Source organism: Talpa europaea, assembly GCF_964194135.1.
Source record: "Talpa europaea genome assembly, chromosome: 2".
NCBI classification, from domain to species: domain Eukaryota; kingdom Metazoa; phylum Chordata; class Mammalia; order Eulipotyphla; family Talpidae; genus Talpa; species Talpa europaea.
Genome location: NC_140068.1, coordinates 104,706,349 through 104,767,972, shown reverse-complemented (window position 1 = coordinate 104,767,972; position 61,624 = coordinate 104,706,349). Strand labels below are relative to the sequence as shown.

General features: G+C 51.7%; 8 protein-coding genes across 14 annotated transcripts in view; 3 read left to right on the top strand and 5 right to left on the bottom strand.

Annotated features, from left to right (window-relative positions):
- Window positions 1-930: 930 nt before the first annotated feature.
- LY6G5C (lymphocyte antigen 6 family member G5C) lies at window positions 931-5,225 on the bottom strand (the record flags this gene model as incomplete). Its single annotated transcript, XM_084227747.1, has 3 exons — window positions 931-1,126; window positions 3,916-4,077; window positions 5,105-5,225. 3 exons carry the CDS (start codon window positions 5,223-5,225, stop codon window positions 963-965), a joined length of 447 nt encoding a protein of 148 aa, XP_084083873.1. The 3' UTR covers window positions 931-962.
- Window positions 5,226-12,588: 7,363 nt separating this feature from the next.
- ABHD16A (abhydrolase domain containing 16A, phospholipase) lies at window positions 12,589-25,830 on the bottom strand (the record flags this gene model as incomplete). 5 transcript variants are annotated; one of them, XM_084256766.1, is made up of 20 exons in its annotated part: window positions 12,589-12,819; window positions 12,999-13,045; window positions 13,143-13,241; window positions 13,325-13,401; window positions 13,539-13,601; window positions 13,753-13,809; window positions 14,403-14,466; window positions 14,684-14,788; window positions 15,198-15,321; window positions 15,623-15,672; window positions 16,342-16,405; window positions 17,323-17,424; window positions 17,521-17,635; window positions 18,935-19,093; window positions 19,272-19,345; window positions 20,925-21,010; window positions 23,495-23,581; window positions 23,830-23,896; window positions 24,635-24,691; window positions 25,699-25,830. In XM_084256766.1, the coding sequence occupies 20 exons, from the start codon at window positions 25,828-25,830 to the stop codon at window positions 12,736-12,738; spliced, it is 1,713 nt and encodes a 570-aa protein (XP_084112892.1). In that variant the 3' UTR covers window positions 12,589-12,735. The 5 variants fall into 5 exon arrangements, with proteins under 5 accessions (XP_084112892.1, XP_084112893.1, XP_084112895.1 ...); XM_084256767.1 differs by having other exon boundaries at window positions 18,971-19,093; XM_084256769.1 differs by having other exon boundaries at window positions 15,198-15,303; window positions 18,971-19,093.
- A 3,034-nt stretch (window positions 25,831-28,864) lies between these two features.
- On the top strand, window positions 28,865-38,436 carry LOC311188210 (lymphocyte antigen 6 complex locus protein G6f-like; the record flags this gene model as incomplete). Its single annotated transcript, XM_084259364.1, has 9 exons — window positions 28,865-29,043; window positions 29,522-29,851; window positions 29,933-30,196; window positions 31,174-31,329; window positions 31,462-31,528; window positions 34,528-34,567; window positions 36,084-36,168; window positions 36,263-36,403; window positions 38,219-38,436. Exons 1-9 carry the CDS (start codon window positions 28,986-28,988, stop codon window positions 38,434-38,436), a joined length of 1,359 nt encoding a protein of 452 aa, XP_084115490.1. The 5' UTR covers window positions 28,865-28,985.
- A 1,346-nt stretch (window positions 38,437-39,782) lies between these two features.
- LY6G6C (lymphocyte antigen 6 family member G6C) lies at window positions 39,783-41,951 on the bottom strand (the record flags this gene model as incomplete). Its single annotated transcript, XM_084228378.1, has 3 exons — window positions 39,783-39,997; window positions 40,451-40,561; window positions 41,900-41,951. 3 exons carry the CDS (start codon window positions 41,949-41,951, stop codon window positions 39,783-39,785), a joined length of 378 nt encoding a protein of 125 aa, XP_084084504.1.
- Window positions 41,952-43,258: 1,307 nt separating this feature from the next.
- Window positions 43,259-44,843, top strand: MPIG6B (megakaryocyte and platelet inhibitory receptor G6b; the record flags this gene model as incomplete). Of its 3 annotated transcripts, XM_084228253.1 has the most annotated exons (6): window positions 43,259-43,319; window positions 43,507-43,854; window positions 43,970-44,060; window positions 44,354-44,394; window positions 44,534-44,610; window positions 44,739-44,843. In XM_084228253.1, 6 exons carry the CDS (start codon window positions 43,259-43,261, stop codon window positions 44,841-44,843), a joined length of 723 nt encoding a protein of 240 aa, XP_084084379.1. The 3 variants fall into 3 exon arrangements, with proteins under 3 accessions (XP_084084379.1, XP_084084380.1, XP_084084381.1); XM_084228254.1 differs by lacking the exons at window positions 43,970-44,060; window positions 44,354-44,394; XM_084228255.1 differs by lacking the exons at window positions 43,970-44,060; window positions 44,354-44,394; window positions 44,739-44,843 and having other exon boundaries at window positions 44,515-44,582.
- Window positions 44,844-46,850: 2,007 nt separating this feature from the next.
- On the bottom strand, window positions 46,851-48,929 carry DDAH2 (DDAH family member 2, ADMA-independent; the record flags this gene model as incomplete). Its single annotated transcript, XM_084228162.1, has 6 exons — window positions 46,851-47,060; window positions 47,238-47,387; window positions 47,898-48,017; window positions 48,228-48,301; window positions 48,426-48,525; window positions 48,633-48,929. The coding sequence occupies 6 exons, from the start codon at window positions 48,927-48,929 to the stop codon at window positions 46,944-46,946; spliced, it is 858 nt and encodes a 285-aa protein (XP_084084288.1). The 3' UTR covers window positions 46,851-46,943.
- Window positions 48,930-50,573: 1,644 nt separating this feature from the next.
- CLIC1 (chloride intracellular channel 1) lies at window positions 50,574-56,366 on the bottom strand (the record flags this gene model as incomplete). Its single annotated transcript, XM_084228079.1, has 6 exons — window positions 56,290-56,366; window positions 54,104-54,213; window positions 53,770-53,895; window positions 53,512-53,618; window positions 52,728-52,909; window positions 50,574-50,735 (listed from the first exon to the last, which is right to left on the bottom strand). The coding sequence occupies exons 1-6, from the start codon at window positions 56,326-56,328 to the stop codon at window positions 50,574-50,576; spliced, it is 726 nt and encodes a 241-aa protein (XP_084084205.1). The 5' UTR covers window positions 56,329-56,366.
- Window positions 56,367-60,912: 4,546 nt separating this feature from the next.
- Window positions 60,913-61,624, top strand: part of MSH5 (mutS homolog 5) — a gene marked incomplete at both ends in the record, with an annotated part of 20,022 nt that continues 19,310 nt past the window's right edge. Inside the window, 2 exons of the mRNA XM_084257638.1 lie at window positions 60,913-61,056; window positions 61,283-61,406. Of these exons, the coding sequence (XP_084113764.1) occupies window positions 60,913-61,056; window positions 61,283-61,406 (268 nt within the window). The remainder of the gene's footprint in view (window positions 61,057-61,282; window positions 61,407-61,624) is intronic.

Sequence of the window (61,624 nt, the reverse complement as noted above, 5' to 3'; positions counted from 1 at the left end):
TCTCCCCAACTCTCAGGGGCTGCCACTGGCCTGAGTTGTAGCAGTTTAGGGTGAATTTTGTGTTTGATATAAATGGCATCATTCAGCGCATCTGCTTACCTACCCAACACTTCCTACGACTACGGCTCTGTGGCCCCTTTCATGACCCGCACTTCGGTGGGAGGTACGAAGAACAGTATAAACTTTGAATGTGCACCCCACTTGCTGGACCCACCGTTTCCTGAACCCTGGGATCAGGTCAGAGCTTCAGGCCTAGCGCCTCTTCCACAGAGTGTCCTTCTCCAGGCCCTCCTCCTTGGGCCTGAGCCTTTCACACCTCTCCCTCCTACAATACACCCTCCCTTATGCCCTCCCAGCCAGTCCCCACACAGCTCTGGATCCCACAGCATTTCTAAGGATATCCACTACACTCTGGCCTTCATCATAAAGGGAGGCTTTCAGTTCCTTATCACCTTTCTGAGCTGAGTCAAAGACACAAAGCAGGGCAGAAGCAGAACTCAGCAGAGCTGTGTGCCCCCTGCCTGCCCCACAATGGGGCGATCATCATGCACAACCACTTTCCATGGCTCTACCCCCCTGGAAGAGACAGACAAGCCATAGTTTGCACATCAGTTTATTTTGGAGGAACACCTGGGGATTTGCTCAAAAGAGTCCTGTGGTGGAAGAAAGGGAGGAGGAGCAAATAAAAAGCAAAGTCACAGCTTGGAGGTGGGAGCAGAGAGGAGGAAAGATGTCCAACTGAGCACTTGAAGGGAAAATGTCAGAAAATTCTGGGGGAGGGACAGAGTGGGAAAGGGATGTTGAGGGGTGTTAACCAAGAGGAAGATAGGACTGGGGTCAGGTACCTAGAGGGAGGCAGAGGATGGTGGGAGGGGTTGGAGGTTGTCCAGTCTGAGCCCAAGTTTTAGAAATGAGTAGGATGACTGGAAACACTGGACATCCAAATGTCTTCTGCAGACATCCTAAGGTAAGCCCAGGACTCTGTTCTCAGGGTTATTGCAGAAATCCAGGAAGCAGCATTGAGAGAATATCCAGTAGCCAAACACTGGCGAGGTGCGGGTGTGTGCACAGTCATGCATCTGTTCCTTGCGGCGACAGTCACTCACCAGGATGTCAGCACCCGAGCCTGGGGCAGGATGGCAGCAACCAGTGACGTGGAGGCCCCAGCAAAACCCCAACCTTCCCACCCCCTCACTCCACGTGGACTCATCATCACTGCCCCCACGCGCTGCCCTGGACCCTCAAGATGCAAAGATTCTTGGAACTAGGCAAGGGCAGGGAGTCACCAGCCATGAACTCTGTGAGAACCTCTCATGGCAGATGGGAAGGAGCCATTTGAAATATCATGAGGGTGGATGGAGCTGGACGGAATTATGCTAAGTGAAATTAGTCAGAAGGAAAAAAAGAAAAATCAAATGATTTCACTTATAGGTGGAACATGGGAAAACTGAACAAAGGGTCAGGAAAAAAGATAAAACTTGCAAGCTGAGCATAGATTTGCAGCAAACAGCAAGGGAAGGGGTGGAGAGGGGTTAAAGGGGAGGGAGAGCACTGGTGCTGTAGTGGTGGGAGAACTTCAGGGACTACACCTGAGGGGGGAACACTAATGTAAGAATAAATAAAAATAATTTAAAAAAAAAGAAATATGAAATTTGGAGTGGGCTGAGTTGGAATCTGTGGAGCGAAGTGGGGAGAAGTTTGAAAGAACTGTGGAGGGCCTCCTCGGTGGCGCAGCGGTTGAGCGCTGGGTTGCGAAGCTGCCCGCAGCCTCTGCGGCACCGGTTCGATCCCCAGCTGCTCCCCGGCCACCAGAGGAGGGTCCCACATGGCGCGCAGACCTCTCCTGCCGCCCGCTGCTCCCCTCAGCAGTGTACTTCGGTCCTTCTGCCTGCTCTGCTCCCCGCTCTGGCTCTGGTGAATTCTCTCACCCTCCCGCGCTTCTGACTGTACCCAGTGCGTGTATAAACAAATAAATAAATCTTTAAAAAAAAAAAAAAAAAAGAACTGTGGAGAGGAAGTGTATTTGATGACTTACAAGTAAATCACAGGGGGCAAATGTTTTGTGCCCAGGTACAGGGATGTTCACTGCCAACCTGCTGGAGGGGGGTGAAAAAATCAGAAGCACCCTGAAGGCCTGTCAAGAGCCCTGGTGGTGCAGCAGTTGAGCGCTGGGCTGCGAAGCTGCCCGCAGCCTCTGCAGTGCCGGTTCGATCCCCGGCCGCAGGCGAGGGTCCCACATGGCGTGACAGACCTCTCCTGCGGCCAGCTGCTCCCCTCAGCAGTGTATTTCGTCAAGTCTGCCTGTTCTGTTCCCCGCTCTGGCTCTAGTGAATTCTCTTACCCTCCCCCACTTCTGACTGTACCCAGTGCTTGTACAAATAAATAAATAAATCTTAAAGAAAAAAAAAAGAGCGGGGTGGATAGATGGACCCCTCCAGGCCCATGCCATGGTGTGCCACGCAGCAGGAACACAAAGTCATCTTGTTTACAAGCTGACAGAGAAAGAATAAGTTCCCTTAGCTGCGAACTATGACAAGTGCAGAACAGTGTTTAGTGATATGCTGCTGTTTGTGGAGAGAAAAAGAGGTGAAAAGGAGTCAAGAGCCTATTTGTTTAGATGTGGTGTGCACAAAAGCTCACAAAGTGAAAAGACAGTGAAAGAGTTGCTGTATGCTATCTTGCCTGAGTGGGGTGGGCTTGGCCAGGAATAGGAGAGGGACTTCTCTTCGAGACCCTTGAATATCCTGGGAGTGAGCACTATCTATGCATCAGCTAGTAAAAAACATATAGTGTAGGAGGCTCCCCTGCTGGCCTAAGAGTTAAGTCTCAGCACTATCCAAGCTATTGCCAGCCACTGTGGCATGAATTCTATGCCTGGCCAGGGAGCTAACCCACATGGCTCAGCAAACATTTCCTGGCTCACCCACTGCTCCCCTCAGCAGTGTATTTCAGTACATCTGCCTGTTCTGCTCCCCACTCTGGCTCTGGTGAATCCTCTCAGCCCCCACACCTCTGATCTATATCCCAGTTCTTCTATGCATAAATAAATAAAAATAAATCTTTAAAAATAAACAAAAAAGTATAGTGCAGATGCAAGAAAAGTTTGAACAGAGGTAGCTGTTGTTGACAGCACCATCTCTGGAACTCCCACACCTTGTGGCTCAGCCTCTAGGAGGCTTGGACAAGGTATTGACCTTTCTGTATCTGTTTTCTCCTCTATAAAATCAGGATACTATTAACAACAACAACAATGCCTGTCTCAGAGGGTTGAAGGGCTTAGAACAGTATGCCTGGCCCATAGTTTTATGTTTGCTCACTTAAAAACGGTGAGGGAGCAGGCAAGAGGAATGATGCAGTCAATTGTCAGCAAGTTGCAAATGAGGTGGAGGTTGTGCAGAGTGCAATTCGACATGACAGTTTGGCCTGGCATTCACAGTCAGGAGAAAGTAGTATGTGACTGCTCCTTTGAAGTCAGGGAAGCAGATAAAATCCTCCAGAGAGAGTGAAGCAGGAAGACAGCTAATGACTAAACTTTGGTGAACCTGAACCATCGTTAGGGGTTAAGGAGAATGAGGCAAAACTTGGTGCAGGAGACACAGCGAAGGTTGGAGGAGGGGAGTGATGCTGGTGGGAATTACTGCTGGTAGATGGAGAGAGGAGGAAAAGCTGAAGGATCTGGTATCTCGAGGATCCCCTACAAGACTGAGTGCTGTGAGGAGGGAAGAGCTGGTCAACTGTAGGCTGAGGTGGGAAGTGGGGGGGAGGGGTGTAGGAGTGGGATGGAGTAGCTCTGAAGGAAAGAAAGAGACAGCGGGGAACAGTATTTTAGGGTTGTGGGAACAAGATTTGGGGTGCAGCTTAGAAGGCTGGTAGAGACATGGTTTGGGGCCAAGGACAGAAGAGAAGGCGGCTTACTGTTCTTTATATGGAGAGTCAAGCAGCTGCTGCCAGCCGGGACAAGACATATGTCAGATCCCAGGAGGCACCCCAACTCCTTGGTCTCTAAGAGGCATCGATAGCAGCGCAGGTATTTGGGTGGCTGAGCTGGATAAGGGAGGTCTTGACGGACAGATTCACCTAAAATACAGAGAAGCACTGGCCCCAAACCCTAGCCTACCTAATTCCACGCTGGTCAACCCCACTTCTCCCTCCCTCCCTTCCCATCTCAGAAAACCATAAAATCACCAATTCTTTAAAACCACCTGGCCTAATCTCAGAAGATTTAATCCTTGTTAAAAATCTCCCTTCTCTGCTCTTATGCTTCCTGAAATGAGGAACTCATTCGTTCATTTACTCAATGTGTACTTGAGAGGCTAACAGGTACCAGGGGTGCTGCAGACGTTTACATTCAAAGGTGAGGCTGAATCCAACTTTGAGCAGTTCTGTTAGGACCATTCTATGTTTGGGCCTTGATTTTACAGTCCCCCACTCCCTGGGCTCTCTTTTGAATATGCCTTCTTAACTTATAATGTTCAGAAGTGAAAATAAGAGTGCATCATCCTAGATAGGAGAATTCTTTGCTTGGTGTACACAGGATATTTTAAGCAGTTCAGGGCCATATTCTTTGGCCGTCACTGCACAGATTCATACTAAACTTCGTCCACCTAAGTCCCCCCGCCCCAACTACAATATGTACCCCTCTCTCTTCCTTTGGTCCTCTGCCCAAACCAAAAGTGACTGAGTCCCCAGACCCAGCAGAGCACTTGGTGTGAGGCAGATGCTGAGCAAACACTTTGAATCCTATTTCTATTTAGTTGGTGCTTTGCAGTCAAGTGAGGAGGTTATCAAGCTGGATCCAGTCTTGTTCTAGATCCTGGTGCTGTCATCTTGAGTGTTCCCCAAGCCCTCTCTGTCCCCTATTGCCTTCAATCTCTCCATTCAGATTATTACTGTTGACTGAGACAGCCTGGGGTGGTCACTAGAGTTTCCCCCAGAGGGAAGGAATGTCAGTCCATTATCAGTCCCCAGCATTATCTCACCAGGCCTACTCACTCATGATTCCTCCTGACTAGGTTTACCTGAGCATTCTGGACAGCTGTGCCTGGTATTGGGTTTCTCTATTCAGCAGGCCAGGAGACCCTTCTGACCCCACAGAACTACTTACCAGGCACCAAGCTCATCATGACCAGCACTATCAAGAGGACCAGATACAGGGTGTGGGGAGTGCTATGGAGGCCCAGAGGCCCCAGTCTCTGGCTACCTGCAGGGCCTGCCATAAAATGCATGACTGCCCACCAGTCTCCAGTTTGGGTTTATATTGGAAGAGAAGTTGGCCAAGAGGAAGGAGAGAAGCAACACCTGTTTGGGGTACAAATCAATGCCAGAACAGCCAGAGGGACAGAGTGTCCTCACCCACAGCCATTCTGGGGCCTCACATCCTGGCTTGGGGACAGGGCCCAGCAACAAGGAAATGAGGGGGAAGATTTTATTCATATTAAATTCAACAGATGTTTATGAATCACAACATTGCACAACCTCACAGAACACACAGGTGCTCTGTGTGTGGGAAACAGGTCAATAAGCATTGGGGGCGGGGTGACCACTAATGAAAGCAATTTCTGCCTAGCAGTAAGTGATCAGATTTCTGTTTGTAAAAGATTACTGAGGCTGGGAAACCAGTTAGGAGCTGTTCCTGAGTCCAGTCACAAGATGGCAGCCTGGTCTAGCATAAGAGAGGCAAGGAAGGTAGAGGAAATCTGAGATTTATTTAGAAGGAAGATAGGTCTAATTTGGAGTTGCACTAAAAGTGGTAAGATGGGACGGGGTTATTGGTCTGCACACAGGGGGGATTGGTGGTGCCATTTTCCAAGATGGGAAAGACGTGGCACTACCAGAAACTCCAAAGTGAGAACACCAGGTGCCCAGTGACTGTACTCAGGTCAGTGCTGGGTGGCTGGAAAGCCAGCGCATTTTCCTACGCCCCCTTTTCCTGTCCGGCCTAGCCTTAAGCTGCAGGGCAGTGAATCTGATCTCCGGCGCCCACAGGCTCCGGTGCTGAACGCTAGCTCTCCAAGCCTAGCAGCGCCTCAGAGCTTTCCCGGGAGACGGCGGGGTAGCCCCCAGCCTAGCTCGGCTCTTGGCCTGGATGTGTCCAGAATGCTCAGGTAAACCTTGTCAGGAGGAATCATGAGATGAGTAGGCCTGGTGAGATAATGCTGGGGACTGATAATGGACTGACATTCCTTCCCTCTGGGGGAAACTCTAGTGACCACCCCAGGCTGTCTCAGCCAAGAGTAAAGAACCGGGTTCGCGACCCAGGCATCTGGAGCAAGCGGACACCCAGCTCACCACGGGCTTTCCCCGAAGGCCAAGACACCCTCCAGCTTCTTCCACCCGGGCCTGTTGGGCCCCCATGCCTGCTCGGCCAGGCCATTTTCTCGGGGAGACACACGCAAACTTTTCACTTTGGGTTTTGGGGGGCCACGCGCTCCAGTCCCCGGCCTGGAGGTTCCCTGCCACCGTCCCAAACCGTCCGAAAATCATCCTGCCTCGGGTTCTGATGGGGAAGCCAAAAAAGACATGAGGAAAACACACAGCACCGCGCGCCGCCTCAAGAGCCTTGAGATGAGTGAAGCAAACTTGTGTTAGAGAAGAGTAAAGAGAACTAGGAGGCTCGCCTGGCCCTCAGTAAATGTGCGCTGAATCAGCAACAGCGGTAGAAAGAATGGGGGGGGGGTGTTCCTCTTGACGCAAAGAGGGCGAAGGGAGGGCAGAAGGGCCCTCTGAATCCCTCTTCGGATGGCCAAGGACGAGGTTATGTGTGGCGGAAGCCCCCTGAGGAGGCTGCCCTTTGCGCTTCGAGAGGACTTGTGAGGGGCTACAGCACCCCTGGGCCCTGAGGGTAGCAGAAGGGGCCTTCACAGAAGGCCTGGGAGGTGGGGTCTTCCTCACAGGGGGCGTGACCTCAATATCATTAATCCCGCCCTTGTTTCCGTGTCGCCCGGGCCCTGTAAACGCGGCCGGGCGCGCGGAGGACCGCCAGCGTCGGTTGTCCTGGTGACAGACTCCCGGTTGGCTTCCTAGAGGCGGGGTGTGGAAAGTCGCCTTGGTGACCGTAAGGAATGACGATATCCTCGCGGAGTTCCCTCCCCGGGACAAGGAATACCCGGGGTGAGCAGCCTTGTGACGAGACAAAGGAGGTCGGGCCAGAGACAGAACTCCGCAGTTAGGGGGCGAGGGCGGGACATTGGAGAGACACAGCAAAAGATGATCGGACCCAGGAGAGCCCAGTACTGTTAGGGGAGTAGTCCTGTACACAGAGGTCGGGAGAGGAATCTTTAACCTGAATATAAATGAAACAAATGATTGAGGGAGTTGGGATGACTGGATAATTGGATGGATGGATGGATGGGGACCTGGCTATCGCTGGTGCCTGCCTCTCTCCCCCAGCACCCCTTCTAGGGCCTTCCACCCTCCAGGGCCTCCACTCACTTGTGACAGTTGTGGGGAAAGCACATGCTCTTTCCTGGGGCTCAGAGGAACCCCCCCATCCCCACCAAACAGCAAACCAGGGCTGAGTTCAGCACCTCACATTGGGAGTGTTAACTGGAATAAGTCTCAGTGACAGTTTTTTAGACAAAGTGAAGGTTTGAACCTGGGAAGGAGCACCGCTGATTTTTACTCTGGGAGAACTCTGCCAGAAGTTTGAAACTCAGAAGTTTGAATTCAGTTTCTACAGGTAGGAACAATGAGTCATTGACATTAAAATGTAATAATTCTTGATGGCGAGCTTTGGGTTTTAAGTTGTTTTGTCCTAAGTATAAACTGATACTCTGTGCACAGAGGAAGGCAGTGCTGCCTGTTAATCTCATCTTTTCTAAAGAAGGCACTGTGTACCCACCCGCTGCTTACATGTATTTGTTGGCTCCTTGGCCATTAGTGGGGGGTTGAAAAGACTAACTTTACCCAGAGGCAGCAGTTTGCATAGCTGTTTCACAGACTTCAAGTCTATGCAGATGGCTTTGCTCACTCTTCAGCTAGAGCAGGAAAGGTTCATTCTCAGAATACTTATAGTATGTTCACAGGATGCTATGAGGGCCGAGGCTGGGCCAGTGAGATTGGACAAAATATGACCCAACTCTAGGCCCACTTCTTCCCAAATTTCCAGTCTAGCTGTTAACTCTTCATTCTCTCAGCCTTCATCCTCTCCCAGTTTGCCCAGCTTCTCAAGGACACCTGGGTGTTGTCCAGGCCCCACGCCATGCCCAGTACAGCGAGGTCCAGAACCCTAGCAGTTGAGGGGCCTACATCTCAATTGATCTACCCCTGATACTGCTGGAACCCTAATCTGTAGGGTGAGGAGTAGACAGGGTGCTGGTCCTGTAACAGGGTGGTCCCCCACCCTAGGAGAGGAGGGGTGTTCTGAAAACAAACACAGCTGCTGTGAGCCTTATCAGATGGGGATTAATCTAAGGGGTAGACTGAGGCCCCAGGCAGAGGTGGTCCAAAATTCACATGCCCCTCACCCCACCCTCTTTAGGTACCTTAAGACCCCTCATGGTGTCCAGTATTCTTTGTAGTGGGTGCGGGGAGAAGCAGGCTGGGGGGGAGGGGGAGAAGTGGTGCTAGAGGCTGGGCAGCAAAGTCCCTTATAGTTATGGCCAGGAAGGGGGAATCCTTTGTCCCCAGCATGTGGGAGGTGGGGCTGAGTACCCACTATTTGCATTTAACTGAACAAAGTCTTGGTTTCCAGGGGATTAACTGTCCTAAAGGATCTGGGAGGATAGTTTTAGAACAGTACAGCTTTAAGCTCCACACCTCCTACACTTTGTGTCCCCTGGAACAGGACAGAGGAGAGGTACACCAGTATCAGTCAGCTCTCCAGAACTTGCTAAAAGTGGAACATTCTGGAACTGTGGCCACCTTTCTGTTTCTCCTCCCCCTGCCCCCCTTCTTCCTCTCTCCCCTCCCTTCCTCCCTCCCTCCACTATTAAACCTTTTTATTGACATAACATTGGTTTATAACACAATAGAGGTTTCAGGTGTACAGCCTTATACATCAACATCCGTGCACACTACATTATATTCACCATCGGCAGTCCAGCTTCTATCTATCACCACACAACTGACCCCATTTACCCAATGCATTCCCTTCTGGTAACCACTGTTGCATTCTTATAGTCTAACAGTTTGTTTCTGTTTTGTTTTGTTTGTTGTTTCTTTATCTTCCTAATGAGTGAAATCACACAATGCTTGTCCATCTGGCTTATCTCACTTAGCATAATTCCCTCTAGATCCATCGTTTTGTTGTAAATGGCAAAATTTCTTTTTTTTAATAGCAGAGTAGGCCCTCCCTGGTGGCACAAGGGGTTAAGACACAACCTATGAAGCTATTCACAGCCACCGCAGCAGGAGTTCGATCCACGGCCAGGGAGCTACCCACATGGTGCAGCAGACATCTCCCGTCTTGCCCAATGCTCCCCTCAGCAGTGTATTTCAGTAGATCCACCTGCTCTGTTCCCCTCTCTGTCCCTGGTGAATCCTCTCACCCCCACACACCTCTGGCCTGTACTCCAGTTCTTTTTTTTAAAGATTTTATTATTTAAGCTGGGGTACAGGGTGAGGACAGCTTTTTTTTTTTAAAGGTTTATTTATTTATTCGTACAAGAACTGGGGTCTAAGCCAGAGGTGTGGGGCATAAGAAGATTCATCAGAGGGAGTGGGGAGCAGAATGGCAGATCTACTGAAATACACCACTGAAGGGAGCAGCAGGTGAGGTCTGCTGTGCCATGTGGGTTGCTCCCTGGCCAGCCTGCAGTGGCTGGCGATAGCTTGATAGGGCTGTCTTTAACCCCTGCGCCACCAGGGAGGCCCACTTAGGTTGTTTTCAACTCTTGTATATTATGAATAATGTTGCCATGAACATGGGGTCTAGTTAGCTTTCTAAATTAGTGTCTTCATAATTTGGGTAAATACCCAGAGTGCTATAGCTGTTCTTTCTTTTTTTTTTTTTTAGAGATTTATTTATTTAGGGCCTCCCTTGGTGGCGCAGGCGGCTAAGCACCAGGCTGTGAAGCTGTCTGCAGCCTCTGAAGCGCTGGTTCAATCCCGGCCGGCCGGCGAGGGTCTCACATGGTGCGGCAGACCTCTCCTGTCGCGCCCACCACTCCCCTCAGCAGTGTATTTCATCAGTCTACCAGTTCTGTTCCCTGCTCTGTCTCCTCTCACCCTCCCGTGGATTTGACCTGTACTCCAGTTCTTGTATAAATAAATCTTTGAAAAAAGATTTATTTATGCATACAAGAGCTGGGGTACGGGTCAGAGGTGTGGGGGGTGAGAGGATTCACCAGAGACAGAGTGGGGAACAGAACAGGCAGATTGACCAAAATACACTGCTGAGGGGAGCAGCTGGCAAGACAGGAGAGGTCTGCTGCGCCATGTGGGTAGGTCCCTGGCTGGAGATCGAACTCTCACTGCAGAGGCTGCGGATAGCTTCATAGGTTGCATCTTAACCCCTTGCATCAGCAGGGAGTCCCAAATATAGCTGTTTCATATGATCTTTCTATTTTTAATTTTTTTTGAGGCATCTCTATACTGTTTTTCATAATGGCTGCACTAATTTACATCCCCACCAACAGTGTATGAGGATTCCCTTTTCTCCACATCCTCACCAACACTTGTTTCTGGTCTTGTTGAGAATAACCACTCTCATGGATGAGAGGCTGTTTTGTGCACCACCTGTCTTCTAACCCCAAATACTAAGTATCCTATCTGACAAATCTCATATCACATTCTGGGAGGTTCAGTACACAGTTTCCCCCACCCCACCCCACCCAGTTGCTGCTGAGCCCATGGAGGAAGACAGCTTCCAGGCCCTGGCTCACTGGAAACTTGGATTGCAAAGGAACTTAATGCACTGGGGTTGGAGGAGACACTGAAATTAGCCAGATTATACATAGGACATAGGACATCAGAGCATAGTCGCCCACGTTTAGCATCTTGTTCAAAAGGGTGGGGGCCTCCCTGGTGGCTCAGGGGGTTAAGTCCCAGCACTATAAAGCAATCTGAAGCTACTGTAGCACGAGTTAGATCCCCTGCCAGGGAGCAACCCACATGGTGCAGCAGACCTCTTCTGACTCGCCAGCTGCTCCCCTCAGCAGTATATTTCAGTCAATCTGACTGTTCTGTTCCCCATTCTGGTGAATCATCCCACCCCCTGCACCTCTGGCCTGTACCCTAGTTCTTGTATGAATAAATAAATAAATCTTTAAAAAAAAAGGGGGGGTGGGGCCAGGCTTCCCTAATGGCACAAAGGGTTAAGTCTCAGCACTATCAAGCTACCAGCCACTGCAGCATGAGAGGTCTGCAGCATGAGTTTGATCCTGGCTAGGGAGCTAACCCACATGGTGCAGCAGACCTTTCCTGTCTCCCCTGCTGCTCCCCTCAGCAGTGTATTTCAGTAGATCCGCCTGCTCTGCTCCCCACTCTCTCTCTGGTGAATCCTCTCACCTCTGGCCTATACCCCAGTTCTTGCATGCATAAATAAAAATAAATCTTTAAAAGACAAAACAAAACAAAAGGATGGAGCCAAGGCAGTAACCTGGTTCCACTGGGAAACAGGATTCCAGGGCAAGATGATGGCCAGGCAACGAATTGATGGGGGAAGAGAGGGACTCATTCTATTCCGTGAGGTTGATGGATGGAAATGACAGCTGCCCATGTAAGTGGAGCATGGCCCTGGGAGTGCATGAGTCCCTGGAGGCCACATGTGTGAAGCAAACGTCATGACATGGTGAGGAGGGTGTGCGGGGTTTGCCGCATAAGATGTGGGGGGTAGGCTGTTCCTCACTTTCGATGGGAATAGCAAGAACTGAGGGATTCCCCTGGTGGCACAGGCAGTTGAGCGTCGCGCTGTGAAGCTGTCCACAGCCTCTGCAGTGCCGGTTCGATCCCAGCCGGCTGGCGAGGGTCCCACATGGCGCAGCAGACCTGTCCTGTCTCGCCTGCTGCTCCCTTCAGCAGTATATTTCGTCAGTCTGCCTGTTCTATTCCCCACTCTGTCTCTGGTGAATCCTCTCACCCTCCCGCCCATCTGGCCTGTACCCCGGTTCTTGTATAAATAAATCAATCAATCTTAAAAAAAAAAAAAAAAAAAGCAAGAACTGAGCAAAGAAAACAGGTGGCACTGATCGTGAAACCTCATAGGTGTGAACTGGAAATGCCAGAACTGAGTAGGTGAAACCAGGTACTAAAAAGCACTTTGTCAACAACTAAGCTTAGTTAGGAGTTTTATGCAAGAGGGGGCAACCTGGGCTCCCGGAGTGGTTACAGGCAGGCTAGGGAGACTGTGCAGAGGTGATAACACTGGGCACACCAGGGCAGGCTCAGGTTGGGGGCTGAGGGCCTGGGTGACAGCAGGGTTGGGGAGGGTAAAACTGGCTGACTGGGGTTGGGGTTTCCTAAAGTCCAGTCCTTGGGGGCTTCAGTTCTCCCCACCACCAGGCCCTGGCTCACTGGAAACTTGGGAACTCATACAATTTAGCCAGCCAGTAGAAAAAATACTTTTTTATTAATTATTAGGAATTATCCACTCACTTAATGCAGGTGTATGTCAGGGAAGGCAGGTATTTGCCAGATGGATGAGGAGAAACGTGCAAGAGGAACAGTATGGGGGGATGGTCCCCCACTTTCCACAAACTATAAACAGCAACATGAACACAGAAAATCACAAATAATAGGGTCCTTCCTCATGTCCCCTTCCATCGCATTCTTCCAGAAGGCGTCCCAGGACGGTCCTTAGAGGTGCCAAGGCATTTGGAAGTTCTGGGTTGGAAGCGGGGTGCAGTGTGTGGCCTCAAAGTTGTGCAGATGCTTCTGAGCCTAAGAAGGTGGGGTGGGTGGGGTGTAGAGCCCTTCAATGAGGGGCCAATGGACACATCCCCACCCTCTACCCTCTCTATAATAGCTACCCCTTCCAATGTGTACAGGGCATCCCATCCCCCACATGTGCCCCCTGGCCATTCAGGCACCCCTTTCCTGCTTCCCACCCCTTAGCTCACCAGAAACAAAGCCAGCTGCCGCCTTTCTTCAGCACTCATGTCCTCCCCTGCAGAGAGGAGGTTCTCAAACACTGACCAAACATCAGCAGATCTGCCCTCTTCCTGGCTCTTCCCACCCCGCTCCCCTGCCCTGGGCCTCCATACCCACGCTCCAGGGAAAGTCAGGCCCGTGTTCTGCCTGGTAGGAGCGGAGGATGGACAGGCACCAGTCCTCCTCGACCTCCCATCGACTGTAAATGGAGGCTGGTCAGGAGAGAGAAGAGTGGCTGTGAGCAGCCTGGCCTTGCTGGGTCCCCACCCAAAGGCCTCCCAGAATCCCACTGCACCTTCCTCCAGCTGTGAGGAGGCCTCCAGCCACTGCTTTACCACTCGAAGGCCCTCCTCTGCCATCACACGGGGATACCTGCGGAGGGAGGGCAGGCCCAGAGGTTAGGACCCAGCCATGTTCACTGTTCATTCCTGAACCTTCCATCCCTCCCAGTGTTGTTATGTGTACACATAAACACACACACACACACACACACACACACAGGCTCTCACCGATGCTGCAGGAGCTTCAGTAGGAGGTCATTGCCTCGGTTGGACATGATGTCCTCAGGAACCCTGAGGTGAGAAGAATGTACACTGGTACCCTGAAGGGGTGGAGGCTAGGGAAGAAGGGTCTGGATATTTGGGTTGCTGGTGGGCCAGGGTGGGAGGGCAACTTCCAAGCTATGGCTGGGATCCAGGGGGACAGGGGTCCTCAGGCACTCACGTGGTGGTAATGATCTCGTCCTTGGTTCTGCGGATCAGCAGCACAGGACCCTGGTACCTGTGGACATCAGAGGACATCACAGTGGAGAGGGAGAGCTCAGAGGGAGACAGGATGCAGCTGACCCCACCCCTGCACTGGCTGAATTCTTTTTTTTTTTTTTTCAGGTTTCAGGTCCATTATGTAATGTTCTTTTTTTTTTTTAATTTAAGTATTTTATTTTATATAATTCTTACATCTTTTTTCATCTTTGCACAATGTATGCATTTCCATTTTGGTTATATTCCCCATACAATTGCACCCGCCCCACTGGCTGAATTCTTATCCCAGCTATAGCAGGGCAGCGGGTTAGCCTTCACCTAGGGGTGAGGGTCAGAATACTTAAGAATGGGCATTACTCAAATCTGGCCTTGCTGTGAGATCCCTGCTGTGCCACGCATTAACCCTTTGGTAGCCAGATCATGAGAAGGTCCAGGGTCCCAGGGAACCCAAGAGAAGCTGGGCCAAGCAAGGCAGTGAGGGGTACTTGGGGAATGGGGGCAGTGGCCATTTACCAACTTGCACTTCAGTCCTAATTTCAGCATCTGAACGCCTGGCAGAGTTTTACAGGGGTGAGGGGGAGGGCGCTACATGCTCGACAATGCTGCCCTCACCTGCACAGCTGCTCTGCATTGTTCAGATTGAGATGCTGCCTCACGGTCCTGGTCACCAAGCCCCCTAGAGTGGGATGAAAGTGAAGGGGCAGCAGAGACAAAGCCCAACACATAGATCCCTGGAAAGATCAAACTGAGGTCCCCAGACAGGGTAGTCCCCCCATTCTCAACAAGGGGTGACTTACTCCCCACCCACAGAAAAGGAACCATCTCCCATTAGAACAGCTCCCAGTTCCAACCCACCTCTTCCCAGGAAGGGCAGGCCTAGGAGCTGTACTCACTCCAGCTGTCTGGCATGACTTTCAAGGCCAAGGGCACCAGGTCATCAAAAGAGGCATCCAGGATCACGGCACTAATGTCTGGGTAGGACATGGCCGCCCACGTGGCTAGTAGCAGGACAGGGAAGAAGGGTAAAAAGGGGCTCCTGCCTACTGCCCCCCGCATCCCACCTATATAGGCTATACCACCCTTCCTACTAGGTTAGCCCCAGTCTCTCCCGACCCCACACTTTACTCGGCCAGGACACTATAGGGAGATGCTGCAAGAGAACACTGATGTGTATGAAGACATTACACTTCTCCGAGGTCCCTGGTCGCTGGGCGGGACAGTGAAGGAAATGGGAAGTATCTGCAAGTAGGATTCCTTCTTCCAGACCCCCTCAGACCCCACATCTATCCTTTCCTCAAAGCTTCCATCCACTGCGCTGCCTGGTCACCAGTGCATTTCCCCATATCTCCTTGGAGGCGGGCAGTGGCATGAATGGGTCTAAGGTGGGGGTAGGAGGGAGGCTGGTACCAGTGAAGCCACCGATGGACCAGGCATAGATGATGATGTCCTGGGGCTGGAAGCCCAGGCGGTGGATGGCAAACTGGATCACCACATCCATGGCATTGGCCTCATTCTGTGGGAATGGCACCCCCTGCAGGAGGAAGGGCAATGGCAGGAGCAGGTCAGTACCAAGGTGAGTTCACCCAGCACCCACAGGCTCCCAATAAAAAAAGCAGTGGGCAGGACTGTTCTCTACAGAAACCAGCACCTTTCCAAGGAGATCCACCTCCACCTCTCCCTCCACCTTAAGAGAAGGGGGCGTTGCTTCTGGTTGCTTCTGTGGCATCATCACTCCCTGCCCTTGGCTTCCCCTTCACACTTAATTCAGTGATTGACCAAAGAGGGAGACAGGCCATAACTCAAAAAAAAGAATGAATTTCAGAGGGGCTCACCGTGCTTCCTGCAAAACCTGGATGATTCCAGCCCAGGACTGAATATCCAGCTGTAACACAGGGGGGAGAAAAGCCTGGGACCTCATGGACCCCACCCCCACCCAGTCCTAGGGAAAGGAGCAGGACACTGGAGCTCTAAATGCTCCCCTCAGAGGTAAGTAACTCAAAGTCTTCCCAGAGTGGGGAGATGACAAAAAAGGAGGTGCTGAGGCAGCAGGAGAGATGTGTCATTGGGGCTGGGGGTGGACAGAATGAAGAGCATAATAAAGCTGGGGACACAGCCCAAGGGGAGGCATTTGTAAGATTAGCAGAGCAAATGGGGAGTGGAATTCTCCCCAAAAGTGAAAGTCTGCAACCTCACTCAGAGAAAATGGTCAGGCCTGGGGAGGTTATATTAGTGTGGGAAGGTGGGGATATCCCATTACAAGGGGCAGAGATAAGAAGGCTGCCACACGCAGTGGTTGAGCGCTGGGCTGCGAAGCTGCCCGCAGCCTCTGCAGCGCTGGTTCGATCCCTGGCCACCGGTGAGGGTCCCACATGGAGCACAGACCTCTCCTGCCACCCCCGCTGCTCCCCTCAGCAGTGTATTTCGTCAGTCTGCCTGTTCTGTTCCCAGCTCTGGCTCTGGTGAATTCTCTCACCCTCCCGTGCTTCTGACTGTACCCAATGCTTGTATAAATAAATAAATAAATCAAAAAAAAAAAAAAAAAAAAGCCTACCTTCCAGAGGTGTGGAGACACAGCCCACTTCATAGAAGCCAGCATTTCCCTCACAGCAGATGACCTGGGGGAGAAGGCAGGACGGATGGGGACAGGGAGCCAAATTAGGGCTGAAAATCCCTCTCTGCCAGAGAGCACAGCCTGTGGGAGCTTTGCAAGGAACAGGAAAGGGCTTTCTGTTCTCTCCAAAAGGAACAAACTTCTCATTTTGCAAGGTCCATAAAATGAAAAGCAAAGTGGATGCAGATACTTAGCAAACCCGGTCTTCAGAGGAAGAGGAATGTTTGGAATTGCTCAGCCACCCAGCACCGTGTCCATTTTGGTATCGCTAGTGGGTATCTCTCAGGAATGGGTCACAGATATTTTTCCGGTCCAGTTTTCAGGTCTGTTTTTCTTGTGATTGCTCCTTTTGTGTGGTATGCCAACTGCTTTTCCTTGGTCGCCCTGGGCTCCGATCTAATTGTCAGATAAACTCTAATTCCATGGTGCGCCAACCCTGAGCTGGTTAGGCTTGCATGGATTCTCATAGCGTCAGGCCATGCGGGTACTAAAACCCAGCTCCCTACGATGTTGGCTGTGCTCTCTCCAAGGTGGCTTCACTGGGCCAGGCTGCCTGGGTTCAAATCCCAGCTCTCCCACTCACTGATTGGAACTGGAAAAGGTATTCTGTGCTTCAGTTTCATCATCTGTTAAAATGGGTAATACAAAGTACCTAGCTTATAGTTGTGAGGCTTGCACACATGCATCTAAAGTGCTGAGTGGTGACCATTACATGATTACTTTTTAGTCCTTGAGAGTCAACTCCTACTTCATCTATTTCCCTCTCACAGGGCTTTCCTACACACCAAAGGCCTTGAGGGTGGGGCTGGGTGATGGATCACCCCCACCTGTGATTTCTTAGCACTGCCACTGAAGAACTGAGATCTCCAGAGGCCCCTGCCATCCCCCCACTCCACCCTTGGGCTCCCTGCTCCCTCTCACCAGCTTCTGTCCTTGGGGCTCAGCTGTCCCCCGCCGATCCACAAACATGGTGTCAATCTCATTGCCATCACAGGCCAGCAGCTTGGCCCGGCGCCCATTACACTGAGTGGGGAAGAGGCAATAGCTCAGTTGCAAGGGGCAGGTGGCCACATCCTTGGAGAGGACAAGGGCTGGGGCGATGGGGGCAGGGAGCCTTACCTCTTCCACCAGCCGGGCCTGGCCCTGCAGCAGCACAGGCATGAGGGCCTTCTGGAGGAGGTACACAGAGCCCGGATAGAGCATCCGGCGGCCCAGGGTGTGAGCCACCAGGAAGCTGCGGGGACAGGGTAAATGAATTCCCAACTCCAGTGGGGCCCAAGGGCTGCCCCAGCCCTAGCACACAGACTCTGGCCCACTTCACCCTTGACCCTCACCGTTTAGTTTTTCCCTCTCAGGACTTAAAGAAACAATACATGCACTAAGCTGGTATTTTTCAAACTTTTTTCTGTAACCTTTGTAAGATACACATTTGATACTGATATTTGACATCACTATACACACATATGTGTATATAATATTGAAAGTTTTATGAGATAATGCTTTCTATAATTATCAAATATGACCCTGTTAATGTATACATACAACTTATTAAGCCTCCACATAAATTATATTTTAAAAAAAGACAGTTGCTAATTCACTAAGTTGACTTCAAGATTCACTAATGAGTCAAGATCTATAGTTTGACAGGCATCAAAGTAGACTGCAAACCCCATCAGGCAGAGACCTGGCTGTTTTGTTCACTGGGGACAGACCTACTTCTACTGTCACACAGTGTGCCCAGAGCCTGGCACAGAATAGGGACTTAATAAATATTTACTGAACAATGTACTACTAATCTATACAAAGATGATGTGGCAGGTACTGTTTCCAAAAAAAGACAATAAACCACTTTCAGCAAATACAAAAGTAGGATTTATCCCTAGAACATTATATAGTGCTGTCCAGTACCCCTTTCAAAACCTCAAAGTTGGCTTGCCTCTCTTATCAACTGGCACAGTGCCAACAACCGACCACTCAGTCTACCCCCTTCCTTATCTGAGAACCTGCCTCCCAGCTCCTGCCCCACTCCCTGGCCATAGAAAATGCCCACAGCATCTGCTCCACTGCAAGATGTTTTTTTTCTAACATTGGTATCCACGGCTGCCATTTACTTGCTCTGAGGCCCTGGGCAAGGTGGAAGTCCTTCAGCATCTGTTACCCCGCTTAACCTCACCAATCGCGTGAACTGGGTTATTCATGGATGCTTGCTCAAGGTGGAACAACCAAGGCGGGGACACAGCTGCCGCCAGCTCTTGCTCCAGCTAATGCTGTGTCCCCTCCCAATCCCAATCTTATTCTTGGCTCTCAGTCTCATCGAAAGAGCTTCTGTATCAGACAAAACTGTTGACATCCCCACTTTTCATTCACCACCTGTGAGATTTTGGGCCACTCTGAGCCTCTTTTCTTCATACATATATGTGGACAAAGACAACTCTACCATAGGTAATATACAAAGTGCACGGTGCAGGCCCAATAAATGACAGCTTTCTTATGATAGCACCTCAGTCCTGGACCCCCCATCCCACGTTCCCACTGCCACTGATGGCTCCACCTCCCGGTGCTTTCACACCTGGTGATTTGACAAGGTAGCTTCTTGACCCTGTTGAGGAGGGTATCTGCTGTCCCACGGTGCAGGGGCTCTGGGCGAAGCAAGGCCACACCCCGGCGGGAAGGGCCCCCCCGGGACTCCTTTCTGAGGAATAGAAAGATGCAGGGGAAGATGGGTCAGGAGCAGTCAGCTGGAGGCCTGAGGTCCAGAGAGAATGGGGTCTAGGAGTGAGGAGATGGCACTGGAAGGCAGGTCCTCGGGCCAAAAGGGGAAAGAGTTAGGGCAGAGGAGGGATAGATAGAATGAAAGAACTGGGCCTCACCGGCTGCTGGGTTCCTCCCAGTGGAAGTCAACTGGCCAGCTCCTGAAGTCAAAATTGTAGTTGGCAAGTTGCTTCTGCAGTGGGTGGGGGAGAAGGAGGAGGGGATGAAAAGGGAATGGAGAAGTGGGGGAGGCCTACCTACCTACCCAGACACCCTCATCATCCAGGGGACTGGCCCCCACATGCCACATGTAGACAAGTAGAGATCAGAACCCTCTTGGCTTTCAGATGAAAAGCTCATACAGCCCCCTTTCTCTTGGCAACCAGGCAAGAGAGGATGCCCTGACTGACAGCTAGACGGCCTGTCTGCCCTCTTCCAAAAGAGGAAGCTAACACTCTGCTTTTCCCGGGGAATTGGGGGGTGGCTGGAGGTGCTGGTGCTTCTGAGGGAAGGCATGGAGGGCCTGCTGGCTGGTCATACTCCCTCCCCACCAGGGTCCTTCACATAATGATTAGCTCACTCCCCTAAGAGGATCAAACTCTGTCCCAAGCTTGCCCGGGAGGAGAGGGAAGTGAAGACCACAGTGGTTCCTCTGCACTGGGGTCACCTCCCTCTCCTCAGCTCCTGCAGCCATGGGCACTGCTGCCACTCAGACCGTCAGTGCCTCAGGTGACCCCACTCTGTGAGTCTACACCTTTTCTGAGGGCAGTGGGAGCTGTGTCTTAATTGCTGCTGTATTCCTCTCCCCCGGAGTTCCCGGCACTCTATTTTGAGAGCTGTTTTTAATTTTCCATCAGAGAAATTTTTTAACATTTTCAAAAATAACTTGACTAAGTGAGAGCAACAGAAAAAAATATACAAAAATGGCAATGGCAAAACAAAATGAAGACAAGCAAATTTCAGGCAGGTTTTGCTCAGACCTAGACTCGAATCCAGACTCAGTCACCTCCTTGCTCTGTGACTCGGCCTGACCCTCACATGTGTAAAAGGTGGGTAATAATGCCACCTCACACGGTTGTTGTGAGGATTAGAGAGGATGGATGCAAGACGCCTCTCACAGCAGTGTGGATGAGCATCATTACACAGCTCTGTAAATGCCGGTGTGGAGCAGCCAGAAAGATGATGACAGCGGCCGTGGCTGTTTGATCCCGGAAACCACTTTGTAACAGGAAAGAACTTTATAGGGCCTCAAAGCCCCTTCTCAAAGATAATCACACTCCAGCACCGGCTGGGCTGGCATAATTCCAAGGACACTGTGCCCTGGCTTTTCTCCCTCCTGGCGCCACGCTGTGCTCCCGGACACAAGAGTGGACATACCTGTCTATCTTGTCCTATCCCTAAACAAAATGATTGCAGTTTTCAGTGCACACAGCAAAAATAAACAAGCATTTGTAGAACCAAACTGCTGTGATAGAGAGAAAAACCCCTTCTAAGAAACACTGTGGAATGTCTACATCTAGACAATTCTTGCAGGTGGAAGGTGGAAAATGTTCTAACGGAATATTCCATTAGAAGTGGTAGGAGGGAAAATTCCTCGGGCAGACAGCCCACTGGTGGAGGGCAGAAAGGACACAGCAATATGCGATAAACACCCAGGGTGGTGGGAGGCAAAACATACCTCCCAACCCTTTCCCCCTGGCAAAGCCAGTGCCCAGTACTTTGCAGAAGCTGTGAGGACGCTGTGTTCGGGCACCTGTCCTGGAACCTCTCACCTTGTTTTCTGCAGACTGGTTCCTGTGTGTTGCCTCCAAGATGGTGATGAACTGCCGGTACTGGGGGTTAGTCCAGCGGCCAATGCCTGGTGGAAAGAAACAGTAAGTCAGAAAGACAATTGGGAGATAGGCTAGAAGGCCCTGGAAAGAAAAGCGAGAGGGAAGGAATGCATGGCCCAGGATCTGGGAAAACCAGAGCTCTGAGCCACTTCTTCCTCCATACCCAGCAGCTGGCTGTAGTACACTCTGCTCCTGAACTTCTTCAGTTTGCTTCTTTATATACTATCGACCTTCCACCCTCCAGAATGTTCATTCTCCAGAGTCCTCACTGACATTGGGTTTCTCTCCTTTTCACCACCACCATCCCTGATGCTTCTTCTATCTCTTTTCTGTACATTTGAACTCCCCATCCATCTGGCTTCCTGGCTCTCGTTCTTGCTCCATAATTACATCCTCACGGAATCTGAGACCCCTTTCTCCATGCTCATTCTCTCCATCTGTGCCTCTCAGCATTCTTCTTGACACATGAGGTCCTTTTCTCTTCTGCTTCCTGGGCCCATCCTCTCCTCCTTCCAATTTCTGCGCTGCTCCTTCTCTGTCACTGTTCTACTTCCCCCTGAAATGAGAATCATTCCCAACTCTGAGCTCTTTTCTATTTACCCAGCCCTTCAACGCTCACATCTGCTCCCCCTCCTTGCCAAGGACGCTCAAATCCTGAATTCTTTGCTTCCATTGACCCAGGGGTCATGTGCCAGGCACTGTTCTGACACAGGGAAGATAGTGGGATACAAAGCCCTCAGAGAGCTGGTGTTTTGGCTGGGGTTGGGATGGGGCTGCAGATAACAAATAAACAAGAAAATTTCAGAGAACAGTGCTGTACAGAACTGGAATGAACTAGAATGCTATTATCACCAAGGCTAGAACCTCCAAACAATTCTGAGAATGAAGCAAGCTGCAGGATGATTTGTGTGGAGCGAATACATCTGCCAAAAATGTAAAATGCACAAAATGATGCTTTTTGTTGTGTAGACTCACCATATTCCTGACTTCAAGATGTATAATTTTTCTCACTTGAAAATTCTGAAGTCAGTATGCATTTTACAATTCAAAGCAGCTTAGATTTGATGAAATGAGGTATGTATTTCATGAAAGTGTAAAAATACAGACCAGAAAAAAAACTGTACTAGATGACAATGGTTACTACTAGGGAAAGCGGGTCGTAGGGCTGGGGAAGGACTCTAATGGCAACGACAACTCTGTAATGTGTTAGTATGATCTTTTGTATTTTGAGAATGCCTTGACCATTCTCAATGATTCCCCCTCAGGGCCCAACCCAAAAAAGCACTGGAAACAAGCATTTTAGTTCTTCCTGATTGTGTGCAATTTAAATTTTTTTCTAGATTTAAAAACAAATAAAATTAAAAATTAAGACAGGGGCCTCCCTGGTGGCACAGGGGTTAAGACACAACCTATGAAGCTGTCTGCAGCCACTGCAGCAAGAGTTCGATCCCCGGCCAAGGAGCTACCCACACGGCGCAGTAGACCTCTCCTGTCCTGCCTGCTGCTCCCCTCAGCAGTGTATTTCAGTAGATCTGCCTGTTCTGTTCCCCACTCTGTCTCTGGTGAATCCTCTCACCCCCCCCCACATACCTCTGGCCTGTACCCCAGTTCTTGTATGCATAAATAAATCAATCTTTAAAAAAAATACATAGCAGGGGGCCTCTCTGGTGGCACAAGGGCTTAAGTCTCAGCACTATGAAAGCTATCCACAGCCACTGCAGCACCAGTTTGATCTCTGGCCAGGGAGCTACCCACATAGCACAGCAGACCTTCCTGTCTTGCCTGCTGCTTCCCTCAGCAGTGTATTTCAGTCAATCCACCTGTTCTGCTCCCCACTCTGTCTCTGGTGTATCCTCTCACCAACCCCCCCACACACACATCTCTGGCCTACACCCCAGCTCTTATATGCATAAATAAGCACATCTTTTAAAAAAATACAAAACATTCATGTGATCACCAGATCAAGAGAGAGAGCAGAGCCACCTCCCGCCAGGAGTCTATCCACCCCCCTCAAGAAATCACTCTCCTTCAAGATACCATGCCCCTGTTTTTCCTTAGTGTTTTGCCAATTACATACATATCCTTTTTGGACTTTATATGAATGGGAACACACCAAATGACTTGGCGGTCACCTGCTTTCACTCAACATTACATCTGTAAGCTTCACCAGCTCAGCTCTGCTTTCTTTATTTGCATTGTTGGATCTTGTTCTGCTGTGGGTCTATATCCCCAGGGGGTGGTTTTCAGTTTAGAGTTATTACAGACATAAATATGGGATTGTGGGAAGGTACATTCATCTTTTCTAGATAACAGCAAACTTTTTTGCCAATTATTTTTTCATATTTATCACTCAAGTTTCTTAAGACAAAGATAAAATAAAAGATAAAATAAAAAAATAATTGACCATCCTCAATTACTGCTCCTCAGGGCCCAACCCAAAATTGTATTATCGGAAGGTACTTAATCATTTATCTCATCAATAGGTACAAAGAGATACCCTCACCACCTACCTCGGAGGCAGGCCACCCCTGCCAGCAGCAGTAGCAATGTCCCAGCATAGTGAGAAAATGGCACCACTTTGGACAAACTCAAGTAACCTGGGAGGGAAGACGGGCTATGTGAGAAGCATTCCCCACTGCCCCAGAGTTCCTCTTCCCAGTGACTTGTCCCCAGTCCCAACCACTACCCCACATCCTCTCTTTGGGACAGCCTCCGAGGAAGAAGATGCCTGATGGAAGAGGGAAGCCAAGCCATCCCCAGAGGCCCCCTTCCCTCTATAGGGGGTGGGCTCATCTGCCAACAACCTGCCCATTTCCTGCCCCACCACCTTTGAAGCCACACTGACCTTTCCTGTACAAGTAGAAGAAGGCGAAGGGAGAGGAGTAATAAGAGATGGACCAGAAGACTGAAGCCTGCAGCAGAGAGACAGGGACAAGCAATCAATATACACACGCACACGCGCGCACACACACACACACACACGCACACACACACACGCTCCTGCCATTTCCAGGCCTAGGCTCTGAGCAAAGTGAATAATCTTAGGGATAATCACATCAAGTACCTATTCTGCGCACATCATGCACACAGTAAGTGCTCAACACTTGTTAAAAGGCAATGTGTCAGAGCTGGGGAAAACTAGGCATAGGTTCTGAATGCTTCCTCTGATCATCTCCAGACATAATTTAATCACACATAAAGGCTAGTCTCTTTCCACTCAAGTTAATCAAGCCTTTCCAATCAGCCCTGCTCAGGATAGCCCCTGGCCTGGTCCCCAAGAGATGCACAAATGTCACCATAGGAACTCTGCCAGAGAGAGCAGTTGCCTCTGCAGCCAAAGAGGTTAGTTGCCAGGGAGGACAGGTCACTGGGGACTGCAGGGCTCAGCACCTGCAATTAGTCTCAAAGGTAAACAAATTCCCCTCATGGTTCAGGCTGTCCCAGAGAAAGCAGTGCACACACTAAAGGGGGGCACCAGGTATGTGTGCGAGTCAGAGCATGGCTCTGTGTGCGCTGGTGAGGTCTCTGTTGAGTCCAGGGCATCCCCCACCCTCTGGGGCTCTGCCTCCTCCCAGGCTGGGGAGAGAAAGTTCAGGAGGGCAGCTGGGTCTGCAAAGATACAGTTGTCACAGATGCCAGGGCAGACATACCAGGGCCAGGATGCTGTCAGCATGTTTTTCCAGGGCACGGGGCTGATAGTACGTATCCTGCCAAAACAGATGGCCAAGTTAAGGACCCTGCCTATTGACAAATCCAACCCCTTCCCTTTCAGAAGCCTTAATTCGTGTTTCCCGGTTCTAGACTCCAAAGCTCTCTCTCCTGGTACAGCCCTAGTTTCTAAGGAAGCTGCCTTTCCCACCCTCACTCAGAACCTGATTCACCCCAGACCATAAGAACCAACTCTGGGAGCTGTGCATGGCAGCCAAAATAGAAAGCAACATTGGATGACTTTTGGCCCTTGTTCCCAACCCAGTTTCAAATGGGATGTGGGCATGTGTGCATATAGGGAAAGGGGTTAAAGACGACGGGAAGACACCATGAAACTTTAAGGGAGAAAGAAGAGCATCAAAAGTAAGAGTAGGTTGATTATGGAAAAAAAAGGGTTGGGGGTGGGCTGCTCGCCAGGGACAGTAAACAGTTGGAGACCACCGATAAAAAGGAGGAGAACATTTAGGGACACAACCTGCCATCACTCCCAGCTCTCCAGAAGGCAGAGACTTTGGGTAGTCGAGGGAGTGGGGTGGGGAACAGGGGATATATGATATGTTGGAGAAATCGTTTTGAAATTCTAGGTCAGGTGGGAGAGAAGATAAAACGGAACCGGGGGAGGCACGCAGGAAGAAATCGAGACTTGGACAGCAGAATCACCCTGCTCCAGAACGCGCGCAGGGTCTCTTCCAGGACTTTAAGAGTCAACTGGGAACGGCATGAACCACGACAGACGGGGGGGTGGGGGGTGGGGGGGTGGGCCCTCTGGAAGAAAAAGCAAGCAGTGGGAGAAGGAAAGAGAAAGTGGTAGAGAACTGCGAGAGAGGAGGGCGGCCAGTTGACAGGCGTGACTTTAACCCAGGAAGCACAAAGGGCGCAGACTTTGAGGACAACTGGTTGACAAGCTGGCTCCCCCGATTTCCAATAATGGACGCTTCTGGGGAGCAAAGGCCGCAAAGGGGTTTGGGCCGTACCATGTTTTTGACCAGGGGAGAACGCGACTCACCCAGGAGCTGGAAGAGTGGGTAGTGACTGAAGTTGGAGTCTCCGGGACGCCGGACGGGGCCCTTTCGGAGTCCCTTTCCCGGTAGATTTTGTAGAGCCGGGGGCCTAGGACGCAGCTCAGCAGCTTCGCCATGGCCCCGGCTCGGGCCGCTGCTCTCCCAGCAGCAGGTCCCCCTGCTGGCCCCGCCCTCCTCCGGTCGCTAAGGTGTTGCGTGCCCTTGACGTCAGCACGCACTGGCTCCGCCTCCAGTCGGATCAAGACTTTTTTAGCGCTTCTTGAGAAAGGTTTCGCGCAGCTGGATCTACGGGTACAGCGATGGTCAGAAATTAGTTGGAGGCGTTTGGAACGAGGAGAGTTAGAACATTTTCGCAGAGTTAAATCGTATTGGCAGAGGGTGGAACGGGTGTGCGAAGTTAGGAAAACCTGACGAAAGAAACGGAATAGATTAAGTGTCCAGGAATACATCTAATAAAAGAAATGCACGGTTTTGTGGGAAAAAGTATTAAAAATTATTGAAAGAGGGCCTCCCCGGTGGCGCAGCGGTTGAGCGCTGGGTTGCGAAGCTGCCCGCGGCCTCTGCGACGCAGGTTCGATCCCCGGCTGCTCCCCGGCCACCAGAGGAGGGTCCCACAAGGCGCGCAGACCTCTCCTGCCGCCCGCTGCTCCCCTCAGCAGTGTACTTCGGTCCTTCTGCCTGCTCTGCTCCCCGCTCTGCCTCTGGTGAATTCTCTCACCCTCCCGCGCTTCTGACTGTACCCAGTGCATGTATAAACAAACAAACAAACAAATAAATAAATAAATAAATAAAGCATGCCTCTATTTAAAAAAAAAAAAAAATATTGAAAGAGATAAACGAAGACTTGAATATATGGAGAACTACACCACAGTTACACATGGAGAAGACTCAGTATTAAGATGTGTGAAATACTGGGAAAAAGAATACGAAGGAATTACCACTTTTAAGGCTGGACAAATCGGGCCTCTCTGGTGGCGCAGGGGTTAAAGACAGCGCTATCAAGCTATCACAGCTACTGCAGCTGGCGAGGGAGAAAGCCAGATGGCACAGCAGACCTCTGCTGCCTCAGCAGTGTATTTCAGTCAATCTTCCTGTTCTGTTCCCCACTCTGTCTCTGGTGAATCCTCTCACCCCGGGTACCTCTGGCCTGTACCCCAGTTCTTGTATGCATAAATAAATAAATCTTTAATTAAAGAAAAGAAATAAGAATATTAAAAAAAAGACTGGACAAATCTGAAAACCTTAGTAATGTTGAATGGGAAAAAGAAAACCACAGAATTTGAAATACAACTTAACACCATTGGATAAAACTTTAAAACATAAAATTCAATGATGGAGTAAGTGAAAGAAAGGAACAAACTCAGGATATTGTCACACAGCATAGAGGATCTTCGATGAATTGAATGTGTCTCTTAATAAATATACATTTTTTTTGTGTTTTGCACCTTATAATATGTAACCTCTTTCTTTAAAAAGATTTATTTATTTATGCAAGAGCTGGGGTGCAGGCCAGAGGTGAAGGGGGATGAGAGGATTCACCAGAGACAGAGTAGGGAACAGAACAGGCAGATTGACTGAAATACACTGCTGAAGGGAGCAGCGGGCAAGACAGGAGAGCTCTGCTGCGCCATGTGGGTCACCTCCCTGGCCAGGTGTCAAACTCATGCTGCAGTGGCTGCAGATAGCTTCTTAGTGCTGTGTTTTAACCCCTTGAGCCACCAGGGAGGCCCCCTAATACATAAACTCTTTAGCTTTTATTGCAGTGGACACATATACTGAAAAGAAGACCAATTGAACCTACCCATACAATCAGCACTCAGATCAAAAACACATTACCTAAAACACATCTGGAAGACCCTCTCCAGATCATTACTTGTGGCTACCTAACCCCTTAGGGGTAACATTGTCTTGATTTCTAACCTCATACATTGTTTTGCTGACTGGTAAAAATTTTAAAGGAATGGAGTCATACAGTGTGTGTCTTTTGTTTCATCATCTTACAGTTTTAGTGTGGCTTCTTCCAGTTTGTGAGATTCAACCTTGTTGCATGTCGTTGTGGGTTTGTTCATTCTCCGCTGCGAGATATTCCATTATGTGAATATTCCAGTTTGTTTAGCCATTATACGGTTGGGCTTTAGATATAGTCTTTGGTGTGCACGGAATAGTTCATCAAAAATAATGTTAAAAATAAGTAGCTTTGGAACTCCCTGGTAGCACAAGGGGTTAAGATGCAACCTATGGGGGCCTCCCTGGTGGTGCAGGGGTTAAAGACACAGCGTTATCAAGCTATCACCACCCACCTAAGCAGGAGTTCGATCCCAGCCCCAGCCAGCCAAGGAGCAATCCACGTGGTGCAGCAGACCTTCACTGCCCCATCTGCTGCTACCCTCAGCAGTGTACTTCAGTAGATCCACCTGTTCTGTTCCCCAACTCTCTCTGGTGAATCCTATCACCACCACCACCCCACCTCTGGTCTACACCCCAGTTCTTGTATGCATAAATAAATCTTTTTTTTTAAAAAAAGACACAACCTATGAAGCTATCTGTAGCCACTGCAGCAAGAGTTTGTTCCCCGCCCAGGGAGCTGCCCACATGGCTCAGCAGACCTCTCCTGACTCGCCCGCTGCTTCCCCTCAGCAGTGTATTTCAGTCAGTCTGCCTGTTCTGTTCCCTGCTCTGGCTCTGGTGAATTCTCTCACCCTCCCGTGCTTCTGACTGTACCCAGTGCTTGTATAAATAAATAAAACTTTAAAAAAAAATACACTTATTGGGGACTCAAAAGAGGTCTATGTTATGCAAGGCAGCCATGGGAAAAGTCATCCTAAATCATCTGTGAAGTGCTGACTGTGTGTGCCGTCTTGTGCAGGCTTCCATTCTGTGAGACCAACATGAAGACATGAGCTTTCACTCATGGCCGGCATCTTAGGGATGGAGGAGAGAATACAGAAAGTACTTCCAGACTGGTGGGCGTGGGCAGCCATGAGCCCTTCTGCTCAGACTTCTTAGCATGGAGAGTCTTGGGTCTATTCCTCAGCCGATAGGTAAGGATGTCATTGTCAGAACAATGTGAATTGAGTCTTTTCCCCTCAGGACAGAAAGGTGGTGGTCCTTTTTACCCAGTAGACATGCAGCTGGGCATTATCTCCCCAGCATTCTCCTTCCCTCCAGAGACGCCATGTCACTCCAGACAGGCAGTGTGAACCTTTATCTGGGCTTTGTTTCCTCCTTGGGGACACCAGGTCCAGGCTAGAGGACTTGGCAGGCTCTTCTCATGGCGGTCTTATTCCTCCTCCTTCTATTTCTCTGTGGGTGCTCCCGGGCTCCTGCAGGTAAGGAACTGGAGGTGGGGGGGTTCTTCAGCTGTTCACAAGGTTGGGAGGGACTGCTGTTATTTCTCTGGGAAGGCAGCTAACTCAAAAAGATAGATTTACCACGAATGACCTCTTGGCTGTGCGAGTCTCAGAAACAATGAGAGTCTAGGTCGTGTACAGTTTCCTCTAGAAAATAAGAACAGGTGAATAAATACTTCCAGAAAAAAAGAAAAATAGGAGGTAGAGAGATGGACATCTGCCAACTCTTCCAGCATTTGCTCTCTGGCCTTCAGATTCCTTCGATCACAGGGGGCGTGGGAAGGAAAGCCCCTGCTCTCTCTTGTTACTTCACTTTTTGGTAGCTATTGTTGGAGAAATAGGCTCACAACCAGGCTCCTCCGTCCATGGGAACCTGAGAAGGCAAGGAAGTCAGCGGTAGGGAGGGTGTTGTTGATCTGATAGACATCTCTGGCCTCTCACAATGCCTTCTCTACAGATAACATCCAGGACATCTATGTGGCCTTGGGGGAGACATTGGAGCTGCCATGCCCCACACCACCCAACCTGCAAGGGGACGAACTCTTGTCCTGGTTCCGCAGCCCTGCAGCAGGCTCGTCCACTGCCATGGTAGCTCAAGTCCAGGTGGCCAGGCTGGCACCAGATCACTGGAAACCTAGAAGGGAGGCCAGGCTCAAACTTCTCGGGAACTACTCTTTGTGGCTGGAAGGGTCCAAGGAAGGCGATGCTGGGCGCTACTGGTGCACTGTGCTGGGGCAGCAGCACAAGTACCAGAACTGGAGGGTGTATGATGTGTCTGTGCTCCGAGGTGAGTAGAGCATGCAGACGGGGGTGACTGGGGGCTGGGCAAGCCCAGGCAACGAACTGAGGGATCCCTCTTTCCCCGCAGGATCCCAATTATCTGCTAGGGCTGCAGATGGCTCCCCCTGCTCTGTCCTCCTGTGCTCTGTGACCCCTACCAGGCACCTGGACTCTGTGACCTGGCTGGAGGGGAGGGGTCCTGTGAGAGGCCATGTGCAACCCTTCTGGAGTGATGGGGCAGCTCTGCTCTTGGTGTGTCCTGGGGAGGGGCTTCCGGAGCCCAGGGTGCGTAGACCAAGAGTCATCCACTGTGTCATGCCTCAGAACAAAGGGCTCAGCTTTACCCTGGCAGGTAAACTGAGGGAAGATATGGGAGCACTCTGGGGAGGTGTGTTTCCTCTGGCAATCCCGCTCCCTCAGGCTAGAGGAGGAGATTAGAGTGGAGGCAAATCTGTTATTAGCCAGGCCAGAGGGGGTGGCTTCTGCTGGAACAAACTACCCTCTGTAGGAAGAGGACTTTTTTCATTGAATCCATAATGGAGAAAGGGGGTTGGTTAAGTCAGTTTTCCAACAGAACAGGCCATCAGCCAAGAGGAAGAAGGATTCTGGTGGAATATACATTTGTTTAGAAATAGAGTCATCTGTAATTTTTGTGGAATATGTCTTAGCAGAGAGGACGAAAGTAACAATGATTGCTGGGAGAGCTGTCTTTGAAGAAAGGATGTATATGCACGGATGTTATAATGGCCCTTTGATAGTGAAGGCAGGGGAAAAAAAGTATAATTGTTTTACAATAAAAAAAAGTCCATTATAGAGGAAGAGAACACTACTGGATATAAAATACCCCATTTACAAGGCGGGAGGGAGGAACAAATGACCGTTATTTTCGTAAGCCAAGGCCAATTAATGGACAGTGATGGATCTTATGTCCCTTTACACCCTCAGTGCCTAATAATGTGCCTGGCATGTGGTGGGCATCAGCAAATGCTTACGGAGTGAGTGGAAGAATAAATAGATGGAAAGCACTTCATTTTTTTCTTGAAAGGGTGGATTATTATGAAGGGAATGAGGAAAAGTCACAATTACGGCCGATGGTCCGCTCTTGGACTTAGCTGTCCATTTGTGGGTGGATGGGGGGACGGGCATTCTCTACTGATGTTGGCTGAGGGCAGGGATCTGGAAAGGGATCAAGTGGGGTGGTAGATACTGGGGGTAGGAAAATTTAGGAAGGTTTCATTTGGAAGAACCCATTGGATTATGGGGGGAAGCCTTTCTTTGCAGTACAGGGATAGACGCCCTCAGAGCCTCCCTCCTTATCCCTTACTGCAGCCTCCACAGATGCCTCTCCTGCCCATTGTGTCTCTCCCACGGGCTGGGATGTGCCATGGATCCTGATGCTGTTGCTCACAGCAGTTCTGGGGTTCACCATCCTGGCCCTCAGCATCACTCTCTGCAGGTGGAGGGCCCAGATGGCTCACTGCAAAGGTGAGTCAGTGGACGCCAGGAGAGGGCTGGGCTCACTTCTGCCTCTAGCCTGGTCTTCACTAGGGGAGGAGGGTGCTAAGGATTAGAGCTCTGTGTTATCTGCAACACCCTGTGTTGCTCCTTCTCTCCCAGAAGCCTCGATTCCTCGCTTCAAGCCTGAAATCCAGGTCTATGAGAACATCCATTTGGCCTGTCTCAGGTGAGGAGTAACTAGGGGGGCACAGGCTTAAATCCCAGAGGGGACTGGGGTTGGATGGGGATGGGGCCCTAGTTCTGAGGTGGAGAATGGAATTATCCTTAATTTATCTTTCTTCTTTGCAAAACCCATAGACCACCTGCCCTCAAGACCAGATGATCTCAGTAACATCTCCTGCTGTGAAGTGTGACCCGCTGTCTCCCTGGCCATCTGGCACCTGAAGGAGCCCCTGAAAACCTTGGTGGGGGGTGGGGGGAGGAGGGCTGAGAGTGCTGTCTCACAGCCCAGCTGGTCTTCAGCAGCCAAGAGATGTGTGTGTGTGTGTGTGTGTGTGTGTGTGTGTGTGTGTGTGTGTGGTGTGTTGGGCTGCAGCTGTGAGGGTGTGGGGAGGGGAGGAGAGGGGCCGAAAGCAAGAAGAACATTATTCCATGATGCTGCTTTCAAAAAGATGTGGTCTCCTATCTTTCAGCTGCCAGCGCCAGTGGAGTGGTGGCGCTGAGCCCCTATACTATAGGACTGAGGGAAGCCTGAGCTGGCTGGCAGGGTATGAGGGGCGGGGATGGGCAGAAAGGAACTAGGATTCCAGAGGCTTAGCAGTGGTGTAGAATCGGTCCTGAGGATTCAAAGGACAAATGGGGGAGACTGAAGAAGAGAGAAGGAAGACATTTAAGTCAGAGTAAGGAAAGGAAAAGGGATAGAGCAAATTAGAAGCACAAAGTGCTATCTGGGAGTCTGGGAGTGAGGGACAGAGAGAATGGAAAGAATCTAAGTTACCTCCAAATTAAGCCAGAGAAGGGAAGTTGAGAGAGAGTGAGTACCTTTAACCAGACCCAGATGTCCTTAGAGGGAAGGGGAGGGAACTGAGACAGAATAGGGGTGCTTGGGTTTGCCCCCCCACCCCCCTGCCCCCTCCCGGGGACATCCTCCTCATCCTAACTGCTCCATTGTTGCATCCGGAGCAGCTTATCTTCACCCTGACATCCTGGAAGCTCTAAAAGTCACATGCCATCTCCTTGTGCAGGGTGGGAGTGTCCTGTGGCTGTGGATGGATTCCCGGGTGGGGTGTGTTGTGTGCCCCTGCCTGCCACGGACAAGTCTGGGCTGGTGGAAAAGGGAGGGCATCAATGTTCCCAACTCATCCATCCACTGGGCACAGGCAGAACTGAGCTGGATTCCCAACCACACCCACATAAGCAAACTCAGGCAGGTGCCCTTTTGGGTTTCTGCTTAAGCTTGGGTCTCACTGGAGAAAAGCTTTCACCTAAGTCTCGCCTGAAACTTTCATGCTACAGTGGCTTAAGCTAAGCTATTGCAAGAACAAGGATGTGAATGACAGAGATGGAGAAGGAGGCGAATGATTCAGGTTCCAGCACCTCAGCCCCACCCACCAAGCAGCCATGGTTTGTTAGTTTGTTTTTAGAGAGCTCTCATGAGTACACACACACACACACACACACACACACACACGAATGTTACCAGACTGCAAGATAGCACTTTTATTACATTACTCGTCATAGTTCCCCAAGCCTGCATTCCTGAGCTCCCCACACCCAAATTCATCTTTCCTAGCAAGTCTCTCCTCCTCACAGTACCTGGTGCCCTTCAACCCCCTTGTCTGGGACAAGACCTTGCCTTGCTGGAGACCTAGGACTGAGAGAAGACATTAGCAGTGGGCAGCTGGAGAAGACAGAAGACATAAAAGACAGGTTCTTTATGGACCTGGGTTCCGGGCAGGTGCCTGCAGGGACTGGAGCTCTATCCATGGGGATCAGGACTTGGGAGGTGGCTGTGCAGGGCCAGGATCTGAGGTCTACAAAATCAGCGTCCTGGGCTTATCTTGAGTCTGCAGGTTTTTCAGGCCTCTGGCCCTTTTGTGATGCTCGAGGAGTCCTGGGTCGAGGGCTGTAGACCGAAGCAAGGCTAGTGGAGGAGATAGCCTCCCCAGATCCAGCTGGTGAGGAGGGGGAACACGGCGGTGAGGAGCGGGCTGGGGGGCTCCTGCAGCTTGGTGGCCGTGTTACACAGGTCCTGCTCACAACAGTGGTGCTGTAGAGCATAGTTTCGTTCCCGGTAGGTGGTGTGGCCAGGCAGGGAGCACTGGGCACGCGGGAGGCAGCCCTTCCTTTGGATGATCTCGTTCTGCTCTGTGGAGTGAAAGGGCATGCTTAGCCAGGGACAGGAGGGAGGCAAGGGCCAGGAGAGAGCAGAAAGGGCAGGATGGATGGATAGGGGAGCCATGGAGACGGCCTTTTGTGCCAGAGTCCTACCTGAGGTGCCAGTGCTGATGCCACAAGCTTCATCATCTTGACACTTCGTGACAGCTGGGTAACAGGGTTTGGAGAAGCCACAGGTGTAACAGAGCCGCACTGGGGTAGGGGATGTGGCGAGGCCTGTGGTTCGAGGGGCATCAGGACAGGAAGAGATGCAAACAGGCCGTGTTGGGGTTGAACCCACATCCCAGGCAGGGATGAACAGGGAGGTGACACACAAGGTGCAGCAGGCACAGAAGTGGAGAAGAGACAGGGAAGGGAGGGGAGTCCTCACAAGGAAAGAAAAAGACCCCAAGGCAAGAGGGATGTAGGGATAGCGAGAGACACACAGATGTGGACAGAAGTCGACAGAATTGGAAGAACATAGAGAATGCCATAAAGACAGACAGGTGTCATAAGGGTAGTGAAAAAGTTAAGCAGATGGTGCCAGAGACAGAGGACAACACAAGAATTGACATGGACCAAGTGGCCAGCCAGCAGGGACAGGTAGAGAGACAAAGGCACAGAAGAAACTGTTATTCTCAAATGCCTTTGAAAAGAAACTTTTCCTGCTCACTTTATCAGGCTGGGCTGAGGCCATTCCCAGGAGCTCTTCTTTCTAGTGCCCTACAGCTCTCCACCTGGCCTCTTCTAGTCCATCCTCCCTTCCACCCCCAGCCCTCAGACTCCTCCACAAGCCCCTGCCCCAGCCCTCAGCTCACCCTTTCCCTTGCCCCTTGATCCCTTACCCAGAGCCCCACAGAGGAACAGACTGCGGAAGAAGATGCTGGAGGTACCCATGACTGATCTCAGGGCTCAGGAGGCTGGGAGAATGTGAGCTGTACCCCTGAGTTCCTGAGAGTTAGAGAGTCAAGCATCTGAGTGAGACGGGGAACTGGTAAACAAACACACCTAAGGAGTGAATCTGGAGAGGTGCCAAGACCAAGTTCACCAGCTTGACAGCAGGGCTCAGGTCCACCAGCTCTGGCACCCCACTCCTCTCACCCACTCCCACCCCCTGCTCTAGTCTTCTCTTGCCTGGAGGGTCTACTCTGTTCTCAAAGTGTTGGTCTCTTAGCTGTGTCTGCCACTCCCGAGTAGTGTCTGTCACCTCGCCTCTACTGCTCCTCCCCTCCCCTAGTCTCCAAGCTGTTCTCTGCTCTCCCAACTTGTCTCCCTTTTGTTTTCTCTCTTTCCCCACCCCCCTCCTCATGTTGACAGCTCTCAAGGTCACCTTCCTAAACAGCCCTGGCCCAGATCTGAGTATGGTGTTTGAGTGTGCATCAACAATCTCCCCTCCCACCCTATTCCCTATACACAAAGCCCAGCTGTAAGCCAGGACCCCACCCAGCTTCAGATCCCTTTGATTCCCCCAAGCCTCAACATTCCTACCCCATAATTATCCCTCCCAGCTTTACTACCTTGGAGGAAAGAATCCATCATGGGTGGGGCCAGAGGGAGGATGTGCTCCCACTAGAGCTGGAGTAGGTTTGGGAGCGGGGTTCAGAAAGATGAGGAAGGATTCAAATTTTTGGGTGGAGGGTGCTAGAGTTTGGAAGACTGAGGTTTCAGAGATTGGAGATTCGGTACAAGACTGGACCAGGAGGAGAGAGATCCTGGGGGCTGGGTGGGCAGCGGAGATACAGTGCCCATGAGAAGCAGTTTTCATAAACTTTTATCTTAGCACCACTTTACACTCTTAGAAACCACTGAAGACCCCAAACAGCTTTCTTTGTGTGAGTTATGTTGATATCGACTATGCCAGAAATCAAAATGGAACATTTAAACTAGGTTCGTTTAAAAACTGAAATAATAAACATATTACATGTTAATAAAGCACAGTTTCATGAGAAATAACTTCTTTCCCAGCAACACAGAAGAGTGGAGTCACTTTCCATTTTTGGGAGTCTCCACAGACTAATGTCAAACTTCATAGAAGAGAGCCGGCTTTTCATGTCTGTTTCTTCATTCATTTTGTTGGAATATGTCGCTTTGGTTAAAGTATATGAAGAGGATCTGATACGTGTTTGGAAAAGGAACACCCTTGAGGCTCCACTAAAAGGGTCATAGAGACCCCCTGCTGTTCTGGGGCCACTGTTTTAGAGGATGTTTGCGGAGGATGCAGGAGTTCAAGGGTTCCAGAGGATGCTGAGTGCTCTTTCTCCTGAGAGGCCCCTCCCTGTCCCCATTGGGGCCCCTGGTGCCCTCTGGGGGAGACTCTTTCCTCCCTTTTTTATTGCCCTATAAAGTCCAAGGCCAGGGGGGTATAAGACTGGCAGTGCCAGGTCAGGGAGGGGGCTGGGTGGGAGGGAGTCGCGAGACTGACACTAGCAGACACAATGAACCCCCAACTTGTCTGGATCCTGCTCTGCACCCTGCTGGGGGCTGCTCTGGGTAAGGAGGCAGCCAAGACGCCCCAACAGACCTGTACCCCTCTGCCAGCCCCCTCCCTGAGAGCCTAGGTCTAGCATCTCCTCTCTCCTGCCAGGAAACCGAATGCGGTGCTACGACTGCACAGGAGGCCCTGGCAGCTCCTGCAAAGAGACCACCTGCCGAGAGGGCGAGCGCTGTGGCTTCCTGGAGCGCAAACCCCAGTCTGGCCCGACGCAGACCAAGCTCTCTGGAAACCGTGAGTGCTGAGTTTCTCTGTCTCCCAGCCCTTCCTGGCCTCCGGCCCCACTTCAGTCCTTCTGGCTTTCAGGATCTTCCAGATTCAGTGTGGCTCTGTGCAGATGGTGCTGTCAGAGTAGAGCAGCTGGCGCCGGGGCAATCAGAGGCGCCCTCCTAGTGCTCTGACCCCCCCTCCTCTTACCCCCCAGCATCTCCTAGGCCCGTTCACTCACAAATGGTTGGAAAAGCTCTGTTCCTGGAAGGCAGGGACCAAAATATGAAACCAACTTTCAGGGATCAGTTAAAGTGTCAGTTAAGGACCAGGGAGGTATATTGTGTGTAAGTTTAATTTTTTACTTTGAAATAATTTTAGATTGACAGAAAAGTCACAAAAAATAGTTCAGGAGTGTCTGTGTAGCCTTTCACTCAGCTTCCTCTGTTCCCATCTTACACAGAGCCATAGAAAAATTATGGGAAAGTAACATTGCCTCAAAATGGCTGGCTCATCTCTAGACCTCATTCAGTTGAGCCAGTTGTGCCTCTCATGCTCCTTTTTGGGTCCAGGAGTTTACCTAGAACCCCACATCATATTTGAGTTCTTGCGTCTTCTTGGTCTCCTATCTGTGAGGGTTGTCAGTCTTTCTTTGCTTCGATGACCTTGACACTTTTGAACAGACAAAAGAAGTGAATTTATAGAATATCCTTCAATTTGGATTTTATCTGATATTTTTTGATGATTATATTGAGGTCAGGAGTGTTGGGGGGAAAATCACACAAATGTTGTTGTGTTGTAGAGCAACCCCGATACAAAACGGGGTGCCTGACTGTGGGTCCTCACCCGCGTGGATTATCTCAGAACATCATTTCCCCCTAACAGTTGGTCCTTTTTTCTTTTTAAAGATTTATTTATTTATGCACACAAGAACTAGGGTACAGACCAGAGATGGAGGGGGGATAGGGGACAGCTGGAGGGGGAGTGTATGAGAGGATTCACCAGAGACAGAGTGGGGAACAGAACAGGCAGATTGACCTAAGTACACTGCTGAGGGGAGCAGTGGGTGAGTCAGGAGAGGTCTGCTGCACCATGTGGGTTGCTCCCTGGCCAGCCTGGGATCAAATTCGTGCTGCAGAGGCTGCGGATTGCTTCATAGTGTGGTGCTTAACCCCTTGCACCACCAGGGAGGCCCTGTTGGTCCTTTCTGATGTATTTATTTCATAAGGGTGCTCACCATGTCAATAAACTCTGATCATTCAGTTTTGTTATTTTTTTGGAAAGATTTATTTATTTATGAATACAAGAGCTGGGGTGTAGGCCAGAGGTGAGGGGGTATCTGAGGATTCACCAGAGACAGCGTGGGAAGCAGAACAGGTGGATTGAATGAAATACACTGCTGAGGGGAGCAGTGGGTTAGACAGGAGAGGTCTGCTGCACCATGTGGGTAGCTCCCTGGCCAGGGATGGAACTTTTTTTTTTAATATTTATTTATTTATGAATACAAGAGCTGGGGTACAGGCCAGAGATGTGGGGGGCGGGGTGAGAGGATTCACCAGAGATAGAGTGGGGAACAGAACAGGCAGAATGAAATATACTGCTGAGGGGAGCAGCAGGCGAGACAGGGAGGCCCAGGGATGGAACTTGTACTGCAGTGGCTGCGGATTGCTTCATAGTGCTGAGACTTAAGCCCTTATGCCACCAGGGAAGGCCCTTTGAGAGAGGTGCTTTTTGTGGGCAGAGAATTCCTTTGGGTTCCTTGAAGTTACATCCGCTCTGCCCACTGAGAAGGCAGATCCTCAGGCCAGCAGTCTAACAACTTGGTCTTATCCGCTCTCTCAGCCTCAGTGACCTTGATTCATCACCATCCAACCTGTGTGGCGGCCCATCATTGCAATCAAGTGGAGACCGAGCTGGTGGGAGACATGACTTACACAACCCACAGAGACTGCTGCTTTGGAGACCTGTGCAACAGTGCTGTGCCCGGGGCCCAGGCGTGCATCCTGGCGGTGGCAGCCACTGCCCTGGCCTGGCTCTTGCCAGGACTCTGGATTGGGTAATGGAGTAGGAGGAAGGGAAGGGAGCAAAGGAGAGAATGAGATCTGAACTGAGAAGACCACCACTCTTCTGTAAACCATTAAAGTCTATCCACCACTCTAGAGCTGACTGGAAGATTCCATCTATCTTTTGTGGAGGGGGAGGCTGAAGGAGGAATATGGTGGCATCCAAGCTCTGGCTTGGGGGTTACCAAGCATTATGGGGCTTATGTTATGATGGTATACTCCATAAGCCCAAAACCACTAAACCCCAAAGGATGATGGAGAATCTGCCCTAAGTGAGGGCACTGCCCTCAGTGCCCTAAGTCCTGTTGCTAGGAGAATCTTCCCCAGCAACAAGGATCACTGCAGAGAGCAGGTGCTGGGCTGAGTGGGGGTTGGGGGGGCACCAGGATTCTGTGAGCCTAGCTGCCTGGGTTTGTTCCCCTCCTCTCATTTGCAAGTTGACTCTCACTATGACTATTTTGAATTGAGAAAGGGATCGTAAGCATTGTGATTGGAGGAGTGGCTTGGTATTCCAGTTAGCAACCAGCCCAGGTGAGGTATGACTCTAACCAGAGGGTCTGAGGCCTGGAAAGAGGGGCCTAGTCCATCCTCATGCCCCATACAACTTTCCTACCCTTTCTGGGGAGCCCTCAGGCCAGGCTGCACCTCTTTCTTGGCAGTACATCAGAGGTGTGACCTAAATTTAGGATAGGATTGTTTCTCTAAACACTGGGACCTGTGTGCCAGCCCCAGACGCTGGAAAGGAGTATGAAGGCCTGAAGAACCAGTTTCTCCATTTCCCAGTCCAGCCTCCCAGGGACACTCCCTAAAGAATTCTTGGGAGAGCATATGGGCCTGAGAGCGTTATTTCCTGGGAGAACTGACACTTAGGTCTTCTGATAATAAATGCACAATTTATCAGACATAAACATTTATTACTCAAAATGGAAAGAGGTGAGCATGGGGATGGGGTACACTGGGGACCAGGATTTGGGGAATCAGCCCCGGACAGTGAGGTCATTGGATTCTTCCTAGGAACCCTCATTGGGAGCATGACAGGACCCCCATTTCAGGACCGCATCCCAATCCTTTCCCAAGCAGGACACAGGAGAGTGCAGGAGGCAAGGTGGGGAACCCTTCTAGGGGCCAATGGAAGGTTTGGTGTGGTCTAGAGGGAGATGGGGAGGGGCTTGGGAAAAGCAGAGTGGAGGGTATGGGGTGGGAGAATGGATATGGAGACTAGTATCTAATTAAAGAAATGTGAAGGATCTTGAGAAATGCTTTTCAGAGCAAAGGGAGCTAGGGAGAGACCCTTTGAGGAAGCCAGGGATATGGTGGGAGGCGGGTCGGTTGTGGAGCAAGTTCTAGTGCAGCAACCAGAGACCAAGGCCAGCCAAAGAGGTAAGGAAGACAAAGGCCAGGCCAGGGGTGGGTCGGGCAGCAGGGCTATTACAGCTGTCCTTGTCGCAGCAGGTGGTGTTGTAGGTCAGGCCCAGCTTGTGGTTGGTTTGGTTGTACGCCTCCTGACAGGGCTCTTTCTCTGTGCCACATCGAAGATTGGAATAAAGCCACATCTTACCTGGGGGCAGGAATAGCAGAGGGGTCAGCTAGGATGGGCAACTGGCACGTCTGAGCCTCCCTCTCCATCCATGTACCCATCCAGGTTGTCTTCCTTCCTAGCCTTCCTGAATTGCCCCCTGTATCTTCTCACTCTAAAATTCCTGAACCCCCTTCCCTGGCCCCTTACCCCAATCCTGCTTCTATTACTTGCTGGCTGGGAGACCTTGGAGCTGTTACTGTCACTTTATAAGGCTGTTTTCTCAGTATAGTAAATAGTACCTACATCATAGAGCCTGCCACCTATAATCCTTGGCTGAATATTATCATTGCTGTAATTCTCGATTTCATCTTAGTCTTATCCCCAGTTGGGCCCCAGCCCCAGCCCTAGTGTCCCTCTGACCCCCCCCTCCCTAGCCCGAGCCATAGTGTCCCTCATTGACCATGCCCCTCTCTCCGCTAAAGGGCAAGTTACCAAGGTACACGTTTGTTGTCAGGCATCTTTGCCCCCGTTCCAGGAGGCAGGACTGGCGATCAATACAGCCCAGCACAGGGACCTTGTAGCAGGAGTGACAGCGAATTTGAGCTGAAAAGACACAAGTCAGGTTAAAGTGATGGGGTGACTCACCTGGGCATGAGCTGAGCTAGGGGCAGGGTGGAGAAGAGCCAATCAAGTAGGTGTTTCAACCTGTTTGGCCTGGTAGGGACAGGGCAGGTGAGTAATGCAGAAAAAGAAGAAGTGGGTGAGGGTGGGGTTGTTGCTCTGAGAACAGTCCACACCCTAAATATCACCCTTCCCTCCACCCCCTTTGCGCATAAGTCAAGGGAGCACAGAGCTATTAACAACAATGGGGGGGGGGAGGCTAGATGGACAGATGGAAAGTGAGACCACAAGGAGGGGTGGAGACCACAAGGGAGAACAGAGGAGACAGCAGTGGCGGGTGAGGGGAAGGAATTCAGAAGACCGGGTCATATATGGAGACTTGAAATTGGAAGATGAAAAATAAAATCATGGAGGTTACAACACTTGGAAGTCGAGGCTGACAAGAAAGCCACCCATGACCAGCTTTAGTAAATGACTTTTCACCTCCTGGGCCCGTCAAGAGCGTGGGAAGAGGAATTAGAGTTGAGAATCCCTTCGCCCCAGTAGTTCTCTGATGGAAAGGAACAGTATCTGGGAGACAGATCATCAGATCTTGCCTGGGTATATTACAACATGGAAAGGGTGGATGTAGAAGGTGGCACCCCCAAAGTTTCTGCCTCAGAGAATTCAAGGTTTGGTGGATGAGCCAGGTGACTGCACTTGGATGAAACCCACTGAGGGTGTGTGGGGTGAACAGCCTGACATCCCCTACCTGGAAGGCCAGGTTCCTCAGGAGGCTCTAAGAGGTTACGGGAACCCTCTACCAAGCTAGGGGTGTACACACACCAGGGACAATGAACAAAGGGGAACTAAGAAAAGTCACTGGCAGAGGACTGAGCAAGAAGTTCCTGATGGACTAGGTGCAGAGTGGAGGGTGCAAAGGAAGCCCCAGCCTGGATTCCTAGGTTCTGAAAGGATACCTGATTGTGTGCAGGTGGTTAGAGGAGAAAGCAGGTAAACTGGATCCTGGTACATTTTATATTAGAGTGGGGTTGGAGAGGAACTCAATATCAGAATTTCCAAGCGGGGTATACTTTGGAGTGAAAAGTGTGAACCAGGAGCCCTGGCAGGTCAGATGAGAGGGACTGGAGGTGAAGAGAAGCCTGAAGGATAAGAACTGGATCCTGTCACAGGGAGGACTGTCCTAGGAGCATAGGAGAGGGGTGCCAGGTGGGCCTGGGGTGGGTACTTGGGATGCTGAGTGGTGGGTAGTGTGGGCAGAGGGTGGGGCATAAAAGTCCTGAGCCTGTAAGCCAGGTCCCTGGGGCCCCCAGTGCTTACCTGAGATTCCACAGAACAGAGAAGCCAGGATGAGCAGCAAAAGGCCTTTCATGGTGAGGATCTTGGCAAGGGGAGCGACTGGCAGCAGACAGACTTTCAGAAGCCACTCTGGAAGGTGAGCGGTCTTTTGGATTTTATAATTCTCAACGGTCCCTCCCCTCCCTGCCTCTGTGGCCCCTCCTCCACTTAAGCACAGGTGAGTTGACTTAGGAAAAGACTGAGCAGTGGGGAGGGACTGAGGAGTGGGTGGAGTTGTGGGGATGGGAGAGAGGTTGTGGGAGGGGAGGGGCACTAGTGGTCAACTCAATTTTGGGTCTTGGTTGCAGATTAAGACCCCTCTCCCTGCATTCCCGTGGCCCTCTTCCAACTCTCTCCCCCCAGTCCTCTGAAGGAGCATCCCCAAATGCCCAGTAATGGTAAGGTCTACTGGTTCCTGGGCTATGAACAATGGGGTGTGACCAAAGATGAGTGACAAATTTGGGGTTATTTGGGGTTATTGGTATGTGAGCAGAAAATGAGGATAAAAGGGACCACATTAATTTTGATTCTCTGTCCTGCTCAGGCAAAGAATGAAGGAATAGGGTCTGTGGGATGTCACCGAGTGTCTGATATCACAGCAGTGGAGGAAGGGGCTGGGATGACCTGCTACGGAAGGGCGACCTCAGCTCCCCTGTAGGATCTCTTGCCCTGGTTACTGTCCGGCTTGTTGTGAACTCAGTTGCTCCAGACCAGAGAGAGCCCCTGAAGTCCTGGGTGTGGGGCATATGCACCTGCTCCAAAGTGCCTCCACAATCAAAACCTGTCAGTTTGGGTGGGGCACCACTGCCTGGAGGCACAGTGTGGGCACTCAGAGGTGAGAGGGAAGCTAAAATAAGAAAAGAAATAGTGATAATAGTGGCAAGAGTAGTGCACCTATATGTCAGTCATTGTTGTAAGCATTTTACAGGTATGACTTTATTTAGTTCTCATGATACTCTACCAGATAGGTGCTTTAAAGCAACCTAGGCCCAAAAGAGTTAAGCAACTTGCCGGCATCATGAAGCCAGTAGATGACGAAATCAGGATCTGAACTCGGACTGCCGGCCTCCAGAATTCCTGATGCTAAGACCACAGTTTCGCTGTAGGAGTTGGTTAAAGAATACTAAGATGCTTGTAAATGGCCAGAGCACGAGTCGTGAGTGAGCGTTGTCAGAAGGCTGCGAGCTTGTCAGCTAGGATTCCCAGAAGGATCCCCGCAGTTGGTGGCCCCGCCCCCGCTCTTATCCGAGCCCACAGACCCGCTCTCCACCCCCATCCCCCAGCTTCCCTCCGGTCTCCTCCACCGATTCTCTCCCCTCTTCTCCCCACCACATCCCAGCCATGGCCCTGTTTCTGCAGCTGCTGCCGCTGCTGCTGTCGAGGGCCCAGGGCGAGCCCGCGGGTAAGCGATCCCTGGGAAAGTCGGCTAGTTGGCGCGGAGCTTAAAGACTGCAGCAGGGGAAGAGGGTGCCTGGTGGTTGTGATCTGGAAAGACCCAGGATAGGAGGACAGCAGAGAGGAGAGGAGGCGGCGGGGAGGGGGTGTGTGTCATGTGGACTTGTCCTAACATCACCCCCGGCCTCCCCTAGCCTCACTGGACGGCAGTCCCGGGGACCGGGTGAATCTCTCCTGCATAGGGGTCTCGCATCCGATCCGTTGGGCCTGGGCGCCTAGCTTCCCCACCTGCAAGGGCCTGTCCAAAGGACGCCGCCCGATCCTGTGGGCCTCGGCGAGCGGGATCCCCACGGTGTCTCCCCTCCAGCCCTTTGCTGGCCGCCTACGAGCCCTGGACCCTGGTATTCGGAGGCTAGAGCTGCTCCTGAGCGCCGGGGACTCGGGCACTTTTGTCTGCAGAGGCCGCCACGAGGACGAGAGCCGTTTGGTGCTTCACGTGCTGGGGGATGGCCCCGAATGCAGGGCTCCCGGCCATTCCCGGGGTAAGTCTAGACTTTCGGACCCCCCCACCCCAGGAGGGAGGGAGGCTTTCCCTAGGGCTGCTCGGTCCTCGCACCCGGATCCAGCATCCACCACTTCCCTCCACGGTTTCCCCAGGGTCCGTGTATCCCCTGATCCTGATCCTGCTGCTGGGCGCTGGGCTGGTGCTGGGACTCGGAGTCTTGGGCGTGGTCTGGTGGCTCCGCAGGTGAGCACGGGGGCGGGGCCTGGCTTAATGAGTCTGGACCCAAGGCCCGAGGGGCGGGACCCGAACCGTCGTAGACAGGGAGAGAGAGAGAAAAAAAGCAATCCAGGTGTAGACCTCTGGGGTGTGGTTTGAAGACTAGGGGAGGTCAGAAGGTGGGACCCGGCCTCAAGCTGGTGGGGGAAGCCTAAGTCGTTTTGTGGGTTGAGGCCGGTAAGTTGCCGGGTGTTTGTCGGCTGGACCCGGAACAAACCAGACAAGACTCCGGGCACTGAAAGATTCTTATTCTTTTACAGGCGCTCGCCCCCGCACCCGCTTCCACCACGCCCCAGCTTTGGTGAGACTAACTCCACCCCATTTTCCTTCCCCTACCCGCAAATCCCCCACCCCTCAATTCCCGAGAGTCTGAGCCCTTGCTGGGAGCAGACAAGTTGGTCACCTTCTCTCAATCCTTCAGCTCTATCCCCCCCACATAGCTCCACTTGCGAAAGCCGAGTCCCAGAGGCCGGTAAAGGAGGACCCTAAGCTGCCCGAGGACCTGGACCAGGAGCCGGTAAGGAAGGACTGGGGGATGGGAGGGGCTGGTCAGGACCCCCAAGGGTGGGCCAAGAAAGACAGAGGCTTGGGTCCCCAAGGGAGTTAGACTGGTGAGTCCTTCCTGCCTCGTTCCCCACCTTTCAGAGCCTGCTCTACGCAGACCTGGACCACATGGCCCTCAGAAGGCCCTGCAGGTTGTCCCCAGTGGTCCCTACTGATGCCTCCACCATCTATGCAGTTGTGGTTTGAAGAGAAGCCCATTCTCCAAACTTTGAAAACTGGGGGCTCCAGTTCTGCATAAGCCCCCTCTACTTCTTGGCCCCTCACCCAGAAAAAGAAGGGACCATGGGATAGAAACGAGCACTAGACTAGGAGTCAGGAACTCCCAAACTCTCTCTGCTACTGATCTTGCTCCTCCAGTTACCCCATCTCTCCTTTCATTTCCATGTCATCTTCCCCACTGGTGTCCCCTCTAAACCTGACCCAGCCCTGTCTCCCCATCTTAACACACCATCTCCCAGAGGGTTGCCTTATCTCTTCCCTTCCCCCCACAGTCAAGCTTTTTGAATCAGGGGTCACACCTGTCTCTTTCATTTCCACGTCACTCCCATTACTCACTGAAACTGCTCATCCGATCTCAGTGAGGTCACCAGGGATATCCTAATGACCACACCCCGTAACATCTTTTTAGCATTTATCTGAGCTTGTCCTTTGATTACTCTGTACTTCAAGTTCTGTTTTTCTTTAATGTCCTTCTTTCTGGACTCTTCTTCCTTGCTTCCCGCCACCATAGTATTTCTCACCATTCTAGGTTTGTCCCCTTCTTTATCTGCTTTCCCCTTCTTCTGGGAAGCTGTTATCCATGGCCAGCTCTCAGCCCTCACCTCTGCAAACAGTATTCTCTCCGGTTCTTTCAGATATGGGATTTCCAAACGGTCCTGGGGACATTCCTATCTGGATGGCCATGGGCACTTTTGCCCGCAGCATGTCCAAAACCCAACAATTTGTCATCTCTAAAATAACTCACTTAATCCTCCTTTGCTTTCTCTTTTTGATCAACTCAGTTGCCTCAGCCAGAAACCAGGAATCATGCAGACCTCTTTCCTCCCACACAATAAACAAAGTCCTGTCTTCTTATTTTATTTCTTCCTGTTTTAATGTCACTGTCAAACCCATACCTTTCTTCATGCTCAGTGCTGCACCTCAATGTATTGCAGTTTTCCTTTCCTCCCTGGACTATCCATAGCCCTACCTCATTTTCCTGCCCTTGCTTCCTCCCTGAGGCCAGAGAGATCCTCCCCACATGCCCACCTGTTCCTGACAGCCAGTATTTTGGAACTTCAGTATTTCTCTCCTAAGCCTTCAGCTCTAGGCCCATGGACCTTGGTCTGGGGATAGGTCTCACAGTTCTCTCTGGCTTATCTCTGGCACTCCACAGGCGCACAGCACACTGGCCTTTAGTGAAGTTCTCTATGGCCCCAAACACGCCTTTGCCCAATGCAGTTCCTTCCTCCTGGATTACCCTTTTCCTGCTCCCCCTATCACCCCTTCCCCCATCTGCCTGGCTAATTCTTATTTACCCTCAGGACTCAGTTCAAGTGTAGCCTTTTCTGGAAAACCATTTCTGACCCTCTTTGCCCACACTGGCATACACTTTGGTGCCCCAGAGAGCCCCCTTATTTCTAACAATAGCCTCCTGTGAATTATTCCATTACAACCTGTATTTCAATTTATAAACAAGTTTTTTGTGTTGTGAATTCACTGATATCAGGAGACTGACCCCTTTCATATCATGGCTAAGCTTCAGTAAATGAGTGAATGAAAATGAATGTCCTCGAAAGCATTATTTCTTCCCCTCTGTAAACTAAGGGTGGATGGGCAATCTACCAGTCACTGATTCATCTGACTTTAGTGTGCTAACTTTAAATTCAGCATATGATCCACTCATCTACTCTATTCTCTGCCCTGAACATGCTCCCAGCAATAGAAATTCTGTCCTGTCCATCTTGTACCCCAGCATCTATGATGGGCCTGGTCAATGAGTCAGTTAGTGCCTAATGACAGTTTGATGAATAAAAGAGCCACCCTCAGGTTTCAGCCCTTCCCATATCCCTCTGCCCCAGTAAGACACCAGCCACAGCCCACGCTAAAAGATCAGTTCTATTTTATTAGTTTTGGGGAAGAAGACTCACCTAGTGGTCTCTATCCTTTTTCCTACACTATGGCCACACTCCATCTTGGGGCCCTCTCCCCACTATTACCTATTCACCATCCTCTACCTAGCTCTCCTTCCCCTCTGCTCATATGCTACCCTACCCCTGGCCAGCCAGGACCCCCCAGGCTAGGCCCTCAGCTACGGGGGCGTGTGCTGAGCACCAGGCAGAGGGAGCTGAGCCCAGCGCCTGCCTTCTCCAGTTCTGAGCAGGACACAGGTACCAGGGTGACATCAGAGAGCTTCTGCAATGCCTGCAGGGAGGACATGGAGTGGGAGAGGAGAGTAAGACCCCAAAGCTACAGTTAGGTCCCCCTTCCAGTCAGCTCACCCAGGTTTCAAGAGAAAGTACTCTTCCTTCCTCCCACTAAGAAGGCCTGAGTCTCCTTTCTCTGCTTGGTGGTGATGGTGGAGCTCCTGCCTCCCCTTACCTCCTGGCTGTTGGGCAGGTCCCCACCTCCACGGTGCAGGAGGAAAGGGGGCACACCAGGCAATCCTGGACGCAGAAAGAGACAGTCAGCAGCTGCATCATCTGGGAGGGTCAGGGAGGCATAGGGGTGATCTGTCAACACTGCCATTGCCTGGGGAAAAGGAAGAAGGAAGTGCTCAGGCCTCAGAGCCTCTCTCCACTATGGAGTCTTGCTGCCCTAACACCACTAAAGGTTGGGACAGAGCCACATTTATAGAATCATAATGACAGCATGTGCATAGTGTTCGCCATGTGTCAGCCAATCTTCTAAGAGCTTTCGTAAATCTTTACTAGTTCCCACCTCTACTCACATGCAGTTCTTTCCACTTGCAACCCATTTCCCTTCTCCCACCTATTCTTTTCATCTATCCTTCATGTCACAGCTTAGATGTCACCTTTGGGGAGCTTCTTGAAACTAGGAAGACAATATTAATCACCCCTGTTACGGGGTCGCACTATAGCAACCATTTGTCTTTACACTAGATGGATGGCTCAGTGAGGGCAGGGGTTGGAGCTAGTTCTCTGAATCTCCCTACTCCCCAGGACCCACCCCCACCCTGAAGCCCCGCCCACACTCATTGGCCCCCCCCGAATTGCCCAGCTGAGCCCCGCCCCTCCTCACCCTGACGGCCTTTTGTGCAGCGTCGCTGCTACCAGCCACCACAGTGCGGGGTCCCCCCATGCCACAGAGGCCCCGCAGGTGGGAGGGGCTCGAGACTGGCACTGTGGAGACCGCGAAGTCCTAGGGAGAAGAAAGGAAAGTAAGGACGCAAGAGGGTTGAGGGGATACCCTCAAACACAGGCTGCCCTCGGCCTCTCCCTCCTCAGCGCCCCCCTTCCGACTCCAGTCTGCAGCCGGGAGTCTGCAGCCGGGAGTCTGCAGCCGGGAGTCTGCAGCCGGGAGTCTGCAGCCGAATTCGCATCCCCCACCAAGGCTGGCCCGGGTCCTCACCCGGAACGTGTCGGCCACGATCTCTGCTCCTCGGTGATTGGTCCATTTGGAGAGGCCTACGAAAAACTCCCGGCCTGAGCCCGGAGGCCAGAGGTTGGGAGGGAGGGAGGGAGTGGGAAACAAGGCTCGAGATGGCCCATTCTCCCAAACCCTGCTTTCCTGTGCGAAGCCCCGGGAGTGCAGGCACCCCAGCCTCACCGGTGAAGAGCACATCAGTGCCATCCAGAGTCGCGTTCTCGTCTGTCATCTCCACAATTCGGAGCCCGAGGTCCTGGAGGGCTTTTCGAACTCCATCGACCTTAGGGCGGACGAGGAAGCGGGTTGAGATATTCTCACCTCCAAGTCTTCCTTAAAGCCGGATGTCTGCTTTTCTCCCCCGCACCCCTCCAGCGTCCGGGCACTCACCTCCGGCCTGCGGGCGGGGCTCCAGGGCCGCGTGATTAGGGCTGTGTCCCCTTGGATCACGGCCGTGTCACCAAGCAGCGGTCCCAGCGGCAGAGACTCTTCAGGAGGCAGTTCTAACAGCTGCAGCCCTAATCGCTGCCTCAGTTTACCCCCCAGCACCCCATGCTCTCTCTGAGCTTTGGCCAGGTCCAGAGCCGGGAGGCCAGCTCCCGCACCCTCTCCCGACGCCAGGCTCTCCGGGACCCCCCGGATCAGGGCATGGGAGCAGCGGCCCAGCCCCTCCCCCTGTGTCCCCATCCCATTCACACAAACGTCCCCTCCGGCCGCGCTGGTTTCTTAGTTTGTCTCTTTACTTCACCTGTCTGGGAGAAGAGACAGAAAGTGGGGAGGCAGAGAAAGAGACATGCAGAGAAGGGCGTGGGGGGTGGGTGGTTAAGAGCACCCGGGTCTTCCTCCAGTAATCTCCCGGCGCCCCTCCCACTGCGCCCCACCCCCTCCAGACCTTCCTCTCCCGCAGACCCCACTCTACCCCGCACCCCGGCGGGTCTGTTTCTTTAGGGAGAGTCCGAAGAACAAGACCAGGATCCCTGATCTCTAAAACACCTGTTGCCCCTGCTCGGGGGCTTCGTGAGGTCCCTGCCGGGAGCCCCTCTTGGCAGCCGCTAGGATGCGCTCACTCCCCAAAAATGCAGCGGTCCCGCCCCCTTAACCCTCAGCTGGTCGAGGCCGTAAGGACCCGAAGTGCGGCGAGGGACCCACAGAGGTTATGGGACAGAAGGGAACAGCTAGGGAGAGTCAGGGCCTGGGGGGTGCAAGTCCGGAGTGTTCGAATGAGAAAGCGAAAGAGGGGCTACGGGGGAAAATTAGAGTCTAAAGAGTTAAACATTCTCTCCACCCCGGACGGTCACGCTGCCCCTAACGCGACCCAGTACAAACCAGACCGTGTCCCGGAGGACTGGGAGAGGTCTGCAGTGTAGACCGGGGTGGGGGTAGGGGGGGGCGTGGTTCCGGGGAGCGGCGCCACTCAGTGCTCCAGAACCTGGTCCCCTGGTCTCCCGGTCCATCTTCCCCCAAAGTCCATCCTACTCAGCTCCGCACCCAAATGACTTCTCCCCGCACTCTGTCCAGTGCAGGTGCGGTCCCAGCCCCCACCCCCAAACTCCAGCCCCGGCACGGTCCAAGGGGACACCTCCACCCCAGACTCACCTCCAGCAGCTACCCCTACGCCAGCCGTTCTGTGATCGTGGCTGGGGCCCCACCCCCTTAAGGTCAGAGTTGAGGAAGAAAGGAGCCCTAGTCTTCAAGCCTAGGGGACTGGAGCTCTAGCTTTTGAGGGGTCCCTGGGTAGGCGAGCTCAAGAATTACAGTGGGGCGGGGGCGCGATGGTCTGGCGGCTCCCGGGCATTGTCTAAGCGGGACGGGGCGGGGTCCAAAAGGCCACGCCCATTCCGCCTCGCCATGCCGCGCCCACTCCACCGGGACTGAGCTCCCCCTGCTCTGAACTCCGCCCCGCCCCAGCAATGCTGCCCAGGCCCACCCGGATCAGGCGGGCCCTGGCGGCTGGGCTGCAAATTCGACATGGACAAGACTGTGCTGTGGTGGACCGGCGCTGAAACTGGCAGTCCTATCACAAACACCCCCGTTCTAAATTCCTGACTTCTGCCTGGGGCTCAAGGTCACTGACCCATCCTTCCACTTACCCACATTTCAAGTCCCCTTTGTATAAAAAACAACAGATTTTCTTTCTGTATTTTATTATTGAAACGTCCACCCCACCCCACAATAAAAATCACCCATACCCCCATCCTTTCCTCTAACCCCCAGCCAGCTCAGCACAATTGCTCCATGTCTTGCTTCCAAGCTGTTCTGCAGTCTGTCCATTGGATAGCATATGGAGCCTTTGTGGAAAAACCAGAATGGGGTCAGGGAGCAACGAGGGGTTTATTTGAGGGCCTTGGCCACTTGCTCATAGGCAAGCTCGATTTCCTCATCATCTGGACAGGTGGAGGCAAATTCTTCCCGAGCATAGGCATTGCGCAGGTACCGATGTACTCCCCGGAAAGCCTCAGGGATGGAGAACCCCCGGTACTTCTTACATACCACCTAAGGGAGAGGAGAAACACATTAGGAGCCACTCTGATTCCCTGCTGTTGGGCTTTCTCTTCTTTCCAGGTCTGTACATTGAATATCTAGACTTTCCAGGGCCTCCATGCCCTTCTTCCTATAATTCTCATCTCTCTTCAGTCATTTTCTTCCAATCAACTTAGCTCCTCACTGTCTTGTAATGACTGCATCTTTTCGCTCCACTTACTGAAATGCTGGCCGGCTACCTACCTATCTATCTTTTTAAATTTCTGTTACTCACAGCTGTTACAACCAGCCCCTTTTCAGACCTCCCATTCCATAGTGCTGCCTTTCTCCTTTTGATTTTGATAGGATACACAAAGCATTGAAAAAATTCTCTTGAATTTCTACAGTGAGTTGTTTCCTTTTTTCATTTGGCTTTTTATTTTTTAAAAGATTTATATATTTATGCATGCAAGAACTGGGGTACAGGCCAGAGGTGTGGAGGGTGAGAGGATTCACCAGAGACAGAGTGGGGGGCAGAACAGGCAGACTGACTGAAATACACTGCTGAGGGGAGCAGTGGGCAAGTCAGGAGAGGTCTGCTGCGCCATGTGGGTAGCTCCCTGGCCACACCAGAATTGGAACTTGTGCTGCAGTGGCTGTGGACAGCTTCATAGATTGCATCTTAATCCCTTGTGCCACCAGGGAGGCCCCTTCATTTGGCTTTTTTTAAAAAAAGATTATTTATTTATGCATACAAGAGCTGGGATACAGGCCAGAGATGTGGAGGGTGAGAGGATTCACCAGAGACAGAGTGGGGAACAGAACAGGCAGACTGAGCAAAATACACTGTTGAGGGGAGCAGCAGGCGAGACAGGAGAGATCTACTGCACCATGTGGGTTGCTCCCTGGCTGGTTGGGGATTGAACTCATGCTGCAGAGGCTGCGGATTGCTTCATAGCGTGGGGCTTAACCCCTTGCGCCACCAGGAAGGCCCTCATTTGGCTTTTTAATCATGTATTCACTTTCATGTGAATGTTTTATATTTTTGGCTAGATTTAAATCCCTTGAGGGCAAGAAAGGACCAATCACCACATGTCTGTGACTTTCAGTGCCCAGTACATATATAGTTCAATATATAGTTTGGCAGGTTGGCACTGGGCCCATGTTTCAGAAATTAAACCATAGTTTTGAGGCTATGACAAAAAACACAGGAACCAGAGTTTTTAATCTTTCATAAGAGGAAGTGGAGACCAAAGCTATAAAGAGTTAGTCTTGATTTTAGGAAAGGCCTGCTGTCTGATCCGGGAATTCAGTGAAAAAGACAGGAAGATGTATTGCTCTCCACCAGTCTGTTGGTGTCATGGATGTAATTCTCTAACAGTGGTCTTGCTAGTGATGGCTGCTGAGAATGAATGGGGTAATATATATTACCAGTAGCAATGTGGAATCCATTCTAAGAAAGAAACTGCCTTTTGAGTGGTTGTCATGGGAAGCCATGTGGGAGCCCCTTATAGAGCCAACCCAGGGGGCCTCCCTGATGGTACAGGGATTAAAGCCTGTTCTGCTCCCCATTCTGTCTCTGGTGAATTCTCTCACCCATCCCGCACCTCTGGCCTACAGCCCAGTTCTTGTATGCATAAATAAAAAAAAATATATATTGAGAAAAGAAAAAAAAAATAAAGAGCCACCCCAGGGCCCCCTGGTGGCGCAGGGGTGAAAGTCTCAGTGATATCAAGCTATCATCACCAGCCACTGAGGCATGAGTTCAACAGCTGGCCAGGGAGCTGACCCACATGGTACAGTAGACCTCTCCTGTCTCGCCCACTGTCCCACCTCAGCAGTGCATTTCAGTAGATCCGCCTGTTCTGCTCCCCACTCTGTCTGTGGTGAATACTCGCACCCCCCTCCACACCTCTGGTCTACACCCCAGTTCTTACATGCATAAATAAATAAAAATAAATCTCCTTTTCTAAAAAAAAAAAAAGCGCCACCCCAACAGTCACCCTCTCCACAATGACCACCCACCTGTACTATGTGGAGCTTTGGCAATAGGTTGCAGTCAGCCAGAGTGAGCTCATTGCCATCCAGAAACTTCCTCTGAGAGATGCCCTCATCCTCAGCACTGGTCTCATCTACTTCATCTGGGAGGGGGGATGTCAAATAATTGTCTAAAATTTTCAGAGCTTTCAGGAGCCCCTTCTCCAGATCTGTGCAAGAAAGGAAAATTGGCAAAAACATCAGATTGATACAGCTGAGGGGAGTTGGGAGCTGCGAATTCCAATGGTGAAGCTGGTCTAAAATGATAACAGCTAACACCAATGCATTTTCTATGTTTTACGCTAAGCACGTTACGTACAAAAAACACTCACTTAATTCTATCAACCCATGAACTAGGTATTTATTATCCTCATTTCATAGATCTGGAAACGGATTTACAGAGAAGTTAAATGAACAGCCCAGAGTCACACAGCTGGTAGCATTTGCACTAGGTAGCCTGGATCTAGAATTACTGTTCTTAAGCACATCCTTATTTAGCCAGAAATAGGCCCACAGTCAATCCAGCTAATGTTTTCAGTGGGGCAAGAAAGGCTAGGGAGCAAATGAGCAAAGCTTAAAAATTCACCACCAAAGAGAATGCAAGGAAAGATGGTGTTTGCTGCAACAACCAGCAGAGGATGGTGCAGTTGTGCCAGTATCTGCTCCATCTCCCTGATACGTAAATTTTCAGGTACCCCTATTATCTTATCTCCCAGTTTCTGGATGTTTTCCATTCCTCCTGGGGCCCAGGCTTCCAACCCACAAGACTCACTGTCATTGAGTGCTGGGTTTGAATTCTTGATGTAAGCAGAAAATTTGGCAAATATGTCCAGCCCAGCTGTGTTGGATTCAGGGTTCAGAGCTGCCAGCTTGGGGTACCTGAGAGCCAATGAAAGAAACAGGATGAGGTATCTTCCAGGGAGCGGCCTCAGTAACAGTGCAATCCCCCCACTACCTATTTTTCACATCTTCAACCTTCCTCTTTCCCAGTCTCCCAGGTGTCTCCTCCCCTTCCCGAGTGCTCCCATACTTGGGCGGGGACAGCACTGCCTCCAGAAATTCCTCAATCTTGTTGGTGTCAGTATGCACTTCATTGCCGTACAGCAGGAATGGGAGCTGCCCTCCCGGGCACAGCTTCCGGACAGTCTCGGTTCGCCTGGAGAAGAGGCCACGCATCAGGACAAGGAAAGGGGGTCAGAGAACCCCAGAGAAAAGGAAGACGGAAGGATGTGAGAAGACAAAAGGGCTCCAGGTGGAGAGGAAAGATTCATCGGGATGCTAAGTTCAGGGGTGTGTGTGTGTGTGTGTGTTTGTGTATCTGAATACACACACACTTCTGTTTAGAGGAACAGAAGTGGACCCACCTTTTGGTGTCTACCGTGGTGACATTGAAGGTGACTCCCTTGAGCCAGAGCACCATGAACAGTCTCTGAGAGAAGGGGCAGTTCCCAATCTTTGCTCCATCACTGCCAGCCTGAAAGGCAACCCCCAACCCAAGGTTAGGTCTGGTGCACCCACCTCTACCCCAGGCCATTCATTCTCTGCACTCTGGCTCCCAGACCTGGCTCTTTTCTGCCTGGTGACACTCACCTATCTCTCACCAAACTGGGCTCTCTACCCTGGGGCTGGGCCACACTTAGCACCTAGCATAGACGGACAGCTGCAACAACCAGCAACAACCATCTTTTCTATAAAGGTCTGCTTCTGACTTTCGAGAGAGTGGAGAACAGGTAGGAGGAGGGCAAAGAGTTCTGGAAAACTTGGAGGATCTGGCCCCTAGAAGAGGGAAAACTAACAGTGATGTAGCTTTCTATATACTATTCTCAGCACTTTACTACATGCAAAAACTCACTTTTCACATCAACCCATGAGACGGTCCCTAGGAAGGTATTTGATGAAGGCAAAGTTGTAGGGGAGAAGAATATGGGGACAAGAATATGGGGACAAGAATATGGGCAGGGTTTGGAAGCCAGAGTTCTGGTTTTCTGTATGCCTCCAGCCAAGCTGTTTCTGGCAGCTAGATGGGAGAGTTAAGGGGCTCAAAGCCTGGCCCTAGAGATGTGGACTACCCAAGGGGGGCACCTTCTAATTGGCAGGTGGTGATCTCATCCCCTGAGGGATACCTCCCCCTAGGCCTCCCCAGTAGGCCTCCCCCCTAGGCGGAAGGTGATTCATCTCGATTCATCTCGTAAAGTCTCTCTCCAGCCCCAGGAACTTCCTTCCTGGCAAGGAGTGGGGGCAGGGACCTGTGAGGCTGCTGCCGGGCAGCCAAGGCCACTCCCTCTTCCCCAAGCCTGGACAGCTGGGGTCTCAGCACAACTGCCCTGGCTCCAGAGTCCCCTCCTCACACAGGATGTAGGGTCAGAGGCTGCAGTGCAGCCTCACCCAGGAGTAAAAAATAGCCCTTAAGGCCAGTGTGAAAGTGAGATGGGGACCACACCTAAAGGGGTGGACCCGGCCTGGCTGGACTTCACTGGGCAGGGACCAGGGAGTGGGAATGGCTGCCCAAGTAGTGCCAGCATAATGGAGAGGGAAAGACTGGCAGGAACACACAAAGCTGGGTTGAACAAAAGGGAGGAAGTGGACATATTGGTCAGGAAAGTGAAGGGTGCAGAGAAGTGCACCAGATGGCGGCCCAGAGGGAGCCAGCGAGGGGTGCAGAGATGAGGGAGGGGGCACAAAACAGCAATTAGTGGGAGGGGAACAGCAGAAATGGCAAAGTCTGTCTGAGCCTGTAACACCCGAAATACCCAGGGGACCACCACTCCAGATCTCACCCACAGAGGGGAGAGAGACAGGCAGCTTTTTCCTCTGCTTCTACAATCCCCAACTTCCAGCACTCTGTCTCCTGCCCCCCACCCTTACCCCCCACCCTCACCCCCCAGCCCTGTGGTAGCCACAGCTCCCCTCTCATCACCTCCTTTGCTCTGCTTGCTCAAGTTGCTGGATATGCCTTATCCCCTCCATCACCTCTCCAGCCCACTCCCTCTGGGCTTCCACCTCCCAGGTCTTCCCAAATGACCCCCTCCCACTCCAGGCCTCCCTCACCACACCCTCTTCCTGGAAACCTCCCTACTACACACACCCACACACCCACGCCTCCCAGTCTCCCCTCATTCTCTGATTGTGGTGTAGGGTCGAATGCCATGATGTCTTCATGTTTCTTTACAAGATGTGAAGTCTTCTGTGTCAAGACTGCTTCTCTCCAGGTCCCTTTAAACAGCTTGCCTCGGCCACCCCCGCCGCGGCCAATCTCCACTCCTGAGTGCCCCCTTTTCTCTACTTTCCTGTCCTTTAGGCTGCTGGAAACTTCATTTCTACAAACTTTTCCGGGTTGAGCTAGAATTCTTATTCCCTGCACACAAATCAATGCTCTTCCCCTGAGGGGGGGGAAGGCCAGCTTGGGGGGGGGGCTACTTCCACACCTAAGATTGCTCGTGGGGCTGGGGGTCAAGGAGAAACGGGATTAGGGATTAAGGCTGGCGTTGGGGAAAGGTGAGAGTCGCCTTCCAGGAATTTGGAGGGTGGCCTAGGAGGGAGAGGTACTTACCTTCACGAACAATTCGACCTGCGGTTGCTCCTCAGCCATGGTAGCGAGAGCTCCAGGAAGCGGCCGGAGCGGGGGGAACTGGGAGGGGCTGAGGCCGGGAAGGCGGGTCTCTGAGGCCGGGGCTCTCCACCCAGACCTCAAGCTCTCTATTTGGCTCAACACAGGACCGATCGGACCCCTTCACTCCAGACGTGGGCTCCCCACCAGTTCAGTACCTCCAGCTCTATCCCCTCCCGGGCAAGATCGGGGCGCAGCTGACTCACCGGCCGGCCCCGCCCCGAACCTGGGGAGGCGGCTGGAGGGGGAGGGACTCGACGGCTGGGGAGTGGGTCGGGTGTGCAGAACCTCGGGTCTTCCAGAGGGTGGGGATGGGATGCTAAGGGGAGGGAAGCCGGGAAACCTTGTTTCTCAGCCAGTCCCCTTGAACACAGGACTGTTTTTCTGCCTCAGTTTCCCTGATTCATCAGCCAGAGGACACTCCCACCTCACTCTCACACAAGAAACGTGATACCAGCAGCTCGGACATTTCCACGTGGGCACGGAGAGGGAATTTTAGAACCGCAAGGTCGTCGATTGCTCTTTTTTTCTTCGTTTCTTCTGGACTGTAGTCCACATTCTGGGTTGTTGGGCTTATGGTTCGAGAGGGGAACTTGGAATGGAAGCTGGAGTTGGGGGAAGAGTGGTGAAAGGTAGGGCAGGGATGGAAGGGAGACAACCAGGCCTTGTGCTAGGGAAACGGGGCGCAGAGCTAAGTGGCCTGGGGTGGAAGGGGGGGGCACGTCATTGCTGCTGCTTAGCCTGGTGAGATTTAATGCTTCCACTTCTGCCCCAGACATCTGATATATGGGGGCCTCTTCCTGTGCACCTTGCTCTTTTCTCACTGACAAGTTGCCTAAGCTATGGGGTGGAAAGGTGGGGTTACTGTGGTCCTAGAACAGAGCTGCACTGCTCTTAAGGGTTATGGGGAAGCAAAGATCAAACAGAATGGTATGAGTGGCCTTTTTGGGGACACTTATCTGAGGAAGGGAGGTCAAAGCAGTTTGATTTCCTAGGACTCTCTTTGCTCTAACTGGTCAATAGCCTTGATTTTGGAGCTTCTTGTCAAACTATGATATACTAAAAAAAAAAAAAAAAAAATAGCCCAAGAACATGTCCTCCAAACTGGATGTATTCCAGCCTCCACATCTCAAATCTCTCTTTTTTTTTTTTTTTTTAAGATTTATTTATACAAGCACTGGGTACAGTCAGAAGCACAGGAGGGTGAGAGAATTCACCAGAGCCAGAGTAGGGAGCAGAGCAGGCAGAATGACCGAAGTACACTGCTGAGGGGAGCAGCGGGCGGCAGGAGAGGTCTGCGCGCCATGTGGGACCCTCCTCCGGTGGCTGGGGAGCAGCCAGGAATCGAACCGGTGCTGCAGAGGCTGCGGGCAGCTTCGCAACCCAGCGCTCAACCGCTGTGCCACCGGGGAGGCCCTCAAATCTCTCTTTTATCCCACCACCTCTTCTCTTTTTCACTACCGTCCGAGACCTCCAGATCCAGAAAAATATGGTGATGTGTGAGGACTGAGGAGCAAAACAAGGCTTGCAGCTTGAGGAAAGGGGGAGGAGGGGAGAAGAGAGACCCTGGAAACTAGCAGTTAGTGGTTTCCTCTTGTGCTTCCTCTTCTGTGGGTTTTCCCCTCCCTAGGGGAAGGCCTATCTCTCCTCCCTAGAGAGGGGATATATTTGGTGCTTGCTCACTTGAATTGTAACATCCTATGAGGATGTAGACTGATGCCATGAGTTTATGTGTGTGTATGGGAGCAGGGAGTTCTCCATGGGTGACCTTCAGAATCTGCACACAGGATTTCGTCTATCGGTGGAAGGGAGGTCAAAGCAGTCCTACTTCTGAGCTGGCCAGTAATTGCCAGAGTATCTGCCCCACAAAGATCTCCCCTCTGGGAGAAGCCTGAGGCAAGTGGGGCCGGCCTTGAGCTCAAACAGGTTTGGCAGCCTCTCCCCTGCCTCTCTTTTCTCTCCTACTGCTTTGCAGCTGCAGCTGCCTTAATCATCAATATTGACTTTGGCTGGCTGGTTTGACTACCCAAAGGTATTTCTGCGGTAATTTCCCAGATGACAGGTAATGCTGCCCTCTCCTGGTTCCAGCCAGCAGTGTCCCATGGATTTGAAGCCAGGAGCTGAACTTTGAAATCCTGCATCAGAAAACCCTCCTAGCTCATCTCCTTGTCCCACTTAACTATTCTCCTATCTCAGTGTCTCCCTTTCTTCCTGCTTCTCTTTTCCCTTCCTCCCCTTCCTCAGCTTGGTAATCTCTCCCCTAATCTCTTTCCACCCCTGAATGGAAGGTGTGTCCCTCCCTGACACTCCTTAGAGCCTCCTCCAGGTTTCCATTGCTCAACAATTTGCCAGGGGTAACCATTAACCCAGGATTTAACTCACTTCCCCTCTTTCCTGGAACAGAGGATTTTCCAATCATTGACTAGCAGAAACACCTTACACCCTCTTACCCCCACCATCTTTCCTAACTCCTTTTATGGGTTCTTCCCATCTCAGGGCACCCCAACAAAGCTGGGGAGAAAGATGTATTTTAATTAATCTGTTTTTTTTTGGGGGGGAGTGCCTATAGATATGTTTATTTCTGTTTCCCTCACAATGTCCCTGCTTCTCCCTTCATACACACATACACTCCCGGGTGGCACCGCAGTTGAGCGCTGGGTTGCGAAGCTGCCCGCGGCCTCTGCGACCCCGGTTCAATCCCCGGCTGCTCCCCGGCTGCTCCCCAGCCAGGAGGGTCCCACATGGCACGCATCCCTTTCCTGCCACTCGCAGTGTACTTCGGTCCTTCTGCCTGCTCTGCTCCCTGCTCTGGTTCTGGTGAATTCTCTCACCCTCCCGCGCTTCTGACTGTACCCAGTGCATGTATAAGCAAAACAAACAAACAAATAAATAAATAAAACATGCCTCTATTAAAAAAAAAAAAGCTTCATGGAACAGGGACTTAATTATGTTCATGGCTTTGAGATCACCCCCTCTCCCCAGAATAGACCTTACATACATAGTTACTCCATGAATGAATGAAACCCTCACTATACTTGGGAGGGGGGGTATCTTTGCATGTACAGAGGAGGGTATGGCAGGGTCCTGGTAGTGCTGCAGTGGTTCTTATCAGTTGTGCTTTCCTCTACTGGAATTTGGTGTAATTCAAATACTTCCTTCCTCTTTCTCTTGGGAGTTCAAAATGATAATTTTGCCCTAAGTGTTCATGTGGGTGGGTTTGTACTCTATGTCCAGGAAACTGGCAAAGAGGGTCTGAGATAGGAGTCTTAATTCTTTCTGCCTATTTATGTAAGATACTCAGGTAGGGGCCTCCCCATTGGCGCAGCGGGTTGAGCGCAGCGCTGTGAAGCTGTCTGCAGCCTCTGCATCGTGCGTTCGATTTCCGGCCGGCCAGAGAGATACCCACATGGTGCAGCAGACCTTCCGGTCTCATCCGCTTCTCCCCTCAGAAGTGCTTTCGGTCCATCTGCATGTTCCGCTTCCTGCTCTGTCTCTGGTGAATCCTCTCACCTCCGCCCTCTGGCCTGTACCCCAGCTATTGTATAAATAGAAAATAAATCTTAAAAAATAAATTACAGACTTAAAAAAATAAATTAAAAAAAACACTCAGGTAGCTCTACTTTCTGTTTGCCAGGCTCTGTTCTAAGTTCTTTATAAATATTAACTCAGAGGGTACAAATATTAACTTAGAGTTGTTGGCTCAGATTGAATTAATGTTGCTTATCTCCACTCTCCAGAAAAAACAAACAACTCGCCTCTGGCCCTTTAAGACCGTCTACCTCCCTAGAGGTCACAAAGCCCCTGGAGCGCCTCCCGAGGTCGACCGCCCCCTCAGCTTCCCCCTCTCGCAAGCTCCACCCCGTGTCAATCAAAGCCCACAAACCCAGAGAGTCTGAGGCCCGGATGCTAAGCAACGGTAAAAGGCGGGAAATTTGAACGCTCTGGCACCGCCCCATATGCTAATTGGCCAATCAGCGCCCTATCTTCTCAACGACTGCCCCCTCCCTCTCGCCCTATTGGACGTATAGGTAGGAGCTGAGTCTCTCTGACCAATGACTAAAGAAGACGGGGTTACGCGCACACATCACGCCTGCCCACGCGCCGGCACGCCCGTCCCGCAGGCTAGAGACTGAGCGAGTGAGGAAGTCGCGCGCACGTTGCAACCCAGGTGGCCTGAAAAGGCGGGAAAAAGCCGCGCGTTGTCCGCTGCCAGCGGCGCGGTCGAGAAACTAGGCTGCGGTCGTGGAGACGTGGTTGGTTGGGGCAGAGATAAGACGCGCCCCACTCGCCCCACAGGGCGCCCTAACCCCCCCAAAGTACAACCTCCGCGCGACAGAAGTGAGAGTGGGGCGAGGGGGGTTTCTACAGCCCGTGCGGGCGTGAGAGACGCGAGAAGTCGCCCCTTCAAAGTTAAACCCGAAACGCCGCCGCGGCCCGCGCCCCGGCCCCGCGGACGCGCCCACACTTGCATTAATGCGCGCCCCCTCCCCCGGCCCGCCTCGCCCCGGCGGGCGCGCTGGCCGCTCAGCCGCCTCCTGTTTCCGCACCCGCAGGGCCGCCAAGGCCATGGCCTCCTTCGCGGCGACCCCGGGCAGGACGCAGCAGGGACCAGACCCCGGGCGGGCCGCGGCCGGCTCCCCCCGCTCAGCCCCACATCCCGGCCTCGGAGCTGCGGACGACGACGATGGAGACGAGGAGGAGCCGGCCGAGGTGTCGGGCGAGGATGCCGGCCAATCGGGACAGCGGGGAGGGGACGGGGGCGGCCGGAGTTACGATAAGAAGGGGGCTGGGCCGAGCGGGGTGAGGCGCGGGCCTCGCGGAGCTGTGCTTCCTAGTTATGAAAGGGGGTGGTGCTGCCTGAAGAGTGATAAAATGATTAAGCACAAACCTGAGGGAGCGCTTCAAATAGTGGTTTCTTGTCTTCCTCGCCCGACAGATCCATCTGTGTGTGCTGTGGAACTCGGGGTTCTTGGGCCTGGCCTACTATGACACAAGTGACACCACCATCCACTTCATGCCAGATGCCCCAGATCAGGAGAACCTCAAGCTGCTCCAGAGAGGTGGGGGCAGAACCATGAACTCCTCTGCTCTGGGGCTGCAAGTGTATTTCACTTCTGTGCCCTTTCTGGACTCAATTGCTTTTGTTAATGGGCTCCCATAGTACCCCTCTGTGGTTTTAGGACTTCATTTCATTATTCAACAAATATGTATTAGGTGTTTAAAATCAAGTGCCAGGGGCCTCCCTGGTGGCACAGGGATTAAAGGCTTAGCGTTATCA